The sequence below is a fragment of the Ostrea edulis genome, chromosome 10 (assembly GCF_947568905.1).
Source record: "Ostrea edulis chromosome 10, xbOstEdul1.1, whole genome shotgun sequence".
In the NCBI taxonomy this organism is placed as follows: Eukaryota; Metazoa; Mollusca; class Bivalvia; order Ostreida; family Ostreidae; genus Ostrea; species Ostrea edulis.
Window position 1 is genome coordinate 27,997,027 of NC_079173.1, and position 72,089 is coordinate 28,069,115.

The window sequence follows — 72,089 nt, forward strand, 5'->3', positions numbered from 1 at the left end:
TATTTATTCCACACCTTCGTCTGTTGTTGTAGTTTGTTTTGTCAGTTTATCATTGACATTAATGTTTTGTCACTGGGGGATTTATTCCGCCATACAGATCTCCAATACCTTGTCAGAAGTACGACAAAGGATTAGTTCCAGGAATTGCGATCAATCTTCAGATGCCTCGTCATTTTCCGGGATTAGCTTGTCTGACCATGTCACGAAAAGATTACTAAAATGAACTTGTAGTTTATAAATACGGCAGCTTATTGATTTTTATGATTGCGGTTATCGATACTGCAAAACATCCTACCATGCATTCCTCTTATGTATCAGCCCTCACCAAACTATAAGCCTTGGGGCACACTGTTGCAATAAAGCAACACATGTCGGCAAGATTGCTGCAGCTAGTATATTTTTCGTATGTACATTTATTCTCTGGTACATAGCTTGTGTGGTACACTTACGGCACACACTGCTTGCACATTTTTAGCACTCTTGTTTGCTGCAAATAATTCTGATGAAAGGTGAAGATAACAAACAATGATCAATCTCACAAATCCCACAAGCAATACAAAATAGATAGTTGGGCAAAGAGGGACTCCTGGACACACCAGAGGTGGGATCAGATGCCTAGGAGGAGTAAGCATCCCCTGTCGACCGGTCACACTCGCCGTGAGCCCCATATCGTGATCAGGTAAACGGAGTTATCCGTAGTCAAAATCAGTGTGCCACGAACAGTCTAACAATCGATATGAAACACGTCAGACAGAATTTGACCTAATGATAGGTTGTAGTGGCAATCTAGATCGTTATAACGACCATAGAATTTGAGACACTGTCCGCTGGATGTTACGTGATTCTATCTAAACGGAATTTATACAACACAAAATATCAATACTACAATTGCTATAATTTCATGAACAATGATATTGCAAGTAATTTTGCTTTATTTATAACAAGAGGTACTGTGAGCAATGCTCACTAAGAATACCCCCGCTTAGCCCAATCTCCCAAAGGGTGTTGTTAATAGGTATATATTACCTCTTTCCTGAGTGTAAAAATATGGTATGCCTTTGTAGAAGAAAATGGAAGATACAGTCCGAACACACATCCATGGTATAAACCTATGATTTTGACCATGAGATCAAAGGTCAAGGTCATAAAGAGTTCATGAATGTACATGACACATAGTCTCATGGTGATACATCCATGTCTTATGGTATGACTATGTCAAAACCCTATAATCAATTTTGACCTTGAGGTCAAAGTTCAAGGTCATATAGAGGTCGTGAAGGTACCCGACACATCGGCTCATGGTGATACACTCACGTGTCAAATATGGTATGCCTATGTCAAAGAACAAAGAAGTCATGACCCTGACACGAATCCATTGTAAAAACCTTTAATTTTGACCTTGAGGTCAAGGCCACATGGAGGTCATGAAGGTACATGACACATCGTCTCATGGTGATACACTCATGTGTCAAATATGGTATGCCTATGTAAAAAAAAAAAACAACAACAAAGAAGTTATGGCTCGGACACGAATCCATTGTAAACAACCTTTAATTATTACCTTGAGGTCAAGGGTCAAGGTCATATAGAGGTCATGAAGGTGCTCGACCTGTGTGCCAAATATTGTATGCCTAAGTCAAAGAACAAAGAAGTTAAAGGTCATAGGAGACGGTTTTTAACAATACGTTTTCTCTCCATAATTATCAACTTTGTTTCATAGACTCCTCATAAAAATACTTTTTAAAGATTAAAAACGATATTAACTCGAAGAAATTGAAGTGCAAAGGTAGTCGGAATAGAAAATCGTTACACGATTATCGTTCCTGATTTCCTGAATTTGTGACGTCATAAGAGATCACACTCAGATTTGCGAATCAAAACAAAAGCACATCCATAGACGATTTATTCGCAACTGGAGGAGTTTTTGAATGGGGAACCATAGTTTGTTATACAAGGATATCACTTTGAACTCATAATTAATGTAAATGCCAGCCACATCGACGATTTTTCATCGGAGAACGAAAAAGAAGATCGATCAAGATCCTATTTATTCCGAATTGGTTGAAACAATACTGACTGGTTAATGATAAATGTATAAGAATTTCAGAGTACATTCTCTGGTGACAATAAGAGAAATATAGATAGTTATTACTTGCGCTTTCTAATCCCATGCAGACACAGCGACGCCGCATCGGTTTTTTCCCCAAGGGCGGTGGGGGGGGGGGGATTGACGGTTGACTGACAAAAAAGGTGGGCACCCCCTCATCCCCCTTTGGTTTTATGTGCCCAAGTTCCACCCTGACTCGGATATATATTATAGCCAGATCGAAATTTCCTTTACACACATCGTGAGCGCCGTTGTTTTTTTTTTAATTTATTTTCATAGGATTTTTACAAGTATCGTGTACAGCTATTTTAGTTTAACAGGTGAATCTAATAAATATAAATGGCTTTAACATTCTTTTACAATAAAATTTGCGACATTAGGGCCTATATGAAGAATAATTTACCATAACATTAGACGCTATAAGGGCTCTTTCTTGCGTATAATGGTTGGAACTGGAAGCCAGAGGAAGAACGAATTCTTCGTCTGGACCAGTTATTGAAGGAACTGTCGAAAAATCCGAATGTCCTGACTGTTTTTGTAGGCCATGCATTATGGACGAGTCACACAGACAACTTTAGGTAGCCAAAGAATTCTGGAATAAGTTGAGTCATCGTGGGGTGTGGGACGATGATCGGTTCATAAGCTGTACATAGGCAGAAAATCTCCACAGTATGCAGGAACTCACGTCGGAAACTGTATGTTTGGCTGTCATACATAGTTGGATACTGGGTATCCGACGAAGGCAGTCAAATGGATACAAGAAAACGTAGAAAAAAGAATAATCTGCCTAATTTATCACTGGCTAACGTTCTCATTTATACAAAATAAATTCATCCAGCTTTAATTCTTACATGTTGATTCATTCAACCGGCAGGTTGTTCAAAATCCTCGGCCTTTAACGTTATTATTTGTTTAAATTTTTTTGGAAACCAACGTACAAATTAGTGCTTCTTTTAAAGAAGAAGAAAAAAACATCCCCCAACTCTTGCATGACCGTAAAAATTGGTTTATTTCACCCGATACAAAAACTTGTAATTTCAATATGTTCCACCATTTGCTTTGAACATTCTTTTTCAAACAGAAAGGGGGGGGGGGGGTGTCTGATAATGTAACTCTCAACATATAAAGTTAGACCTATTCATCTTCAATTTATTTACTTATGTATTCAGATAGAAAAATTCTGATCAGAAGAGCTTCATATAACTATTTCATAGTCAGATTTCATTTCTAAACTAATCAGATCATGCATGTTTTTACTAAATTATGAATATCTGTACTACATGTAGTCTACCGTCATTATATACAGTCAACGTTTTCCAGGATTTTCTCGTCTTCGCCGTGCTTGCCGTTGGTTTGTAGCCTAGTCGAAAATAGTTAGAACTGCATCTGGTCGAAGATTTAATTTCATAAACCCATTAGTTTTTGCCAAAGTAGAATGAATACAATAACGAAACTGATCCTCATCAACCCCCGTAATCGTGTAAAATGATTGTCAAACAACTTCGAGTTATGTGCTCTCGGTGTAGAATCCACACCCAAGTCTTTCTGAACGTTGGATCATTTAGACAAAAGTATATAGAAATACCTGACTTGCTACATTACAGTTGAATGTAAGCACATTGAACATTTTGACGGCTAAAACCCGCAGTTTTTAGTATAAACAAAGACACATTTGCGTCAGGCTGGTCTCTTTTGACGTCATCAAGCAAGGGGGATAAGTCATCCTACTATTTTGATACTTCACACCACGGCAACATTTGACGGTCTGTAGCGCCTGTTACCTTACGATTTTTTCTGAATGACTTCTCTACATATGTTAAGTAATTAAAGAAGAACACATTTTCGTGCAAAACAATTTTTTTTTGAAAATCATCTCCTATGACCTTTAAGGCCCGGACATGAATCTGCACAGACAGACAGACGGACGGACAGAGGGACAGACAGACAGTGTGATTCCTATATACCCCCCAGAACTTCGTTCGGGGGGTATAATTATACAGATTAACATAATTTGCACAAAAAAAAGATATTCAATAACTAATAGATAAATAACAATATGTGATTGTGAAAGTCGGACTAGAACAGTAAACGAGAGTTTAATAGACTTTTGGTCCACATTAGCTGTTGAATTATGCAATGTTAGACATAAACGTCGTCTCATCCTGGCCATGAGTGTACGTTTTATTTGAAAAAATGCATAAATAATTCCTTACTATAACTTTTTTCTGGTCAAGGGGGGGGGGGGGGATTTAAACAGATTTGTAACATTTGGCATTTTTTATTCAAGAGTATCCATTGAATTAACAGTTTAGTTTAACCCTATTAATCTAACAAGTGTAATATAGATGATTTTAGTGCTGGAATCGTGCATACAATTATAACAGAAAAGGTTTTTTTTATATTCCGAGGGATATGGAAATGTATGGAACAAATATTTCTATCTTTTACAAAACAACATGAATATGTGCATCAATAACAGCAGGTTTCAGGAACATTTGCAGACAAGAATGACACATTCAAAATGCATGCATGAAAAGCATGCACTTTCCCTCAGAAATATGCAGACAATTTACATTGATATTAAAGTCAATAATATGAAGTCCTTACATTCTGACAATTAAATACAGCACTTAACAATGTAATAGGAAGAACGTTACACTATTTTCTGCATCTGAGACGAGCGGGAAGGATTTATGGCTCTCCTTGCTGTCTGCGCCTTTGAATTGAAATTAACTTTTCCCTGTCTACTACCTTGATGATTTGTATTATATTCTGATGAACGTCTACAGTAATTACATGCAGTATTGAATATTTGTAAAAATGATAAATCCGGATAATTTGAATGAAGAATTTAAAACATTTATAACAAGAGCAAGTTCGATATTCTGCTTGGTCACTAAACAATTACATTCTGTCCGCACAAACTCTGCTGTCTGTTCAATCTATTTGTCACGATATACTATAGAAGTGGGGTTTTTTCTGTTCAGTGACATTAGACCCGCTAGGGAAGTGTTCCTGAATTGATTCTAATGTTTCAACGCAAAGTAACCTTATTTTCGAATATACACAATGGCCGAGGCCTGCAACTGTGACTCTCAGAATGGCGACTTGAATCCATTCTGGCCAGTGGTCACACCATATAACCTATTCATCTGACTATCATGAAATACAAACTGAAAAAATGCAAATAAACTTAAAATACCAAAGACCCTTCTTTATCCAAGTTCACATGATGCCCGACATAGGAGGAATGAAGATACAATATTTTAGCATTTGACGTTTTTGTGATCTGAATTGGAGACACTTGATTAGAGAATAATAAACTATTTACATTATATTTATGTTATAATACTCCGAGTTGAGAGCAATTTATAACAGACAGAGTAGGTAAATGTTTGTTATCAGCTATTAGGAATCTAACCTCACACAATTAAGGAAATTAAAAGAATCATATCGACATGTATTTTTAAAGAAATGATTGATGTACATTTACAAGGTAGCAATATTCATATTCATTACTCAACAACATACACAGGTATCCGACCTCATTTAGAACAATATTGAAGAGTATATAAGATACACTAAAAATTGCTTATTTGATAGTTGAAACCTAGCAACTGGATTCTCGTTAGAATAACTACACCAACTCCCTATTCCCTGGTCATAATGTTCGCGGAATGGCATCATGGCAAAACCAATTTTCACCGGTGCTTCTTTCTTTATGCACTATATAAAACGAATCAGACAGTCGAGGCTTTTAATCAGGAGCTTAATCTCGATTTGTGGTGTATAGAGCTGTAAAGCCCCAGAAAGACCTGCTCTGGTATACGATTTAGATTATTATACGTTTGTGTCAAATACTCATATCTGATTGGCAAAAAACAAAGGTAAAAAAACATAATATTTCCCTCTTAGAATAGAAAGCACGCGCTCCAGGGTACTTGTATCTAGGAACGGGTAAAATTATTTGACAATGGGTGATATTATAAAAATTATCACATGCGTCAAATTTATGCGCGTACAGTTCGCCGTAGATTGTTAGACGACGTCGTTTGAGAGTTTTTAATAAAGCAAATATCTGCATTGATATACAAAACATCGCATAGCAATATTGATAAAATGTCAACAGACGTAATTTTTTGGGTGTTTTTTGTTTTATTTATTTTTTGTTGCTTATATAACATGCAATATAATAAAACAAATTGTGCATCTAGTTGAGGGTAACATTGGAAATAGTCTCCCCTCAAGAAACCATTGTCAACCTCGGCGACGCCTCGGTTGACAATGGCTTTCTTGGGATGAAAATTGTCAATATTACCCTCAACTATATGCAATATATGTTATTCCATTCAGTGTCAATTATCATTACACAAACAGGAATAATATACCTGAACAATATGTTAATCTGTAAATTACCATTCACTCTCAATTTAATTTTTTGAACTGAAGCACACTTTAGACAGTTTCACTGTTACTTACAACGACATGGTGACTCAAGCTTTGAAATTATCTTGCAAAAAAGAATGAAGATGTATAAAGATATTGATGCATTTAAGATCAAGTTCAAGAGGTGTGATCAGCAAGATAAAGTTTGTGATTGAACAGAAAATCTCATAATATACTGTAATTCGTTAACAAATGAGATAAACCCCATACACTCAACTTCACAGTATATAGGCAGGATATCAAAAAGATGGAATATTTAGCTTTAGCCGCCGATGAAAACAAGACACATTTCAGCTCTTGACTGAGTAGGTAATGAAATTCAGTCCTAGTTAGTTCTTAAAGATGTGAATACATTGGTGTACTGGAAGGATAATATTTACGTCTGTCTAACATTACCTGATATGGCCGAATATTACGTAGCTATTCCACCCTCTTCAGCATCAGCTGGATATCTTTTCGGTATTACTGGAAAAACTCGTCATCCAAAAAGATAGTCATTGACAAAACCATCTTCACACGCCAAGGGTTATTGGTTCGTTACGTCGCACTAACCCTTGACATCAGTCGCTATATAAAAGTTGGGCTCATTAGAACATTACGCAATCCACTGTAAATAAAACATCCAATGAAATAACTCCATCTTGTTATGGTGTACATAATTTCTGTGGAAACGAGGGGGTTATTTATAATCGGTCTTTCCTATCCCCCTCGTTTCTGTCCAAGCCTTCATAAAGTATGTGGGAAATCAGTCGCGCTTCGGTTTGAATTTATTTCAGCTTTTATTTGAAGTGAATCGTTCGAAAACTTACATAAATCAATTCATGAATGATTTTTCCGCAAGGGAATACAATTGAAGACATTCAATTCTACACTAAAGCAACGGTAATCGTCGTCATTTCAAACACTCCATTCTTTCGCTATCAAATTCGCCTTCATGATAAATAATGACTTCAGCGCATGCGTCACCTCAATTTGTAAAACACCTAGAGGCTCAAGAGGGGTGAAATGCCTTGCCCTTGTAAATCGCACAAAAAACCTAACCTTTTTAGTTTATTTTTTCACCACACGCCTCGTATTTTTGTAAATGGGCATATTTTTCTGAATATGAAAATACAGAAAACAATAAAAATAAAAAGGAAGTTGCTACATAAATTATTCTAAGTGTTTGGTGGAATGAAAAATAAAAGAAAATGTAATTTACATATAAATGTAATCGCAAGTTCGATATTGTCTGAAATAAATGCGCATAGCGTGTTTGCTGTGCTGTTTGTTTTGAAAAATGTCATTGTTGTAATACCCCCCCCCCCCTTAAAAAACCCCAAAAAACTAACAAACAAATAAAAGAAAGAGAAAAAAAAAACAACAACCAAAAACAAAAACCCAGATCTAGAAGTGTTGAAATATATGGGATCGAATAATGTTTGAATGATCTCGACCACAATATCCGGTGCGGATCTAGATTTTCAAAAGGGGGGGGGGGGTAACCAGAGGATTTGTTGACTGTTGTTGATACCATGATGTGTGTTTTGTACAATGTACTTATTTTATCGTATGCATGCAGTTTAATAGTTAGATACCGATTAAAACATCCTTTAAAAAAGAATTAAAAATGGCAAACGTAGTCACAATGTTCATTGATAAATGTTCAATGTCTGACAAAAAACTTAAATCACTTAGTCTTCATCAACACCTCCCCCCCCCCCTCCCCCCTTAATTAAAACAAAATTTGATGATGTTGAAAATGATAATCAGTGTAAATGAATATCGATGTCAGATTGCAAAAACCTGCAGGAGTTTTGAACCCTTCCCCCATAAATATTTAAAATTAATTTTGATCCGGCATTTTCCCTAAAAGAGTTCAATGGATTCTTTTCGGATGCATGTGAATGAATCTCTTTGTTATATCATTAATATCCAGTTTGATATCGGGGGTAATCCTTCATTAATGCCACTCCAGAAAGTCTCTCCTTGCCCATTGTGGAACGTAAGTACATCTTTTCAAGTACGTGTTGAAATGAAAAGGACCTTTCTGCTTTGCAGTTGGTAAGGGTAAGGTGCAGCCGATGAAGAATTATAATTTCTGCAGGTTGGAAAATATCTTTACTGATTGAATTCCGACAATTATTACACTTGGCATCAAGTGAATCTACGATTGGTCACTTGTTTCCAAGCGCTGACCTCGTGTTGGAGAGATGTGGGCGATTAAAAGTCATTTTCCCGAATAGAAAATCTCTCTCTCCCACTCCAAAATCAAAACGGGGGTTGCAACCCCCTCCCACGTGGAGATCCGCCAATGAATGTTAAGTAAACTGAAATTAATTATCTTTACTGATTTGCAGTTTAACAGTTTGTATAAACAGATAAAGTTCTTCTGTCAGAGGTTTGTTGTTCTGTCATAGATTTGTTGTTTTTCAATTCATGGTATGAAATTCCCTATAAGAAGAGACCCCCCCCCCCCCCCCCCCCCCCCCTTAGAAAAGGGAAGCTATATTGAATAAATATAATTTTGAAAAAGTATGAAAATAAAATTAAATGAATATTAAAGGGGGGAAATAGACATACGAGATGCGGCTCCTTTAATGATATTTAATCTCATTTCAGGAATTATTAATTTGAATGGTCTTTTAATATTTTTCATTCCCAATGGCATTTTTATTTATTTTGTTTCCAGTAATTCATTATTTTCATATTCAGAAGAATAAGTCCATTCACAGAAATGAAATGCAATGCGTGTGATGAGAAAATAAACTGAAAAAGTTAAATTTTTGTGCGATTTACTAATAGTAAGTCATTTCACCCCTTTAGGACCCTAGGTGTTTTGCCAATTGGAGGTGAAGCATGCGCTGAAGTCATTGTTTATCATGGAGGCGAATTTGATAGCAAAAGAATGTAGTGTTTGAAATGACGACGATTATCGTTGCTTTAGTGTGGAATTAAATGGTTTCAATTGTATTCCCTTGCGGAAAAATTATTCATGAATTGATTTATGTAAGTTTTCGAACGATTCACATCAAATATATAAGCTGAAATAAATTCAAACCGAAGCTCGACTGATTTCCCACATGCTTTATGAAGGCTTGGACAGAAACGAGGGGGATAGGAAAGACCGATTATAAATAACCCCCTCGTTACCACAGAAATTATGGTGTACATGGATACAAATGACGCGATCTCATACTGCTGTATTGATTAACACGCGCCATTGTAATATTTACACCGCTAATCACGTTTATTGATAGTAGATCAAGTTTATGGAAACCTTGTTGCTTAAGACAATATTGCTTAAAGGGACATGGACACGGTTGATGCTTACACCTCCTAGATACCAGATCCCACCTCTGGCATATTCAGGAGTCCGTATTTGCCCAACTCTCTATTTTGTATTGCTTGTGGGAGTTAAGAGATTGATCACTGTTCTTTATATTCGTCTTTCGGTCATAGTTGAATGTATACATGCGTTATCATACTAATTAAAAATTTTATCATGACCAATGGCCGTTGTTATTTCCAAATTACCAATATTGATTATCTATAATGTACATGCGCACACATACATGTTTATGGGTATAGTGTGTGCTCATATAGCTGTTGATTGTTAAATGATTGATTTATTATATAGATATTGTGCACATGCATAAGACCTGTCCAGTTTACAATAACGATCTAGTTCGTCAATACAACCTCGCATTGGGTCAAATGCTGTCTGACGTGTTTCATACCGATTGTTAAGCCGTTCTTGGCACACTGATTTTGACTGCGGATAACTCCGTTTACCTGATCAGGATATGGGGCTCACGGCGGGTGTGACCGGTCAACAGGGGATGCTTACTCCTCCTAGGCACCTGATCCCACCTCTGGTGTGTCCAGGGGTCCGTGTTTGCCCAACTATCTATTTTGTATTGCTTGTAGGAGTTATGAGATTGATCACTGTTCGTTATCTTCACCTTGCATTGAGTCACCACACCACATTTTCCATAGTTTGTGAAAGCAGTCCTAAGTACGTTAGCTTCCTTGCTAATCACAGCGACAGTCATGTCATATCAAATACGACAGACAAGATAAAACACACATTATCAAATACGAATTACTGTGTGACAGAAATTTATGATAAAGTGTAGAGGGTACGCCAGGAACAAGAAGAATCGCAGCCCTGAATAAGATACAACACCCAAACGCAAAAATGAAATTGTTTATTGCTGAGAGTACATCCTTTTGAAAAAAAAAATTTCTCTTTAATTCTTATATGTTGTAAAGAACGAATGGTCATGTCCAGCCTGAAAATAGCAAATTTTATCACATTAGTGTGACCGTAATCTTATCTTAAATGCTGATTGGTTGTTTTTTATTCTACAGTTATGAAGTGAAAGGCTAGAATCGTGAATCATATACTGCTAATGAGATAAATATTAATCTTACTTTAAATTTTCATTGATTTTAAATGTTCTTTCTACTGTAATGTACAGCTTTAGTGAAATTTGAATCACATAATGGGATAAACAACAACACACAGACACATATGTAGATGAATGTATTGTCTTACATGAGTTCCTGGGCAGTGGAAATCTCCATATAAATGCCATTCTTCTTTTTTGTATGAGGGTGCTTCCAACTTAAAGATAAAAATAAAGATAAATTAAGTGCTCTCTGAAACACTCTATGCATGTATATGGGATACTTTTGATGTATACGAAATGTTGGAGTTCATCTTTATGGTGGGCGGAGAAAATTTGTCACAGCAATAGCATCAAAATTTTCATTTATAAACAATGAAATAATCACAATTGTGCGGGAGATACATTTTTCAAACTACTTTTTGGCAGGACATTCTTTGAATAATCTCGACGTAAGAATTAGAATAAAAGATTAGCGACAGTGGGAACAAAAATAAAAGATTAGGGATACCATGTTATTCCATAGGGACAGAGCCGCTGCAGACTGGCCTTTAGCGCTGAAGTGGAAACAGTCCGGGGAGAAGAAGCTCAGATCAATACTGCCTCCCTATAACGAATATTTACATGTAGTGAATACTGGCTCTCTATAACAAGAATATTCATATGTAGTAAATCCTGCCTCACTATAACAAATATTTACATCTAGTGAATACGGCCTCCCTATAACGAATATTTAGATGTAGTAAATACGGCCTCCCTATAACGAATATTTAGATGTAGTAAATACTGACTCTCTATAACAAATATTTACATCTAGTGAATACGGCCTCCCTATAACGAATATTTAGATTTAGTAAATACGGCCTCTCTATAACGAATATTTAGATGTAGTAAATACGGCCTCCCTATAACGAATATTTAGATGTAGTAAATACTGACTCTCTATAACACGAGATATTACATGTAGTGACACGAAGGTTACAGTTTTTGCATGTAGCAACACGAAGGTTACCGTATTTACATGTAATAACACGAAGGTTATAATATTTACATGTAGTAACACGAGTGTTGCAGTATTTACATGTAGCAACACGAAGGCTACAGTATTTACATATAGCAACATGAAGGCTACAGTATTTACAAGTAATAACACGAAGGTTACAGTATTTGCATGTAATGACACGAAGGTTACAGTATTTACATGTAGCAACACGAAAGTTACCGTATTTACATGTAATAACACGAAGGTTATAATATTTACATGTAGTAACACGAGGGTTGCAGTATTTACATGTAGCAACACGAAGGCTACAGTATTTACATATAGCAACATGAAGGCTACAGTATTTACAAGTAATAACACGAAGGTTACAGTATTTGCATGTAGTAACACGAAGGTTACAGTATTTGCATGTAGTGACACGAAGGTTACAGTATTTGCATGTAGTGACACGAAGGTTACAGTATTTGCATGTAGTGACACGAAGGTTACAGTATTTGCATGTAATGACACGAAGGTTACAGTATTTACATGTAGCAACACGAAAGTTACCGTATTTACATGTAATAACACGAAGGTTATAATATTTACATGTAGTAACACGAGGGTTGCAGTATTTACATGTAGCAACACGAAGGCTACAGTATTTACATCTAGCAACACGAAGGCTACAGTATTTACATGTAGTGACACGAAGGTTACAGTATTTGCATGTAGTGACACGAAGGTTGCAGTATTTACAGTATCCACATGTAGTAACACGAAGGTTACAGTATTCACATGTAGTAACACGAAGGTTGCAGTATTTGCATGTAGTGACACGAAGGTTACAGTATTTGCATGTAGTGACACGAAGGTTGCAGTATTTACATGTAGCAACACGAAGGCTACAGTATCCACATGTAGTAACACGAAGGTTACAGTATTAACATGTAGTAACACGAAGGTTGCAGTATTTGCATGTAGTGACACGAAGGTTACAGTATTTGCATGTAGTGACACGAAGGTTACAGTATTTACATGTAGTGACACGAAGGTTACAGTATTTGCATGTAGTGACACGAAGGTTACAGTATTTACATGTAGTGACACGAAGGTTACAGTATTTGCATGTAGTGACACGAAGGTTACAGTATTTGCATGTAGTGACACGAAGGTTACAGTATTTACATGTAGTGACACGAAGGTTACAGTATTTGCATGTAGTGACACGAAGGTTACAGTATTTGCATGTAGTGACACGAAGGTTACAGTATTCACATGTAGTAACACGAAGGTTACAGTATTTACAGTATCCACATGTAGTAGCACAAAATCAAGGTTACACTATTTTTGTCTAGTAATACGAAGATAAGGTTACAGTAATGAGTGAACATCCCTACCAGTGTTGGTGGTTCCGTGTTCTTGAAGAATGGTTGTAAAACGACAGTAAAATCATTCCGTGTGTCATATCGTCCTGACAATACTAAATTGCGTAGTTCCTGTTGATACGCCGATGATGCAGCTTTTAACATTCCAGCATTATTTTTGTCATGTCCACAGTCACACACGACGCTGAAAGAAGAACAAATTGTTTTTTTATGAGATATTTCGAAAATACGCTTGATTCTTTAAGGGACTGGTCGTTAAAACACGATATCGTCGAATAGGTCTTATCATCTTTTTTTTAAAATCTATGACAGTAGGTCAGAATGCTACTGAATATCTTGTAAATTAATAGAAGGTAAAGATAACGAACAGTGATCACTCTCATTACTCCTATAAGCAATAGAAAATTGGGCAAACAGGGACTCCTGGATATACCAGAGGTGGGATCAGGTGCCTAGTAGGAGCAAGCATCCCCTGTCGACCGGTCACACCCACCGTAAGCCCTATATCTTGATCAGGTAAACGGAGTTATCCATAGTCAAAATCAGTAGGATTAGGGTTAGGTTTAGATGGACATATTCCACTTTCAAGCAACAAAGCAAAAGGAGTTTGCTTTCCTCTGAACACACAGAATACTTGTACCAAATTTAGTGTGCAGGTTTTCACATTTGGAGTCTTTCAATATCGATAAAGAATCCTTATCTTTATTAAATTTAGTTGAAAGTCACTTCCATATTTCAAACATGGCACAATCGTATGATCAAAGATTAGAAACAGCTGTTTTTAAACCTGAATTAAGTTTACTAAACTTACATATGGCAACACAATGTTACATGACAAACAACGGGACAACGGGCCTCCATATCTGATATCAGTTTAACATTTTCCGATACCTCTTAAATATATAAATCATTTGTATATTTTGCAATGTACTTAACTTTTTCTTGGAGTATTGAACGCATATTTCATGATAAAAGTGAACAATTACATCAACTCTAGCAGCCTGTCTTAAAATAAGTAGACAAAAATGATTTTTGCTTTACTAAACGTCTTCGTGTCTCTCTCTCTCTCTCTCTCTCTCTCTCTCTCTCTCTCTCTCTCTCTCTCTTTCTCTCTCTCTCTCTCTCTGAAAATTTTATTCGTGGGTGACTAGCACTGAACACATGTACAAGCACAACGGTCATTCTTACTTGTGTGCAAGGTTGCATATAAAGCCGCCATCCATTGCAGCAATTGGAGCAATATCAAATATTTCTACAAGGTTGACGAACATTTTCGGAACCTCTCGGTGTAAAATATCCAAAGCATCCCGAATGTGTCGAATGTAATTCGCAGCTGAATAACGAGTCTATAATGATATATATACAAAGGTTACTGAATCGTTTTAGCATATCAGCTTTATCAATATAAACCCTTTGATAATTTTGTTTTCGAAATTTCGGGTTTTGTTTTCCATTTTAGTTCTCAAAAGATTATTTTCAGATTTATGCTCTAGATTTTTAACCGTACGCTATGTTGCCAAATTATCTCTAATACAAAAACCAGTTCAACGAGTGTTCCCTGTAATTATGACGTCATTTATAGAAAGCAGAGGGGATATTCTCATAATATAAAAAGTCAAAACAACACAATACAAGAAAACGTATTGACGAATGCTTCTTGACATCACTATGGACGCTTAGGTCTACAAACAATCGCATTTGAATGCGACCGCACCATCTCAACAAAATTAATATATTACAACATTTGAAGTAGTTCCAAGTATGAGCTATGAAACTGAAATACGCGTATAGGGGTATAAAAATAGAACATATATTGAATGAAACAGAAACTGTAATATCATGCAGATTTAGAACTTCTTGATTAATCAAACCTTCCGCCACAAAATATAGCCCTACCAAATGCTTTGAAAATTTGAAATGACACAAAAATGTTTAACTGTATAAAGTTCAGCAATATATGTGTAATGTAAAGCTTACACAGTACCAATTTTGATGCACCAGATATCATATATTTAAAACTACCAGCCGCTAAGAAAGCGGTCATTGAAGTTTAATTTATAACGTCACACCGTCGGTTCCAGTTTATTTCATCAGCAGTACTGTAAACATGACAAGTCACGAACAGTTAAGTTTAGAGCCGTATAGATTTGAGCCCGTTCTTTCGCAAGAAGAAATTAAGAAAAGAAGAGATCCATTCGAGTCGCAGACCAGGAAGACGGTTCACGTTTCTTCATGCAAATCTCTCGAACCTCAACTTGTTATTACGCAAATGATGGATCCACAGTTTACATGGTCTTTTCTTTTCAGATGACTCGGTTGGGTCAGGAATTTCGAGAGAAAAACCCAACACTTTTCACATCTCCCCTTCGCATTAGTGTAATCATAACTGCTTGACAGGAAGGTATCAACCTATTTATTCGTAAAATCTACCACATGCACATCTTTGATGATCTTAGAATTTCATTAAAACCGTAATAGACGGTGTGACGTCCAAATTATTGACTTTTGTGGTCTTGAATACAAAAGAGTTCCACATCAAGGCAGCCTCTATAAATAGCTTGAATTTCAATTGTTAACGTCTCCAAATTAGTACTGAAGGTTATTTAGGCCGTTTATCAACATAATAGTATGACAAATCTTTGATATCATGAAAGGTGTAGATAACGAAAGTGATCAATCTCATAACTCATATAAGCAATACAAAATAGATAGTTGTGCAAACACGGACCCCTGGACACACCAGAGATGGGATCAGGTGCCTAGGAGGAGTAAGCATCCCCTGTCGACCGGTCACACCCGCCGTTAGCCCTACCACTAATAATTTTTTTAAGATATCTTGGATTGCCTTTCCCTTTAAGAAAGTGACAGTATCCATAGTACTTTGATTTCGTTAACATCCTTGAATTTTGATTGTGTAACGAATATCCTCTCTCCATCAGAGGCGACCATGTTGGTATAGCTCAGTACCATAGAGTTAGTGAATATAACACACATGTAGCATAACTTATCCCACACTGTTCAATAAGTGAAGAAAACAAACATGTTTCTACTGGTTATATTGTCAAGCTACTTAGCATTTAAAAATTCGTTAGTATCACTGCCAATGGATGTACCAAAGCCTGTCAATTCTTTGAACAAAAGATGCGATGTTTTAAGTAGGATATTAGCCTCAAACTGTCCATTCTATGAGAGAAAGAACTGATCTCTGTCCAATCTAATTAAAACCAGACTTCTTAAATCCGCACCGTATACTCTGCCGTATAGATCTGACATAACCCGACCATGGGTCATCTTCATGGGAACTTTATGCTAGCCAATCAGCGCGTCGGCTATGAAATCTTCGGTGTTCACAATTCAAGGAAAATGGCTGTGATTGTTTCGTTTGAAAGAAAACACATCGCAGATAGATAAGACTTCATAATGCACCGTTTACGGCGACTGGTGTTATATTCCTCGCGTTTTAATTAAGTAAACCATCTTGAAAACTATTCAAATTGTACTCATTCCTATTAATGAATAAATCGCAATGCATAATTAATTTATTAGGGTGCACAAGTATTTTATATCGTATGTTTTGTTGTTTGTTTGAACGGAATGTAGGTACTATTGCGAAAGTTAAGAAGTCCTTATGTGCGAATATACATTTTTACAACGTGGAATAAACTTCGTGGGGGAAGGATTACTGCAAATTGTTTACAAATGATCGGAAACCGCCTAAATAGCCATCATTGTATGGTGTAATCTGATTGGCTGATAGTTTCCATAAATATTCCAAGCGAAAGGTCGTGTGAACGTGACCCCTATGGGTTTATATCAGATCTTAGATATTGTAGCAACCGTGAGTGTAACTTAGGATCTGATTTTGATTAGATTGATCCCTGCCCCATGGGCCTCGATCAGTTCTTTCACAGAATGGACAATTTTCAGCTTATATCATTTACATAAAATGATGAAAAGCATAAAAGAAAAAATTCAGACTGTGATTACTTGAAGAAATCATTAAGTTAAATTGTCTCCTTCAATGCAAAAATAAATATAGTATGGGTTAACAAATTTCCTATAACAGAATTTAGATTTGCAGACAAAGAGAGAGAGAGAGAGAGAGAGAGAGAGAGAGAGAGAGAGAGAGAGAGAGATGGGGGGGCTCTTGCGTATCGAATATCCTCCACTTTTTTTTTTTGGAGTATAAGACAAATAATTCAAGATAAAAGCAGAGACATATTAAGCCATGACGAATATAGCATGCTATTTTACCTACCTGATCATGACAATAATCGCAGAGATCATTTCCTCCAATGAACAAGGTCACGACTTTCCAGTCGTCATTGAATCGGACGTGGGTGTCCTCTTTTAACCTCTTTACTAGAGCAACAGCTTGTGCGGGCATATTTCTATATAGAATAAAAAATTATTCAGATTATCATCCACAGGGTCTAAGCCCGTAAACCTAAGTGAAATAGAGAGAACGATGACGTATATCTTTGTTATTATAAGAACCTGTGGCTTGAAATTTGGCATGTAAGTAGTTGAAACATTGATCTATGCAAGGAAAACGACAAATTACGCATAGCGTACCTAGTTAAAAAATTTAGGCAATTGAAGCGAGTGGTTAGTTTTTTTTATCTTGGTCAGAGTTAGACCCCTTTCTGTATTTATGGTATTACAGAGTTCGGGCCCAAAACGGGCTTAGCCCCTCTGTTCTCATCATTAGGATCTCTTTTCAGTAGTAAGATATATCGCAATGCCCATCCCCCATGCAAATGCAAGTTTTCACTTTTTGTGCATGTAATTCTGGTTGTTTCTTTGTTTCACGTCCCGTCGAGAATTTTTCACTCATACTGAGACGTCACAATCTTTATGTGACGTGTCACACACTTAGCGCTCAGGACCGTAGCAGTGAGGGTTCTTTATCGTGCCAACACCCTGCTGCGACACGGGTACTCCGTTATTGATGTCATATCTGAAAGACCCGTGATTCTCACTTCTAAATGCCGAGCGTTTGGCAAAGGAGCAATCATTACCTATGTTTACGTCTTAGGTTTGACGCGGGCCATGACACGAGCGGCGCTCGAACTCACGACCTCCCGGTTACGAAGCGAACGCTCTACCACTAAGGTACCACGGCCGATCTTTCTGTAGGGACTACGAACATGAGCATCACTTTAATATAAAAGTCACTATTTTTAGATCTCAATCAGCATTCAATATACTTAATTAAATCAGGGAGAATCATTTACAGTAACCTTTTGATATTCGATTTTATAATATAAAATATGATTGATATATTAAATATTGTTTTACGTCCCTCTCGAGAATATTTCACTCATATGGAGACGTCACCACTGCCGGTGAAGGGCTGCAAAATTTAGGCCTATGCTCGTCGTTGATGGCCATTGAGCAGGGAGGGATCTTTATCATGCCACACCTGCTGTGACACGGGGCCTCGGTTTTTGCGGTCTCATCCGAAGGACCGCCCCATTTCGTCGCCTCTTACGACAAGCAAGGGGGTACTGGGGACCTACTCTAACCCAGATCCACACGGGACAATATAAAATATGAAAACCGCCCAACAGAATTCTGATTGAAAATAAAAAAAAAAAAACAACATTAATTGACAGGATAAGAGGCTCATATAACATTAACTGGGAAATACAATTGTTATTGTTAATGATATGAATATCCAGATTTTATTTGCGTCATCAGACGTAGAATTACTTACTCTGCCACGTCACCGGGATGTGCATAGTTAAGCATTGAGTTTGACGATCCTACACCCCCCGTTCCGTAGGACTGGCCCCAGAGGAACTGACCGAATTTCTCCAGAATATCTGCAATATTGCGCATCGAGTTTATGAACGAAATATGCACTGAAATATTGCGATTCTCTTTAATTCAAAATAGATTTGATTCTCTCTATTTCTGATATGTCTTCTGTAAGCGTTCGGAAGATTTTATACATGTGAGCAATATGTAGTGTTCATTTCTTACTTGGTAAAGTAATTGTGGTACTCAGATCCCCGTCACCGCCAATGCTTTAAAAATACGTTAAACAAAACAAATATGTTATTTTGAACGTGTCTTTGAGACAGATACATGTATTCGATATGGGCGATATTTTTTGTTGAATCTGGATCCAAAATCTACAGGTAGGTTTTTTCAATTACCTCCATACTTGTCCACGATATTCAATGAAATCTCCAATAATGTTTGTGGCAAGGATTCCATTCCCAGCCTGTGTAAACAGATAAACGTAAATAAAACAGGAATGAAAGGAAACACGTCAGTATAGCCTTAAAGTGTTGTTTGTCTGGTGGGTTTTTTTTTTTTTTTTTATCAAAGACTGAAATTCAGAGATTTATCTTAAAGTTCAGAGCAGATTTTGTTTCTACAGATTTTAATAATGCGCTCATGAAAAGAAAATCTTCTATAAATGTCTTCTCCTTACCGTCAGAGAATCTCCCATGGCAGCGATAATGCGAACATCCCCAGGGTGCAGATCGTGGACTATGATCGATAGAGACGATGCATGGAATTCAATTAACAAACCATTATAGCAAAAACATTTCCGAAATATGCTGATAAAATGAAATCTTTGGTTACCTGTGAGAACATCCGCCTGCGATCTAACATCTTTATGGGAATTGTACCATAATGGTTTTACAAAATGATCAATGATGATTTTGGAAATTACACGTAGCTGTATGATTATATTCTATCATAAAGTTATAGCATAGCTTGATACACAGCGAGCAGTTTAATCATGCCCGCACGTTCTAAAGAAAGTTTGGACAATTTGTTGTTACTCTCGTCCGTCCGTCCGTCCGTCCGTGCATTTATTTCACTTTCTTCCTCCTCAAACTCTTCCTTTACTTCAAGCAATAACATTGATTAATTTAATCTTTATTGAATATGATAAGGTATGTCTTGTAGATGTGCAATAAGGTTTCGGAATTTTGATTTTCACCCTGTGGAGCAAATGAGTGTTTAAAAATGACGTTATAAAATTTAAGGTATTCAATGTATAAAGAAAGAAGATTGAACAATTTTGAGTTATTTATATCACAATAAATGTTTATTGTTGGATAATGATAAATGTGAAATACATCAAATTCACACGACTGATGAATGTTTAGAAGTTGACCTTTTTGCACTTAAGACTTTTTGTAAGATTTGTCTGCACTTGGTGAAAATAAGAAAAATATACATTTCTAAAAATATGCCAGAAATGTGTACGAAAATACAATGTTTTTTAAAAATATCTTAATAAATTCGCTCTTCCCATCGACATATAAAATTCTAGGTAAATACAGCAAGCAGTGATTCTGATTTTGTAAGTGCCTATGGTGTAGATTGAATATCTTACGGTAAATACTTGTCATGGGATTAAAGACGGTAAAAATCTTCTGAGGAATATCAGGACCAAGGTCATTCAGGTGAATAGTGCGACCCATGGGCCTCTTGTTTAAATGAAACTTCTTTCTAACAAACTCCTGTTAATGCTTAACGAATGCATTATGCCAATTACCTTAGATACGTACATATAGGCATTTGTCTTATCTTTTAAAAATGCTCTCACCGTTAGCGGATTGATGGCCATTATGCGGGTGGGTGTTATGACAGTCAAAGTTGGGAATTGGATACCGTTTGCTGCGACTAGACTGAAAAAAAATAAGGATACAAAACGGTTTTTTTTGTTTTGTTATTTTTTAAAACAGTGTTCTAATATGATAATTCATAATAGGATCGGACAGTAGGCACTGCCTAAATAAGTTCTCTCCGTAATGTTATTTAGTATCCGTTACTCTACCTTCGTTACTTCTACCAATTTTAGTGGAATCACAAATTAGCGCATAGTACGTAAAAGGTGATGATAACGAACAGTGATCAATTTCATAACTCCTACAAGCAATACAAAATAGAAAGTTGGGCAGACACACCGGATGTGGTATCAGGTGCCTAGGAGGAGTAAGTATCCCCTGTCGACCGGTCACACCCGCCGTGAACCCTATATCCTGATCAGGTAAACGGAGTTATCCGCAGTCAAAATCAGTGTGTCAAGAACGGCTTAACAATCGGTATGAAACACGCCAGACAGCATTTGACCCAATGATAGATTGTATTGACCAACTAGATCGTTATCAAACGCACTGCAATTAAATATGAATCTCTGCAGAAAAGGATTTGTACATTGAATAAAGTGCTCAAAGGTATTGCTACTTAAAGATATGGGTTTACAGTATGTATAAAGATGTGCTTCAAATTCATTTTAAATAGTAACCTGTGCGTGTAAACATTTGATAAGTACTTGACTTACAGTTTTTGAATTGCTCTAGAGTGTAAACATTTGATGAGTATTTGAATTACAGTTTTTGAATTGCTCTAGAGTGTAAACATTTGATGAGTATTTGAATTACAGTTTTTGAATTGCTCTAGAGTGTAAACATTTGATGAGTATTTGACTTACAGTTTTTGAATTGTTCTAGAGTGTAAACATTTGATGAGTATTTGACTTACAGTTTTTGAATTGCTCAAGAGTGTAAACATTTGATGAGTATTTGACTTACAGTTTTTGAATTGCTCTAGAGTGTAAACATTTGATGAGTATTTGACTTACAGTTTTTGAATTGCTCTAGAGTGTAAACATTTGATGGGTATTTGACTTACAGTTTTTGAATTGCTCTAGAGTGTAAACATTTGATGAGTATTTGACTTACAGTTTTTGAATTGCTCTAGAGTGTAAACATTAGATGAGTATTTGACTTACAGTTTTTGAATTGCTCTAGAGTGTAAACATTAGATGAGTATTTGACTTACAGTTTTTGAATTGCTCTAGAGTGTAAACATTTGATGGGTATTTGACTTACAGTTTTTGAATTGCTCTAGAGTGTAAACATTTGATGAGTATTTGACTTACATTTTCCTCCCAAAGCTTCAAGTGAGTCTGCCATTTCTCCAGTAGTGTCCTATTGTTTGGCAGAGTGTGGTTAAAAAATTTAACATATCTGTCGTACCAACCCGCTAAGGAGAACAATACAATATAAGAATAACATATTCATTAAGTATGCATCCCCTAGTGATGCATGTAGTACAACGTTCATATCACATTGACGTATTCATGTAACGCGAAGATAACGAACAGTGATCAATCTCATAACTCCTACAAGCAATACAAAATAGATAGTTGGGGAAACACGGACCCCTGGACACACCAGAGGTGGGATCAAGTGCCTAGGAGGAGTAAGCATCCCCTGTTGACCATTACACATATCACATTAACATATTCGTTAAATACGCATTCCTTAGTGATGCATGTAGTTGTAATGTACATATAACATTAACATATTCAGACAGATCATTACACATATCACATTCACATATACATGAAGACGATTACATATATCAAATGAACATATTCATAAAGACCATTATACATATCATATTAACATATTCATGAAGACCATTATACATATCACATTAACATATTCATTAAGTACGGATTCATTAGTGATGCATGTAGTACAATGTATATATCACATTAACATATTCAGAAAGACCATTATGCAAGGTGAAGATAACGAACAGTGATCAATCTCATAACTCCTACAAGCAATACAAAATAGAAAGTTGGGCAAACACGGACCCCTGGACACACCAGAGGCGGGATCAGGTGCCTAGGAGGAGTAACCATCCCCTGTTGACCGGTCACACCCGCCGTGAACCCCATATCCTGATCAGGTAAACGGAGTCATCCGCAGTCAAAATCAGTGTGCCAAGAACGGCTTAACAATCGGTATGAAACACGTCAGAAAGCATTTGAGCCAATGCGAGGTTGTATTGACGAACTAGATCGTTACAACGACCATAGAATTTGGGAAATGCTGACTTCAATCGAGACTGTTGAAATCCCTGTACCATCAACTTGTTTGTCTGTAGCTTACCTCGATTTAAAAACTGACTATACCCAGAACAAGCTCTTGCATATCGAATCAGTTGAGATATATAAACATAAAACATACATTTAATATATTTATTACGACCGGAACGGTTTACACAGTGTTTACATTTCCAATGTTTTTGCCTTTAATAATGAATGTCATTTCTATGGCAAGTCATTTAACTAAACTAGCTGCAGAACTGTAGCTCTCTGAAAAAGGGAGTTATGAATTTGATCACTGTTCGTTATCTTCACCTTTCATTTAACTATAACAAAACATTCAAACATTTAATTGCTACTTTGATACATTGAAAGTAACGAACGAATATGTATGAGGATTGTTGATAGATAAAACATCGTCGATATATCTGAATGTCGAATTTAAGGTTTGTTCTGGGTTTTTCTAACATATTTTATCGATGAAATCAAAAGGATTGGGAATAAGTTTTAACAACTTGCAAGTCTCTCTCCTAAAATATTACAATATGTCATGCATGGTAATAATTAACAGGTAAAATGTACAATTATTAAACGAATCTACAGGCTTCTATAAATTTATGAACAACTGGAAAAATATTTATATTAGTTTACAGAGGCAAATTGACATCACCGCACAACAATTTTGTATGATATCAACCAAGTCAAGCATGAAAAGGCGCTTAAAACATTATTTCTAGATCTTGAGTGATTTTAACAAAGTTTTTTCTACTCACGTAAAAGTTTTTTAATAAATTTTGCCTCAAAATAATAAAAAAACAACAACAGGTAAGCTAAGAAGAGAGCACTTTTCGTATCCATACAGTTACTATTTACTATTGAAATCCCTAAAGACTACGTAGATTTGGTCAATGGGGAACTTCAACGTAATTATGATCTCATCTTCAGAGTACATGAGCGTAGAATCAAATTGACGTTTAGCAGCTGTCTATGATGTTAAAAAGCCAAGTCTTTAATTTATCATAAGGGCCGGTCGTGTAAAGTGTTTTAAAAAATCACACGTTTTAATATTGTTGATTTCGAAAAATAAATTGTGATTTGAAATTTGCTAACGAAAATTTGGAATTTTTTAGATTCGACAGCTGTTTCATTCCTCGCATATGCTGCGGCACAGTACGTTTTAAGTTTTTCTTTCATGGGAAATAATGTATTCACCAGGAGCAGATAAAGGGAGCGGATCCAACAAATGATAATATCTGTTTGCAAGGGTTTTTGTGAAATTTTGGAATCCAATATGGGTACATTAACTCATATCCATTCGTCTCATTGATTGGAATTTTAAATGTGTGGAAAGCTGAAAGAAATTTGTCTTTTGAAAGGTTATCATAAAACGTATACCAGCGTGAGCAAAATCACAGAGTAAATGAATATAGACATTAATTACAAAGAATAAGAACAATGTTCAAATACTCGCGATCAAAGTACGAACAGGGTTTTATAAATTTCACGAAATTCCGATGTCTTAACACATATGGTAACGATTCCATGCATTATAAAGCACGATTGATTGTATAATGTTTAACATCCCTCTCGAGAATTTTTCACTCATATGGAGATACAACACACGAGACATACACGAAACAAACACAAGGGTATGCAATATCTTACAATTATAAATCGTTCATTAAAAAGATTCGAACCTTGAACACCCGCAAGACTAAACAGGCAAATCACCACAAACAACATGATGACGGCACTGGCTGGGAGATATAGGATCCTCTGGCTAGCTGCTTATCATATCGTGATACTGGGTGTATCTTGGTGGCCTCAATTTCTAAAGATATATCATTTATCAGCTGTAAATCTTCCAACAGCGCGACCATATAGTACACGCGAAACTGTCACAGATATGGTTTGATAAGGAACTGAATACATGTCTGATGGTCTTTCGTGAATTGTTAAGATTTCAAGAATTGTGAAAGGTGGACAAAACATAGACACAATAACAAATCTTTAGGGTAAAATTAATTTCTTATTATACATGTTGATTTGTCTGGAGCGCCCCCTACTATCATCACGTCATTTGACGTCACTGTGGGTTTTTTTTATTGGTGAATGCATGCTGGACGGTTTGGACGGGATTGTTCTTATCAAGAATGGCAAGCTTGATAATGAAGAATGAACGATTTGGGTCGTGAGCGGAACGCTTTCGACCAAGTTCTATAACTTTTTTATGATTATTCCTTAATTCTCTGTCAAAAACACAAGAAAAGAGATGATCCCGAGCGAACAGTTTGACCTCAATTCTAGGTGAGACTTGTGTTGACACTAGATGATTTTGAAGCGGCAAAGAGAGATAACAAGGAAGTCAATTTCATCAGAAGTAGGGGTATAAAGTAAACTCCGTGTCCCCGCATCTGTAGGATTATAAGGTGTTTCTCTAGCAACTCTTAGTTCCCCACATGTAAGGATGACAACAATCCTCTCCAATATGGACAGCATGGGTTTCCTATTTTTTCATCAACGAAATTATTTTTTGTTTCAAATTGTAAATGTACCACATTTTTTTTATTGTTTTCTCCAGTAATTGACAGAGCAACAAAACACTATGTAAATTTCATTAATGCGGTAACGTCAACTAAATTTAACCCCTTAACAATATGGCGGCCTTTTCGTGACTATACATTTTAATAGACATTCCATGTCCCCTGGGTAACTCATGATCGTCTGTCTTCTTTTCCCACTGCCTGATTCCGTTGATCGTTTGAAGCTTTCGCATGTTTACTTAATCGTCCCCAAGGAGACATTACGAAGAAGTGGCAACAAGATCTTGAACTATACCGTCCTTAGAACACTTCTTCTCCAGTGGTCATCGCCAATAAATGTTTCTATTAGAGCGTGTTAAAATATTACAGGTTTTTCTTTCAAACACGTGGTTAACTACTTATAACCTGTGACGTAATATTCATATTATTCGTCTATAAAGCACAATAAGTATAAACATTTATTGGTACAATGAGTTGTTTCTATTTCAAAGTTTGCTAGTTTCGTATAGATGTAGCGTAGCTAAATATAGTAACTTGTGCTACAACAGAGGCTGCCCGCTTACGCTCTTTTAAAAACTATGCTCAACAAGTGAGGAGGTGAAATTCAAATGTAAGTAACGTTGAATAAGAGTCAATTCTTTTACGTTATATGGCAATGTCATTGGTTCTTCCTGACTTGCGTGTACTTCCGTTCTATAATTTTCCCCTGGGTACATCAATGTTTGTAGAAACAATTCAGTATTTGACTGCTATTTCCTTTCGGTGTTTTTCTGGGGATTTTGTAGGTTAAATTTTTCTAGCGTGCGAGAAATATTTATAGGCATTGATTTTTCATACTAGAATGAGTCAATGTTACGGGTTTTTCCTAATGTGAAAAAAGGAAATCTCATTGTGAATTCTTTTACCGTTGTACAAACAGGTGCATTTTCATAATTCATATATTTTCTTCATTCTTTGTTTACTCATGTGACTTGTACAATACTGTGGTGATTATCACACGCTTGTCCCCTCCCACTCAGGAAATTACCATGTCCTGTTTTTGACTATGTTTTCTTTTTTAAATTATTTACGTTGATGTATTGTCCTTAATGTTGCACATCCCAGTATTTGACTGCTGTGCATATTTTTGTCTCTGTAAAACACACGTACCAAACTGAGATCCACGTTATCCAAAATGCAACTTATCTATTCAATCCTGGTAATTATCGGGTGGTTAAATACTGCAGGTTTCCTTGCTTTATGACCTTTGTGTCCACCATCATTTTGCTATAGTTAGTATTTTTTTTAAGTTGTGCATGTTATCATTGCCTTGATTACTTTGTGTGGTGTGACTAGTCAGCCTGTGTTAACTCTAACTAGTTAATTTGTCATTATTAGTCCATTTTCTGTCAATCTTAATTGTTATGTACGATTATGTAATATGAACCATTTGTTATTTCAATAAATGACAATTTCACACAGTGGTGGTCATTCGTATCTTTTCATTTCTAATGTACAGCAAAAACAAGCTGCAATTTTCAGACTTGTGTTCCTTGAATTCTTTGGACAAAATTGTGAATATAAATTAATAGCCATTTTTCAATACGCTCCTGTGTAAGCTTTGGTTGTTTTAAAGTGGCACTGCTCGATTGAATCAGCTGATAATTTTATTATGCATATTAGTATCTTTGACCTTCACTTAAAACACAGGTATCAGCGTCGCAACAACTTTTGCGTGTTTTAACATTATAATGAAATATTTAACAAAAAAGTCTTACCATTTAACATCTCCCCAGCAACCTCACACAATACAACGAAAACCACAATAGTCGGTCCAAACATTTTGGATAAAATACAACCTGACTCTGGAGTTTAATGGGGATGCGTGTTATCTTAAGAAGAGGTGTATTGTAGATAGTGTATCTACATTGATCAAAATTGTACGAATTGACATATTCACACAAATGCCAAGAAGTTGTACGTTCAAGAGCACCACGTTCCTGTATGAAGTAATAAAGATAATGTAAATACATAAATTTCAGTTATTAAAATTCAATGGGATGTGCCATCTTGCATTATAATAAACACCAGCTTGTAAGCTAGGCCTAAATCTAATATCACCTGATCAAAGGCATAGCTACTTGGTATCAATGTGCCGTAATTCATATGAGCTAAACTCATTTTAAGTCTGCATACGTATTTTTTTAATTATTTTGCTTTGTGATAAATACAGATTGTTGCCCAAATAAATCGTTGTGTGCTCCACATATCAACATTGACGACGCCAGTGTAAGAATCGCAGGCAAGATCCCTTGTGTGTTGTTTTCGGCAATTGACGAGGCCTGGTTTAAATGTCCTGAACTCACTGACTGCTGCTCAGTCTGTCCTTCTACAGCTTACTGTTGCACAATGGGTTTTTTTCTAAGTTCTTCTTAGTCAATCATTGACGCAGTGGACACAGGAAGTTGTGGTTGATGATCGTATTCCATGGAAGACCAGGAGTATTCCATTTCTTTCCCTCACCCTCAGATGTTTCCGCTTTGTAGGGCTTTCTGACATCTTTGTTGCATTTAAAGACTTGTTCCTTCATTTTTGAAACGGATTCTAAAAGTCGAGATCCAATATACAAATTGTGTTTACTATTCATCATGTATGTAAAGGCTATGATCACGCAACAAAACACAAGCTATCGCGTGACAAAACACAAGCCAGTGATTGGCTACCAAAGATTGAGGCCCCAAATGGGGTGTATATTGCGAAGTCCCAAATGGACTAACTGGCATGACTAATGCATAATAAACGCTTTCGATATGAATGCTATTATGTACCATCATATTGGATTTTGTTTTCTAGACACTCGGAGATTTTGGTTTTATTGGAATTAAACTTGATCAACCATTTTTGGAAGCATTGATGGGTTTTTGTTACATCGGAGTTTAGAGTTTCAGCATCTATGACGGGATTTTATATTATTTTTTATATGTCAACGTTTCATCTTCAAAAAGTTTAATAGTGCAATGAATTTCAGTGTCAATATCATTTTAAGAATATCGAAAAAATGAATGTCCTTATATGGATCTTAGAGAAACTCCCGAGGTTATATCTCCGATATCTGAAGATTTTTCCGTTAATGAAAGGTGAAGATAACAGTGACCAATCTAATGACTCCCATCAGTAATACAAAATAGAGTGTAGGGTAATCATGGATCCCTGGATATGCCAGAGATGGGATCAGGTACCTAAGGGGAGTAATCATTCCCTGTCGATCGGAGTTATCTGTTGTCAAAACCAGTGTGCCAAAAACGGTCTAACAATCGCTATGAAACACGTCAGACAGCCTTTGACCCAATAATAGGTTGTATTTGCAAACTAGATCGTTATAACGACCATAGAATATGCGAAATGCAGTCATCAAACGAGAGTGTTGACACCCCTCCACCATCAACTTTTTTGTCAGTAGCCTGCCTCGATTTCAAAACTGATTCTACGCAGAACAAGCTCTTGCGTATCAAATCAGTTGAGAGATGTAAACACCATATGCAGGTGATAATGGAATATTGCTACAGAAATATGGGAAGTTAACGCTTTATTTTATGTCCAAAAGATAATGTTAAATAAATCAAAGATATTCCCTTGAATACCTAGGTTGTATAGTTCATAGCTACTAGTGTTGAATAATCGGAAAAATTTCATAATCGATAATCGGTCAAAATCGGAAGAACTAGATCGATCAATGATCGATATAATCGGTATTTACATATAGTTAATAAATGTTTAATATTTTGGGGTTATTTCCTTTTAGTTTTATGGATATGTGCAACATACACACATCTATTAGCTTATTTACGAGGAATAAAATGGGGTTTTTTCTTGCCACGACATCCAGATTGGGTTTAGTTTAGTTTTAAGAAACCTTAAAGTTTTCAGACGTCCGACTTTGGTTTCCATGGGTAGGGATATATTATATAAATATTGCATGTAGTTGAGGGTAACATTGAAAATTTTCACCCCTGTCAACCGAGGCGTAGCCGAGTTTGACAATGGTTTCTCGAGGGGTGAAAATTTCAATGTTACCCTCAACTACATGCAATATTTGTTTTATTATACTGAATGTTATGTAAACTGGAAAGCAGAAAAACTTACGTCTGTTGACATTTGATCAATCACTGTCATGCGATATTTCGTATTTCGATGCGGGTACTCGCGTTTATTACAAACGTTCAAACGACGTCGTCTAGCAATCTACGGCGAACCGTACGCGCATAAATTTGACGCATGTGATAATTTTTTATAATATCACCCGTTGTCAAGTACTATTACCCGTTGCTAGATACTATCACCCTGAGACGCGTGTTTTTTGTTCTCAGAGGGTAACAATATGTTTTTTCAAATACTTCTCGACCAATCAGGTTCGAGTATTTTACATGAAAGTATAATAAATCAAGTTATCAACTAATCGGATACTCCTCCGACTCTTAGTCCCGCTTTTATATTGTGACATGTGCGGGAGAGAGTCAGAACGGACTCTATAACGAAAAGTGGGAATTCAGCGACACCAGCTAGTGTCGCTGCATTACCTACGTAATATAAAAGCGGGGATAAGAGTTGGGGGAATCTCGGATTAGTTATCAACTTCATTATTATTGAGTTGATTTCAATATATCCATGACGATGATGATATCTAAAGCCTTCTTCCTTTTCAAATGTGTTGATTGATATATACATAGTTGATTTGTTTATAATGGGCTTGTGTTAGGGCGACAATTGATTATGAAAAATGGAATCGATAATCGGAATCGACGAGTCAAAAACAATCGACAATCGATTGTCGGCGACAATCGTTTCATCACTAATAGCTACCACGTTTACAAAGTTTAAAATGGATTTTGTTTTGCTTGGGACTTGATAAAGACAGTAAAAATTTGATATTGGTGTGAAATGGGGACAAATAATTGATTTTGAAAATGACGAAGTTACATAAAAACGAGCATAATGGGGTCAGAGTGACTAGGAGACAAACGGATAAGAAACATAAGATGATTATGCAATCTGATCCTTAAAACACTAAAACACATCATCAAAAAAATTATGCTGAAATCAAACTGTCTTGCAGTCAAATAAGAGGCTATTTAGATGTAAAGCAGGACATAATCCAATATCAATAACATGTATTAGACTAAGTATGATTTTCACAAGTCAAAAGTACAAAAATAACTAAGGGTGATTTTCATAAGTCAAAAGTACAAAAATAACTAAGTGTGATTTTCTACAAGTCAAAAGTACAAAAATAACTAAGGGTGATTTTCATAAGTCAAAAGTGCAAACTAACTAAGTGGGATTTTCATAAGTCAAAAGTACAAAAATAACTAAGTGGGATTTTCACAAGTCAAAAGTACAAAAATAACTTGACAAATACTCTAAATATATGTTGTGAAGCCTGAAGACATTATATAATTTAGATTCTGTATTCATATAGTAGTAGTTTAGATATCAATAAAAACAAAGCAACATTGTTTTACTTTTTCTAATCATTCTGACGAAAGAAAAGAAAATACCTCCCACCTGCATTTACATGTAATTTAGACGTACTCCAAAATAAATTTACTTCTGTCTTGACACAAAGCTTATTCTCTAATTTTCGGAATCAAAACATGCAGAGAAAGTAACAAATAGCATATATATGTAACTAAAAGCTCCTAAGGAATCTAATTAAGGAATGACTTTAATTCTGGGGCAAGTTATACGAGTATAACCTGGTTTTGGGTCAGTTAACGCTTTATAATCCGCGAATTAACAATTAACAAATTAACAGTGATTTGCGTACAAGTAGATGCTAATGTTGACAATGAGAAAACATGTATATCAAACCGAAGTATCTCATTGTACACGTTGACTTTCTATTCCATAGAAGGCTGAAAACAATGCTGCAATGTAAATTTAGAGAGAGAGAAAAATAGTTCCGGCATCTGGTTGTCAAGGGGATGTGTTCCCATACCAAACCAGGTTATACAAAAATAACTTGCGTTCCTCAATTGGAATTTGACCAATCAGAGACAAGGATACAATATGAATTAAATTATTGAAATGTAGTTATGGTATTGAACTTCTGTGCGTGTTACATATCAATACCAAGGGTGATTTGTTATGTCCCGCCATGAATATGGCCGTAGCATATAGTGTTTGTAATGTCTGTCTTCCGTATATTCTTCAATTCGACATTTATATATATCAACGATTTATGATCTATTAACAATAATGATTTTCATTCACATGTCGATTCAATATATCCAAGTGAACTCGGAATGAAAGACACCACAGAGTCGTCCACCTCTGCTTCATACTTAGATATTTTATTGAAAGTAGGTATTAACGGCAAACTAACAACTCACTTTATGCCAAACGGGATGATTTCAACTTCTCCATCGTCAACTTGCCGTATTTATGTAGCAATATTCCATTAGCACCTGCATATGGTGTTTACATTTCTCAACTGATTCAGGTTGGCGTTTAAGTAAATTTTTGGATGACTATCACTAGATAGGATTATTTGCGTTTACCATTTTTGTTGAAGAGCGACTGTCTAAGATGTCAAAAGGTCTAGTATCAATTCATCATGAGGAATGTTCGTGTAAAGTGTTGAAAAGTCATACGTTTTGATGTTGTTGATTTGAGAAAAGTTTTGTGATATTTCAAGTTTACTAAAAGTTCTTTAGAATTGTTTAGAATCCACATTTGATTTACACCACTTCTGGCATATGTAGTCGCACAGTGTGTTTAAAGTTTCTCCTTCACAGTTTTTAATATTTTCGTGAGGAAGAAAGATGGGGGCTTGGTAGAACATTTACTGGATGCAGCAATGGATCTTTGTTTGTATGAGTTTTTATGAAGTGTAGGAATCCAGTATAAGTACGGTAACTCATATTCATCCGACCCATTGACTGGGATATTAAATGTGTCTAAAACTGAAGCATGGTTTTGAGGAATTTCATCTTTTAAAGGGGCAATTGGAGTAAAGGTACGAATACCAAAAGTGGAAGTAATACCAAGTTCGTTTAAAACGCAGTTGTAATAATGAGCATTACAAAGCTTTGTCCGCTGGAACCAAAACATGTTCCTCATGTAACCTATCTAATTCTTTCATCACTTCTGGTTTACCAAACAGAGAAGGAGAGATTGTACGTACTGGTGTTTTCACAGGTCTAATGCGAGATTTTGATATTCCTCTTATACTTTTAATCCATTCTGAGAATGTATCGAGTTCTTCTTTTTCATATTTAGCCCATCGTCTGGCATAATCCTCGACAGAATTCATAATAGAACATTTCATGAAGTTCTGTCGCAAATTGAAAGATCGAGGTTCTCTGTAATTAGAATCTTTTAGAATAAGTTATTTTGGGATGAATCCGTGGCCGAGTGGTTAGAGCAACGCGCTCAAAATCACACGGCCTCTTACTTCTGTTGGCGCGGGTTCGAATCCCGCTCGCGCCGGTAAGTGAGAAAGTTTCCCAGTTTACTTTCGGAAGGTCGGTGGTCTCTTCCCAGGTACATTGTATCTGGGTTCTCTCTTCCACCAATAAAAACTTGGCGGCACCAGATAACTGAAAAATTGTTGAGTGTGGCGGAAAACATCAATCAATCAATAAGTGATTCGAGGTCCTCATTTTCAACTATATAAACATTAACAGTAACGACATGTCCAACTGGACTATAGTTGAAAGACGATGAAGAACAAGAACATGTAGTTGGATTAAATATAAGATGGTATATATCTAGGCACTGCAAAGTTTGTTTATAATTCAAAAGTTGGGATGCAATAGTAGAAGTACACTTGAAGGACATAGTGGGTGTCGATTTGAACTTGAGATAAGTGAGAATACACGACTGAACTTTTTTATGACGAAGAATGTTGCTTATGTTGACGGCATATATTCCCTTGTTTGTAAATTGGAACTTAAGAAACTGGTGGCACGATTTGGAAGGAATATCATCCATGACTCGTGGAGCCTGTGATTGGCAACATCCATAATCATAGAGTTCAGTCTATATTCAGGTGTTGAAAAACCCAAATATATACTAGCTGTGGCTTCTTGAAATAACGTATGTAAAACTCTCAATGGAGTAGAGTGTAGTTTTGAGCAAATATGATGTGGACCTAATTGTCTGCTGGCGTAAGGTAAAAGTGAATCAAACGTGACATCATTCATACTTGGTCTTTTATATGAACGATGTCCATGACTGCGTTTCCGTCTTTGAGTATTGGAAAGAAACCCATCGCATTCACGTTTTTTCCTTGTGGAGTAGTCAAATTTCCCACATCATATTCATTATCATTGCATCCGTATGAAAATGCAGTGTCTGGGGTCCTGATCCAGTGATCTTCTCGTTGTCAACGAAAAGGGATACTTAATGTTGGACTATTTGTGATGGTAATTTTTTTCCAAAATCCTTACCTTCATGGACAGTATGGAATGGTCCCGGTAAGTCGAAATGCTTGTAAAGCAGTTGGTTACCACCACCATTTATTTGAAATCTGTGCCCCGATATTCTTTTATTGATTGAACCCTTAGTTTCCCCAACATAAATTAAGCTACATTGGGTACACTCAATAGCGTAGACAACGATACAAGATTTACAAGTCAAACTATCAAAAGTTTTAGTACAGTAAGATCCCTACTGTATGAATTTCAAGTGATCAGTATGTCACAAGTTTTACAATTTTTACGGAACATTTTGAGATCGAGCACATGAGATCTGAAAAGGAATCATCGAAAATATATCTTACAGGAACATGACAATCTTTGATTTGGGTATATGAATTTTGATGTTTGTACCAAAGTTGATGATTATTTTGGACTGTACATACGACAAATCTTTGATATACCGAAGGATAGTCCGAGGGACACCAACCAAACTGTTGGAGCCTATGTACTCCACAGAGTGACACCTTTTTTTATACTAGGCGACGTTTCAGCCAGTATTGTGTCGTTATTGTGTATATTCATGAAATAACATAGATTGAGCGACATTTATCCTCGAGGACAGACTGTTCACCAGCAGAGATACATGCTCGATGGTTAAATGAAAGGTGAATATAACGAACAGTGACAATCGACATGAAATACATCAGATAGCATTTGACCCAATGATAGGTTGTATTGGCAAACTAGATCGTTATAACGACCATAGAATTTGCAAAATGCTGATTTTAAACGAGACCGTTGGAACCCCTGCACCATCAACTTGTTTGTCAGCAGTAATATCTCAACTGATCCCATACGCAAGAGCTTCTTCTTCCACCTGAGCACCTGATTCAAACTCTCGTATATCCAGGGATCTGTGTTCGCTCAGCTCTCTATTTTGTATTGCTTATAGGAGTTATGAGATTGATCACTGTTCCTTTTCTTCACCTTTCATGAGGAATATTTTTTGGTTCCAGCTGACAAAGTCTGTAACAACATTGCCTTTGTCTGTAAAATTCATTATTACAACTGTAATCATAATATACCCCAACTGCCCTTTCAAAAGATGAATACCGTACCTATACTGAATTCATAAACTTTACAAAACATCCTTACAAAGAAAGATACATCGCTTGATCCAGTAAATGTTTTACCAAGCCCTATCTTTCCTCCTCACGAAAATCCTAACAGCTGTGAAGGAAACATTTCAAACTACTGTGCCACAACATATGTCAGAAGTGGTGTAAATGAAACGCGGATTATAAAACAAATCTACAGAACTTTTAATAAATTTGAAATCGCAAAACGTTTATTAAATCAACAACATCAAAACATAGGATTTTTCAACACTTTACACGACATTTCCTCACGATAAATGAAAGACTAGATGTTTTGACATCATAGACAGTTACTTCGTCAACAAAAATGGGAAAAGGAAATATTAATATGTAGGGATCAGTCATCTGAAAAAAAATTACTTTTGTAAACACCACTCTGATCCCAAGCTCAAGTTGAAGTTGAAATAAACAATACACTGGACTTCCTTATTGACAATATTTTTCTATTCTTTTGTGATCAGGTCTTCCAACAGTCTGTTGGAATTCCCATAGGCACGATTTGTGCTCCTTTGTTAGCTGAACCTTTTTATATCCGTTTATTCAAATGCTTCTACATGAGAAGAAAAATACCTTACTTCGGCCTTCGATTCGACTTTTAGATTTATCGACAATGTTTTATTTACAATAATCATGTTAATTCATATGTTGATTCTATATATCCCTGTGTACTCGAAATAAAAGACATGCCAGAATCCTCCACATGTGCTTTATACTTCTATATTCTATTGAAAATAAATGTTTTACGGTGTGACCGTTGAGACGAGCGAAGACCCTTAACATCTTGCAACACTACTTTAGGCATCATTTAACGCGGGAAATATAACGCGGTTGATGTAAACGGTGCATTGTGATGTCATCATTAGCTGCGATTTTTTCAAACCAAGAAATTATCCACAGCAAAATGTAGGTAGGTATGGGAAAGCTTGCCTGGAATTTAAAATAATTTACGGTACTTTCCAAACTATTTTATCTACGGGGTTGTCAATGAAGTAAACGGCGACATTTTTCCGGAAGCGTTATGGGTTATCCCCCTCATATTCAGCTGCAATCGGATCACGCGCTCGTCTTTTTCCGTAACCGGTAAGAAGACTCGGACGTGGATCGGCGCAAGAATTGCATCAAATCGATGCATTTCTTCGCCGGAAGCGCGCCCGTGGATGAGAGTTAAAAGGCCAGAACCGAATCCCTGAATAATATGTCATTTATATTTTCACCACAGATTCAGTTTTGGTATCATTAACGTCTTATTCACTCTAATACATAACATGTAAGTGGAAATTGATAGTGGTACAATACCTTAGATGTGTATAATATCTTAGATGAATTTGAAAGTTCACGTTTCATAGTCTAACGCACGACTGTGACGTCAAAGTTACGTTTATGTATACGTAACAACCAACTCTGATGGCGTCGATCCACATACGAGGTTCAGTTGCGGTTACGGAAATAGCCGAGTAGTTATGATTGTTTCAGCTGATGAAGAGCAAATCACGTGGTTCAATTCTTTAATCATTGGAGCGAGTTTCGCTTGCTATTAACAGGAAATTAATAACGCAAACTTTAAGTCAAACTTTCAGCTTCTTCATCGTCAACTTCTCATATTTATGTAGCAACAGTCCACTATCACTTGTATATGGTGTTTATATATCTCAATTGATTCAATACGCTAGTCTTCTTCTGCATGTGATCAGTTTTTAAAATCGACGCAGGCTACATACAAATCAGATAATGTCACAGGGGTTTCAACAGTCTCGTTTAAAGTCTGCATTTCGCAAATTCTATGATCGTTATAATGATATACTTTGCCAATAAAACCTATTTTGGGGTTAAATGATGTTTGATGCCTTTCATACCGATTGTTAGGCCGTTCTTGGCACACTGATTTTGACTACTGATAAATCACTCAACTTGATCAAGATATGGGGCTCACAGCGGGTGTGACTAGTTCACGGGGGATGCTTACTCCTCCTAGGCAACTGATCCCACCTCTGGTATAGCCAGGGGTCCGTGTTTGTCCAACTTTCTATTTCATATTGGTTATAGGAGTTGTGAGATTGATAATTGTTCGTTAAATTTACCTTTCATACATATAGTATATCCAGACAGATGTACAAAATATATGTACTCGTATATGCAGTTTCAAATTTCTGATGTTCATAACTGTAAAATAATCTTATACTAACCAAGCAATGCATTCAATACAGGGGATAGTTTTACTCTGATCTCTCCCATCATTTAAGACTGTCTGGTTTGCACAGCAAACGTGTTTCGCAGGCAATACTCAAAATATACGTACAGTGATGTTTTAGGTCCCGTCGAGAATTTTCCCCTCATATTGTGAAGTCAAAATACAACGGGGATACGATAATACACTGATGTATTTTCATTTATAAAGAAATGAATTTCATGTTTGAAAACACAAAGGGGTATGTGCACAATGAGAAGTTTAGCGACGTGAAACGTCGCATTTTATACCCTCCTGTATTTTCAAAATTGAAATTTACTTCTTATATTCACATTTTTGTTGCAATTCCTAACCTTTAAAATAGAAGAACTACATTTATACTCATGATTCATACGTGCATTGTTCAATGCATTCATGAGTAAATGGTTATGAAGTGCAATTACACAATGTATATGTACATGTATATCCATAGCCGGGATTGTTATATCTTTCATTTCCAACATTATTTGCACGAGGTAGATAATTACTTATTGTCAAAGACCATGTCAAGCTGTCAACTATTTGTGGTTTATTCTTGACAAATGAATGAAAATGATGAAAAGGAGATGACCAACTGATCAATTTCATAACTCCTATAAAGATTATGATCATGAGTGTATCTTGTTGTAACGTCGCTCTCGAGAATAGTTCACTCATATGGAGACGTCACCAATACCGGTAAAATTTAGGCCTATGCTCGGTGGCCATTGGGCAGTGAGGGTTTGGTGATGGAACTGTTACTCTCTGTTTTAACGACTTAGGTCTGTCGCGGCCGAGATTCGAACCCCGACCCTCCACATGCGGGGGGAATGCTCTACCTATAGAACACCGCGACTCATATAAAGAATATGTACAAAATTCAGATTAGGGCAAAAACGGACACCTGTGCCTAAGAGAAGTAAGCATACCCTGTTGACCGGTCACACGCGTCGTGCGCTCTAAATCTTGATCAGGTAAGCGAAGTAATCCGAAGTCAAAATCAGGGTATGGAAAGAACAGCCTTTAAATGGTATGAAACATGTTAGACAGCATTTACCCAGTGACAGGTCGTATTGGTAAATTAGATCGGTATAACGACCGTGAAATTTGCGAAATGCTGACTTAAACGAGGTTGTTGAAACCCCTGTACCATCAACTTGTTTGTCGGTAGCTTGCTTCGGTTAAAAATTGCTCATACGTAGAACATGCTATCGCGTACCGAATCAGTTGAGAGACACAAATACCACATGTAGGTGATAATGGAATATTGCTACAGAAATATGGGAAGTTGACGATGGAGAAACTGAAGTCATCCTGTTTGCCATGAAGTTGTCATACATTATAATGTTTATTTCACTATGTAAAGTTTGAATTCTGGAAATTATCAGTCACTTCTTTACATTTTATTTTAATTGGAAACTATTTTTAGCTTTGGAATGTTATGGATCTTCAAAATTGACATGAAATAAATTATTAAATTATCCATTCAATTTTAACAAAACTGACTATCTACTAGTGATGAAACGATTGTCGCCGACAATCGATTGTCGATTGTTTTTGACTCGTCGATTCCGATTATCGATTCCATTTTTCATAATCAATTGTCGCCCGAACACATGTCCATTATAAACAAATCAACTATGTATATATCAATCATCACATTTGAAAAGGAAGAAGGCTTTAGATATCATCATCGTCATGGATATATTGAAATCAACTCAATAATAATGAAGTTGATAACTAATCCGAGATTCCCCCAACTCTTATCCCCGCTTTTATATTGCGTAGGTAATGGTGTCGCTGAATTCCCACTTTTCATTATAGAGTCCACTCTGACTCTCTCCCGCACATGTCACAATATAAAAGCGGGGGTAAGAGTCGGAGGAATATCCGATTAGTTGATAACTTGATATATATCCCTACCCATGGAAACCAAAGTCGGACGTCTGAAAACTATAAGGTTTCTTAAAACTAAACTAAACCCAATCTGGATGTCGTGGCAAGAAAAAAACCCATTTCATTCCTCGTAAATAAGCTAATAGATGTGTGTATGTTGCACATATCCATAAAACTAAAAGGAAATAACCCAAAAATAATAAACATTTATTAACTATTTGTAAATACCGATTATATCGATCATTGATCGATCTAGTTCTTCCGATTTTGACCGATTATCGATTATGAAATTTTCCGATTATTCAACACTACTTGTATTATCTACTGTTCAATATTGTGTATGATATATTAAGTTGATGCCTTAGATCAAATTTTTGAATGTGTTTAATGAATAAATGTATTGTTCTATTGAAATTTGACATGAATTCTATATTTGTGTGTCATTTTCTTTAGATTTGAGGGACTTTTTCCCGTTGACGTCAGTTCCAGACCACTGGTTGACATTAAACAATAAATGGATTAAACAATGAACTTTGAGGCTTTTTGTGTAACTTTATAATGAATGTATGAATATAATGATATCAGAGGCCAAAAACAGTAAATATGTAAATATAATAATATCAGAGGTCAAACATTAAATATATAAATATAATGATAACAGAGGCCAAAACATTGAATATGTAAATATGATAACAGAGGCCAAAACATTGAATATGTAAATATGATATCAGAGGCCAAAACATTGAATTATGTAAATATAATGATAACAGAGGCCAAAACATTGCATATGCAAATATACTGATATGAATGAAGTAGAATATTTCTTGTAAATATTATCTTGTACATGTAATTACTAAGTATAACACTCCATTACAGATGCATGTTTCGAACGTTTGATAATACCGCTGTACGGAACAAGAAATTCCAAGCAGAATGACTCAACTCCTTCCTCTCAGTCTTATTCTCCGATAGTAAAATAGACAATAGTAAGACTAATGTAAGGTATCAAACATCATTTATTAAACGAGGAAGCATCGGCACTTAGCATCAACACAATGCCATTTTCCATGGCGGCCAAAGAAGCGACAATTTCCGGAGCAATCAGATGCGGATGAGCAAGCTAAAACAAATTCAATCATTTTTTTTATTTTTAGTAACAGCAGGTACACCATTGACATGGGTAGAATTGTTTTCAAACTTTCAGAATTTGGTTTCCATAAAAAACGTTTATTTGAACCATTCATAGTGAAACAAAAACTAAAACCTCAACAAAATTAAATTTACAAGATCAAGAAGCGTGCGCTATATACTTACAACTGACATGGTTTACACACGTGCATTGTCCATTGTGACATTCCAGATCGTGTGTACTGTCACACACTGTGTTGGTGCAATCTCCGTTAGATGAACATGTTTCAGCTGATGTATGATCTAAAGAACATTCGACATTAAAAAAGTATATGAAATATGTAAAGCAAGATTGTCGTGAAAAATAAAATTATATTAAAAGATTGAATGGAATGATAAATCATTTAATAACTTTTAAAGTAAAGTGAATTTCGTCCAGAGTTCATCTGCACTATGCACCGGGGCTACTTTTCTCTGGAATGCGTCTTGCCCGTTCTAATTTTTGCGCTATTCATAGAACGGGAATTTCCAAACAAGCATTGTAAACGAAATGTATTCGTTTGATGCTACCAAAAATAAACACAACCAAAGATATGAATAGAATACAAATTAATTTAAAGAAACAACAAACATAGGCTTAGTGATGACGTAGCAGAATAGTCAACTTGATGACGTAGGACACTGACTGGTAGAAGTAGACAGATTGTAACACGAGTTCTCGGTATGTATCGTCTGCTTTACGAGTTCGATCGCATGACGGAGCAAGCAACGACTTTTGATCTAGGAGATAATAATGAAATTGAACTACGTTGTATGGGGTTCAGTCAATGAGTGCGTTTTAGGTGAAGAGGTGTTGAGCTTTTAATGGAGCCGAGTCGCAATCCACCATTCCTACGATACAACCAGTGTTCAACGTCTCGAGTGTAATACAGCATACATCCTGTCACCACTTGTTCTCTTCCTTTATATCTATACAGCTTTCAACCATTGCACCTTTAATTTGGCGTATAATCCATTTAATTCAGCACTGTAACTCTACCTGACCTGAACGCAAAGTCAGTTTTGTTGTTTTCGTTGTTACATATATGTAGGTATGGGTATTTTACGCGCCATTTTAAAAACGTTAATTCAAACTTTTTGATAAGAGAAACTATTTGTTTTATCTATATTAAAAACATAATTAAATGATAAGAAATAAAACTACGCGCATTGATGAAGTTTTCCGACTAATTTTTCGTTTGATACTTGCATCAAATAAAGAATTATGAGTTTCATTTCTTCAATCAATACAATCTAATATTGGAGTATAGAATAACGTGGAAAAAAATAAGTGGGACTAAGAAAAGATATTAATAAATAAATTGAAAATAAATTTCAAAAAATATAAAACTGACTGCTATTGATGATGTTGTCACAAGAAGTAGACAGCAAAACGAAAGCTTCGATATCCTGATTAGTTAACTCGTTCTTTGTTTTTTCACTTTATCCAGCGTAAGACTTGTTAGTTCTGTTCAGCCTTATCACTTAATCGGAACAGACCTTTTATATTGTCCCATATTCAACTCACTCGATAATCTTAATGTGTATACGTTTTGTTTGTTAGCAGCTTTTGTAGTTTAGTTCTAGTGTTAGTTTGCTTTTTCTATTTGGTTTTATTGTCTATGTAAATATTATATCGTCCTGCGGAAGAGACAGGTCGTCTCGAAAATTTGACAATTCACTGTTGTATGTGTCGTTGTTCATTTTAGAGAGCGCCGAAATAGCAATGAACTCAAAATAAACATATCTGGCCTAAGTGACGAAATATTGAATATAAAGCACAGAAACTTTCATTTTAATTTGGATTGCCCCTACCCGGAGTTGAACTCACGACCTGCCAAATCTCCTAGCAGCGTGTGACCAGCGCACTAGTCCACTCGATATATATAAATTATTAGTAATATTTATAACATATTTTTGTTAAATGTATACTTTAGATGCATTGTGGAAACGTGCAGTCCACATATACTGCATTATACATATCTCTCCATGTGGCACGACATTGTTCTAACAATTTCAAACTTATTTGTCGGGAAATTCATTATACAAATGATATACATTGTATTATAAATTTGTCTGATAAGATTAACATTTCTTACAAATCCCTAATAGGTTTTTAATTTGTTTGTTAAAGCTAAGATTCCATATTATGTATATTTCTTCTGCATGCAAATTTGAAGTATTGTATTTATATACATGTACTTACAAACGATGCACAAAACCAATAGGACAACAGCGACCCTCATGCTTGTACTTCAAATATTCACTGAAACGAGAGCGTTGTGAAGGAATATATAAATGTATTTTGGTTCTATTTGTCACGAAGTCGTACTAGTAATTTTGATGAATTGCATGAGAAATTATCAGATGCCAAAGATAAGAATGCACAGAACAGATCAATGTCCTAATTCGTGTAACAATGACTAACCTTAAAAAAAAGTTGCGTATAAAGTTGCTCCTCAGCTTTCGAGCAGAGCCACGCGAGATGTTATAACTAGTGTAAAACAACTTTTATTCGCAAAGACTTTATTTCGCGATTTACTAGCGATAAATTGGTTCGCGGCGAGTAATTTTCGCGATCAACTTTATCTTAAACAGGTTCACGACAAGAAATATTTGCGATGATTAAGTTCTCGCGAACCTCACGAAAATTTATCGCACTGCATTTTGTAATGAACGCAAGTTTCAATCGCAAAGTCATCAATGTGCATGATTTCATCATTTCTAATCCATGAAAAATATTTTCAATGAGAACGAACAATGAACGCTTTGGTGTGTGGACGGGATGTCTCGAGTCTGGTGGAAAATTTAACGGTACAATGGATTCATTTGGTATAGCGGTACGCTTTGGGATCTGTTATTCGCTATCGATATAAAAAAGATAAAATTATGATGAGTGAAGATAACGAACAGTAGTCCATCTCATACATGTAACTCCTATAAGCAATACAAAATAGAGAGTGAGGCAAACACGGACCCTTGGACACACCAGAGGTGGGATCATGTGCCAAGGAGGAGTAAGCATCCCCCGTCGACCCGTCACACCCACCATGAGCCCTATATCTTGATCAGGTAAACGGAGTTCTTCGTAGTCAAAATTAGTGTGCTAAGAACGGTCAAACAATCGGTATGAAACACGTCAGACAGAATTTGACCCAATGATAGGATATATTGACAAACTATATCGTTATAACGACCATAGAATTTGCGAAATGCTGCCTTTAATAGAGAACGTTGAAACCCCTGTACCATCAACTTGTTTGTCAATAGTCTGCCTCGATTTGAAAACCAATCATACGCAAAACACGCTCTTGCGTATCGAATCAGTTGAGAAATATAAACACCATATGCAGATGATAATGGAATATTGCTACATAAATATGGGAAGTTGACGATGGATATAATACGACTTAACTTTTAACAGAGTTTAATGGAGATGCGTATCATCATAAAATGTGTACTTTAAATTCTGAACCTAGATAAATCAAGAGGGTTTGAATTGACATATGCACACACATTCCAAGATGATGTGATTTCAAGGGGACTTGTTTCATGTATGAGCAAATTAAGATAATTTGCATGCATATATTTCAGTTATTCAAATTTATTATTTTCATCAAATAATTGCACTTTTATTGCAAGATTTAATGAAATGTGCCATTTTGTATTCTAATAAATACAAATTGAGGCTCAAATATTTCGTTGGTGTGCTCCACGGTTCAACGTTAGACAAAGTAAGGTAATCTTTAGTTAAAGTCCGGTTTTACAAACAAAAAAACATTATCTCTGAAGAGTTATCCGACTGACGTTGACGACTCCAGTGTAAGAATCACAGGCAAGTTCCTTTGTGTGTTGTTTTCGGCAATTGATGAGACCTGGTTTAATTGTCCTGAACTCACTGACTGCTGCTCAGTCTGTCTTTCCAAAGCTTGCTGTTCCACAATGTGTTTTGTGATTTCTGCTTAGTCAATCATTGACGTAATATTCATATTGTCAGTGGACACAGGAAGATGCGTTTGATGGTCAGCTTCCATTGTTTTCTTGACCCTTAGGCGTTTCAGATTTCGAGGGATTTTTGACATCTTCCTTGTTGCACTTAAAATCAGGATTGGTTTTTTCGATAAGCGAATTGAAAAGGTCGAGATTCAATAAACAAAGTTATTGTGTATGTAAAGGCTATCCTTTGACAAAACACAAGCAAGAGATCATTTCTTCTCACGTCGTTTTTTGATCGAATAAATTCTGTTTCATATGAATATAAAAACAGATCAGCTATGAAAGGAGTACAATTTGTGTCCAGGGGAGTTCCAACAGACTGTTGAAATACCTGATAACTAAAGACTACGAAGAAATTGTCAGTAAGGAACTCCAGTATATTTTTAATTTCGACTTCAGAGTACTTGTGCATGGAATCAGAATAGTGTTTAACAAAGTAATGTTTTAGATGATTAATCACTGGATATGAATATTTCTGTATTACTAGTAGTCTAGTCAATCTAGCTCAAAAATGAGCAAAACCTCAAACTAATTGCAACAGAAATGAAATTTTGATTATTCATGCAAGAAAACACATGCAAACAACATATTAAAGATCGGTTTTTTGTATTTCCATGGTAAAATTGCAATTTTGGGGTAAAAGGATGTGTTTTTTCATGAAAATCGCTAAAAACTGGAAATTGAAGAAAATGTCCATTTTATGTAACATACATTAAAAATAAGTTTCATATCTCAAATTTCAACCTGGAAATGTTCGATTAATTTTTTTTTACAGCAGAATATATTCTTTCCTTGACTGTAATTTTTGGGTAAAATCTTGCTTTTTTTTAATATAATTGTTAAAGGTTGAAATTTTAAGAAGAAAACCCACATTTTGTCATACATTTGAGTCTACCAATAAAAAATTGAAGTTAGGATTTATTTTAAAAACTGTTCAACAAGTAAGATATATAGATTATTGGCAATATATATGAAAAATACCATTTTAGGTAGGAAAACCTACCTTTTCCTAAAACAAAAATAGTGAAAAACTGGAAATGATAGGAAATAACTGTTTTATAGAAGAGATGACAGTGATCTTATAAATTTAAGAATAAAACGTCCCAATCCACAACTAAACTTTTCTGCACCAAAATTTATTTTCCCTTGCCGAATTTTGGGCTGAAATCTTCATTTTCCAACAAAAATCGTTAAAAACTGGATTTTGGAAGAAAATACTTTTTCCTGTCCATTAGGCATATATGAGTTACCACATGAAGATTTATACATTAAAATAAACTTTTAACACAAAACAAGTGCCCCTTCAAAAATGGTCTGTAAAAGATTACCTACATTTTTGCAGTTACTTCCCTTACATCGGAAGTTGGAGGCGCGCTTACCATTCCGGTCCTATGTCTCACATAAATACATGTAGTATTTTAAAACAAACAGTGTATAGTAAAGCTTACGTTACCAAATTCTTTATTAAGCTTAGTTTTAAAAGTTTTTACTACATCTATGACGAAACAAGGTTCAGTTTCTTCGATTTTATAAAGAAATCTTTAATACGTGCACTTCGTCAAGTTCTAGAGTTTGGGAAAGAGGGGGAGCTAAGGGGTTATAGCCGTATTTAATGTTTACTTCTATCCAAATTATTGTGCAATTAATACCGAGAATTTAATCTGTTTTAAAAACAATGGACACATAGAATTAAAAGCAAAATGAATCAGGCACGCAGCATCGTAAAACAAGAAGGGGGGATGTGAAGATAATTTCACAATATTGCCTGAAAATTGACAAGTAAATTTTAATCCAAAGTTATAAAAATCCTTGATGGTGTGTGTGGTGGTGGTGGTGGTGGGGGGGGGGGGCTAAGGTTGTTCTCTCAGTTCAATTTTACACTTCCACTGTGTACAGTTCACGACAATGCTATTTTAAAAAAAAAGAGGAGGGAGGGCAACCAATCTGTCTAAAAATCGACCTCTGTACGTAAAAATTTATCAACTTTGCATGTAATGATAAAAGGTGTAGAGCCATTATTGCTACGTGCCTGATAATTATATAAGTGATCATTTCAGTAATTGCAGTACAGTTCAGTCCATGTTTTTACAAGTACAACGGCTAGTGTCACAATTTGCCTTGCATTTACAGCGAAAAACGTTCAAAAGTTTATCAGGCGCAATCTGACTAAAGTACAGACCTATAATAATATAGGTCTGTACTTTAGTCAGATTGTATCTGGCGCGACTTGTAATTTAGTTTTAACGGATACAAGAATTGCAGAAAGCAGTGATAAGCCCCAATTCGAAGGATCCAAATTAATCATTTCTTTAGTCCACTCTATGACTTAAAAATTATTGCAGTGCTCCTTTTCTGCAGCTGTAGTTAGTAGTTAGTGGCAATGACTGAACTTATAAAAATGATATTGTGTTAGACAATTCTTCACAAAGCAAATCTCCTATAAGTGTCTCTATGGTATTCCATCGTACAAAGTCGATATGACATCTTTTTCTCTATGAAATCCTCATATAGGAAGGTGAAGATAACGAACAGTGATCCATCTCGTAACTCCTATAAGCAATACAAAATAAAGAGGTGGGCAAACACGGACCCCTGAATATACCAGAAGTGGGATCAGGTGCCTATGGGCTATAAGGAGTAAGCACCCCCTGTTGACCGGTCACACCCGCCGTGAGCTCTATATCTTAATAAGGCAAACGGAGTTACCCTTATTCAATATCATTGTGCCAAAAACGGCCTAACAATCTATATGAAACAAGTCAGACAGATTTGACCCAATGATAGGTTGTATTGGCAAAGTAGATTGTCGTAACGACCATATAATTCGCGAAATGCTAACTTTATACGAAACAGTTGAAACCCCTTCACCATCAACTTGTTTGTCAGTAGCCTGCCTCCATTTAAAAACTAATCATATACAGAATTTCTTCATGATTTGTCTACATTTTGACTATACAGGACCTGTTCTGATGCCGAACATTCTTGATGTTGTGTCGCATCCTGTGAATGCATGTAGAAAGGGCAAGGATTGACAAACTTCGTTTCCTAAAAAGACGTCTGGTTTTAACGATATTCTTCACTTAGGGGCAAGATCAAAAATTCAATGTCTCGCAAAAAAGTTCACATAGTTTTCACCAAGAACCCCCCCCCCCCCCCTTTAAAACTTAATATGACAAATGTTGAAACTAATCGAATAACAAGAAAAGAAACGTACGATTATAAATAACACTCTGTATACCTTTTCTAGTGTTTATTCACAAATGAAAGTGTACATTAAATCTATTAAATGTTCATTAATATGTTTTAAATATTATGTGGTATTCAACAGTCGCTTGTCTTTTTCCTTTTTCCACTAAAGTGTAATCGATGTCGGATGACAGAAACTTGCGGGAGTTTTTATTCCCCTCCCCCTAACAAATTGAATTCAAATTTTCATCCGACATTGATTTCGTCCCTTGGGGCAGTTATGTTTATTTCAGAGTTCGTTGCTATTTCTGTGCTTTATATATAGACATTTCAAACACAATGTGCGTTTTGTATGATCCTCTAAAATTTACGATAAATAACTGTATCCCATTTCCATTCTCAATGATCGTGTCCCAGCGTGGCGAGAATTCCATCGTCATCGAAAACAAGTTTTGTCTTGAATAAATGGCCGGGCGGTCTAGCGCGCTGTTTGCATGCTGCTAGGAGATGTGGTTCCGCAGGTCGTGAGCCCAAGACTAATTAGAAAGAGTAACTACTCGATTTTACATCAAATCATGATACTATGTGCAAGTGTGTACTTACATTGATTTTTATTATTTATATTATCAATATTTTATTATCATTATTATTACCCATGAATGACTCCCCAAATCTGAATTTGATAAAGAAAAGCAAAAATACTTTACTTACTTAGTTTTATAAAAGTTTTTAATACAAAACGCTTGCTCAAATGATGAAGATACAAAATAACTGAAACTTTTAACCCGAATGGCTTTCCATACTTTCTTTTTTAACAACCGTAATTCCCCCTTGTAAATTGACACTAATTCTTTAAGATTTCATTTATAATTGATTATTCATAACTTCTAAAGTAAATATTGTGTTTTATAATTAAAATTAATTCAGTAGAGGGTCAAACAAAATATTTTGAAGCTTTATTCGCGAAAGTTCCCCGGGAATGGAAGTCGGCAAAGAATATGAGATGCTGAGCAATATTGTATGTATATAGAAGGTCTTAAAATCACCTTTTTAATACAACTGTTAAGCTGTTTAATCGCGTTTTTTATTACATGCACTTTAGATCGTCGTGTATAACTTTATTCCGATGACTGTCACAGTTAAGTTACTTCCCTTTACGTGTACGGCGTGCCGTAAACACCACAAAATATCGATGGTTTATTAAAACATTTAAGTCTAAATTTTAAATATTTCCCATTGTCCGATTTTGTCCGATTTTTTGTATGTTGTTAATCACGCGTTTGTTTATTAAATTCCGTCGAGTTTGTTTCTGTTGCAATTACTTTGAGGTGATTTGCTAGATTGACTAGACTATAGGTATTTCAAGTATTCTATTGACAATTTACAGAATTCCATATTTCTTTGTCATTTTCGAGAAGTTTTTCGCGCTTTTGTCAGCTCCAGACCGTGGCTGACTTTCACAATAAATGGATTAAACATTGAACTTTGATACATTTTGTATAAAATTTGCCAAAATATTGAATATGTAAATATAATGATACCAGAGGCCAAAACATAGAATATATAGATATAATGATATCAGAGGCCAAAATATAGAATATGTAAATATAATGATATCAGTGGCCAAACATAGAATATGTAAATATAATGATATCAGAGGCCAAAACATAGAATATATAAATATAATGATACCAGGCACCAAAACATTGAATTTGTAAATATAATGATACCAGAGCCCAAAACATTGAATATGTAAATATAATGATACAGAGGCCAAAACATTGAATATGTAAATATTATAGTGATATTAATGAAGCATGAATATATCTTGTAAATATTTTATTATACATGTAAACAGAAGACCTCATTTCAAATAATGCCGCTGTGCGGACCGAGAAATTCCAACCAGAATGACTGAGCCTCTTCCGCCTAACCCTATTCTCCAATAGTAAAACAGAAAATTGTAAGACTAACATAAGGTAATGAACGTCATTTAATAAATGGCGAAGCATCGGCACTTAGCATCGCCACAATAACATCGTCTATGGAGGTCAAAGACGGTACAGGTTCCAGAGCAATCCGAGTTGAATGAGCAGACTAAAACATTCAATTATTTTTTTTTATTTGCAGTAACAATCGGTACATCATTGATATGGATAAAATTATTTTTCAAACCTCCAGAATTTGGTTTCAAAAAACACTTCTATTTAAACCATTCATGGTGAAACAAAAATATTAACAGAATTGAATTTACAAGATTAAGAAGTGTGCGATATATATTTACCTTTGAAAGGGTTTACATACGTGCATTGTCCTAAATAAGACTCCAAATAGTGTGTAATGTCACATTTTGCGTTGACGCAATCACCCACAGCTCTGCATTTTTAAATTGATGTATGATCTAGAGATTTTTCATAAAAAAGTATAAAATATGTCAAGCAAGATTCGATGACCAGCTAGTACCTGTAAATCATGGGTTTATCAGACACAAAAAATACACACTAACACACACAAATAGCACGCGCACACGCACAACAACACATACTAATGCACACAAAAACACAAACAAATAGTACGCACACACGCACAACACACACAGAAAAGCACACCAAAACACACAAACACCCAAACACACACACAGACACAGCTCACACACACACACATACACACAAACACACACAGCACAAAAATAAACTCACACACGCATACACACATACACAAACACACACACACACACAAACACAACACACACAGCACACACACACACACACAAAATCACAACACACACAGCACACACATACACCAAAACACACACACACAATCACAAATACTCTTAAAAAAACACGCACAAACACACACACACACACACACACTCACAAACAAACAAACAAACACTCACACACACAAACAACATACACAAAAACAACACACACACAAAACACACAAACAACACACACAGAAAACGTCACACACACACACAAACAACACACAAAAACAACAAACACACAAACAACACACACACAAACACAACACACAAACAACACACACAAGCAACACACACAACACACACAAACAACACACATAAAGAACACACACACAAGCAACACACACAAACAACACACACAAGCAACACACACACAAACAACAAACGCACACACTAACAACACACTAACAACACACACACACAAACACGCACACAAACACATACACAAACAACACATGCAAAACAATACACACAAACAACAGAAACAAACAAGAACACACACAAACAACACACACACAATCAACACACACATTCACACATGCATTACACAAACAACACACACAGACACAATGTATACATCAAACACATACCCACACAACACATACACCAAACACACACACCACACACAAGCAACACACACACACACACACACACACAAACACCACACAAACTGCACACACATACGCACACACCACACACATAACTCACACACAACACCACACACACACACAAATCTCACATACATACGCGCATGCAAGCACGCGCATGCATTTATCGAATCTGAGGACCCTTTTGAATATACAATGCACAGCGCCTAAATTAGATTTCTGTTGTATCTTGTCGCGTCTTCCGACAAACAAGGGGCACTGAGGACGAGTTCTAACCGGATCCTTAATGAACAATTATAAGTAAAGTTTGATGTGAACTAGAACAGCATACACGTAGGAAATTTATTTTGAACAATATATGCAATTAACAACAGTGACATTGTGTTTAAACTAGACTTATTTTTGGTCAGATGTAAGCATTACATATCTAATACATTTATCTTGATAATATTAATGCCACAGGTTGGGGTTGTTTTTTTGTTGTTTTTTTTTGGGGGGGTTGGGGGTTGGCTGATATATGTATACATTTGTGTGTATTTACATGCTTCCCACCGAAGGCCCTTTCCGTTTGAAAATAAAATACGCACATGTACATGTAGGGAAAAATATATATGCGTATGATAGCACATATTAAAATCAATAATCTTGTTTTATCTTTATCTTTAGAAAAAAATCTTAGCTGCATATATTATTTTTTAAATCCCCATTAATCTTGTTTTAAAAAACCAAACAACATTGGTTGCCTTTTTTAGGATTTAATTAACGGTTTACAATGGTCTTACAACCCAGCGTTGACAGATGTATTATCGAGCAGCTATATACATATGAGTTTTTCACTCCACTCACCCTCCTTGAAAAAAAAAAAAGAACAAAAGTAAGAAACGGGAAAAAAAATGAACAGATCCATTAACGGACTAGTGACATTTAATACTAACTGAGTGCTGTGAGTAATTTGGAAGTTTTGTTCAAATGAATACCGACTGGTCACTGCGTCATATATCGTTATATTTATTTCAAAAATTAGAATTAAGATATCAAATCGGGAAAACTTTTTTTAAAAATGTATACTCATGTAGAACACAACACAATGTTTCAAGTTTGTCTTTTAAAAAATCATATGACTTCGCTGCATTTGTCATTTCTATTCATCCATTTTGACTAGATTAATATCAGCTTTGTCTGACCGCGAAATTTTATGAAGACAGAAAAGATAAGCATCCTTTTGCCCCTTGACGACAGTGTCCTTTGAAATCGTATCGGCTGTCCTTTGAAACGAGGACAGCTCAAGGTTAAACTACCCAGACCTCCATTCTTTATTGAGGACAGATTGCAGGTTAGTATATTTTTTTCACCGTATGTGTTTAATTGTAATTTTTTTTGATACAGTGGTATTTAATGCTCACAGTGCTTTTTATTTGAAAAGTTTCGAATTATATAGAATGCGCTAATTGCTAAATGTATGCACTCTATATTATTAGTGTTGTAGCACAGGGAATTTTAATACATTGTGTAAGATAATTGACTAACATATCATATTTTCATTGATATGGATTTATGTGCATTGATATTCATTAATGCATGTGTAAAGACAAAATTTACCTGCTATGTTATATTTGAATTATATGATTTATATATTTTGAATGTCCCGATCCGTTTTTCGTTCTGTTTCGTTTTCGCTTCTTTTTTTTTTTTTCATCGGACCGAGTATCCTCCCTGTGATTTGTATGAAATAGACTACTGAAGACAGATTAACAATATCAACTGTTGACTGTGCATGAAATGAATCTACTTCTGTTGATGTCACATTATCATACCTCATACATGTATTCATTGTAATGATCAGAAAATGAAAACAGTGATGAGGCCTGTGGACGTTGTTGTGTATTAACTTTCGTTCAAAGTGTGTTCTGCAGCTATAGTATAGGGTTATTGAACTTATATTGGTGAACTATATTGGCACGAGTTGGCTGTCAAAATGCACGAGCTTGCGGGTGCATTTTGACAGCGAACGAGTGCCAATATTCACCTATATAAGTTCAATAACCCTTTTATTATATAGCGAAAGTATTTAGTTGTTAAATATATCCCTTTTCACTCAAGCTACGCCAAAATAGACGAGAATTCATCAATATTGCTTATTGGCAGTGTGCAATAACAGCATGCATTTCTTAACTGTTCAATATTTAACCCGTCATTAATGCATGAAGCAAACTGATTTTGTAAATGGGGACATCATAATTTATGTATAGTAAAACATTTTGCTTAAGTAAATATCAAATACCGGCTCTGTCAGATTCGGAGGACCGTCGTCTGCCATTTTGGCTTGTTTACGTCGTTACGGTAACGTCAATATTGAACGCTCATGTCAATTACATTTGATCGAGGTGAAATGAGACATATTTCTAATATTTTAATGTAATGTGTGGTAACATTGTATTGAAGAAAAACCAAATACTCTTTTTCTAACAGTCCCATTACGCTATAAATCATTTAAATTACAATAAGGATCGAACTAAATCGAACAACAATATGGATTACTATAACACACTTTCATTTTTCATTTCAGCTTCTTCATCGTCAACTTCCAATATTTGTGTAGCAATATTCCATTATCACCTGCATGTGGTTTTTATATCTCTCAACTGATTCGATACGAAATAGCTTGTTCTACGTATAATCATTTTTTAAATCGAGGCAAGCTACTGACAAATAATTTGATGCTACAGGGGTTTCAAAAGTCACGATTAAAGTCAGCATATCGCAACTTCTATGGTCGTTATAATGATCTAGTTTGCCAATACAACCTACCATTGGGTCAAATGGTATCTGACATGTTTCATGCCGATTGTTGGGCCGTTCTTGGCACTCTGATTTTGATTACGGATAACTCCGTTTACCTAATCAAGACATTGGGCTCACAGCGGGTGTGATGAGATTGATCACTGTTCGTTATCTTCACCTTTTATGTGGAGCAACCTAGTCTTTCCACTGACATTAACCAGGTTATCTGTTTTCTCTATGATTTCGAATGGTCCTTTCTAATGCATCAAGTTTATTGTTGTCTGTACGAAGTAGAATCAGTACATGGCAACCAAATGATCTGCTCCTAACTTTTCTGTCATCGTTTTCTTCTTGTATCCTTCGGTTCTTTTTGTACAATCCCACGTGTATTTGAGAGTTGGTCTTTCAAACCCAAGACCTACTGGTACATCCTCTTTCAACCTCTAATACCGTCATTGGACCGCTGGCTGTTCTACCAAACATAAGTTCAAAAATGGAGAACTTTGTACTCGTTTGAAGTATATTCTTTTCTATATGAAAAAAAGAACAGGTAAATAGCTGTCCCAGTCTTTGGGTCTCTCAGTAAACCTTTTCCGAAGCATGGATTTGAGTGTTCTGCTGAATTTTTCAACTCACCCATTACATGAAGGATGATAGGATGCAGTAATGAACTGTTTGATTGACAAAAAACAACTAACCTCTTTCATAGTATTTGACCTACAGTGTTCTCAGTATCCACCCAGTATAATGTCGTGCGAGATGTTCACAACCTTCTAACAGTTTCTGGAATAACAAGCCGTTATATTGCTTTGTTATCACTAACCTTTGGTGACTTGAATTCTCTACACAATGGTCCCTAGAGAAAACCACGAAACGTTAAAAAATGCCATCACCAAGCAAGGTTTTCCTTCTCGAAGGTATGATTTCTGTTAAGTTCTGTGATTCCTCAGATATTTACAACTTCTTTCATCTTGTCGACATCGAGATCTATCAATTCGGAAACATTTAGCTTCTTCAAACCTTTCTGATCTTCAGACATCTTTGGTCTGTCATAATTAAAAATCAGCCAACAAGTGAACAACATTTTATTCATGTAAAACAATGTGTGTGCACATAATAATATGTTAGTTTTGTAAAATTGAAATACAAGTTGAACAATCAATTTACTTTGAATATCATAATATTTGCAGGCATTCAGTATGTAAATGCATTTTAACAGTAATAAATCACTATCGAGTATTGTAAACTTTAGAACGACTTGTATTGTATGGTCGGTGCTCGCTGTAAGACAAGTCTGAAGCGAGTTGTGGGAAAAATAAGGGTCATACTGGACCCCTACATGAAAAAATAAAAGTGAAATCCTTCAAGATTAAAAAATTTTGTATATTTTTCTAACTTCAATTCATGTTAAACATATAACCAATTTCACTCAATTTCTAATAGTTTTGTGTCACATATGCAGCATTTACGGTCTTTTTTTCCCTTTTTTTCTTTCTTTTTTTGTAACAGAAAACATAGCTTTCAGCGCTTGTGTATATTTTTCTCTAAAACATCAAGCATATAGGAAAATATAAGTTTATCAATTTTCTATCATTGTCCAGTCTCTGAGAGATACTTAAATGCATGTTGTGAAAAATCAATATAAATTATTCTCTATAATGGTACAAAAAAGTTAAAGATGTCATTTTCTAAGAGCACCACCACTTGCTGAATGCGTATGAAAGGTGAAGATAACGAAGAGTGATCAATCTCATCCCTCCTATAAACAATACAAAATAGGAAGTTAGGCAAACACGGAACCCTGGACAGACCCGAGGTGGGATCAGGTGCCTAGGAGGAGTAAGCATCCCCTGTTGATCAGTCACGCCCGCCGTGAGCCCTATTTGAATATCTCGATTTGTCAGGCTTACAAAGCTGTCTTAATACATACATTCTCCATTAAAACAAAACCTGAAAGTTGTTTTGAGGGGTCGAATAATCGGATAAATCCCCATATAATCCCTTAAACCCTTTCAGTACTTATTTTACATTCCAATTTCCCAGAGAACAAACTGATATGACTGATAGTCACATGACTAATGATCACATGACTGATGATCACATGACAAAAAGTTTAAAACACGAAGGTAAGTCTGAGATCTGCATACAGGTGTACAGTGGAGTTGAGACAGGTACAATGTAAAAATAGAAATTAGTCAAATACCAGAACACAGTAGAATCATATACAAAAGTAAAAAGAACAAGATACGATTGTGTGTATAAAAATGTCCCAAAAAATCTCTGTTTGAAATGTGTCTTGAATTATGAATAAGACTTTTCCCCGCCTTTTTTTCAAAAAAAGCTTAATAACTGTTAAATTTCCATCTGTCGAGCAAAATAAAATTAATATATATTGTTTATTAATAGACGATAAAAAATGTATTTGAATATGAATTTGCTTGACGCATGGGCTGCATGTTTTCTGAAAATTTATGAATTTTATGCCAACTTCACGCTCTTGTCATTACAGCACGAAGCAATTTTGGATCAAATTATATGTAGTTTGGGTTTGCTTATATATTCTCTATTGGAATGGCAGATTTTGGGACTCCTATTGAAATCATCAATTTTCAGGGCCAGATGACTGTAGAAACTGTACCTGCTTCCTAGTCAAATACCAGAACACAGTGCAATAATATAGAAGAATAGCATATATATTTGTGTGTAGGTGAGATGTTCTTAGCCTCTTTTTGTAATTTCATAATAATTGACAGTGGATTGTGTAAGCCATTTTTTGATAAGAAAATAATAACTAGTGCTAATTTTAACAGGGACCATTGCAGATGTTCACCAAACATCCCTCATCTACAAAGTGGTGCCAGTTTGTTTGAGTTTGTTTCATGGAATCTTTTCTTGAGAAGAGTGGAACTTTCACCCGATTTCCAGGAGTTATGAGAGAGCTGTATCAGTTCAAGCATTAGCCAATCAAAATCAACAAAACATGTATGTGCTGGTCAGTGATTCGGACCATACCAAACTGGTACCATAGGCAGCTACAGTATAATGTTCATTGAAAACGAAAAAATCATGATATCAAGATTTAAGCATTATCCAATCAAAATTAAGGCACGTGCATCTGTGTTGATATAAGTGATTTTGACAATGACAGTCAGTTGGTAAACAATTTTCTTGCATGATGAAGGGGCATAACGTGAAAACGAAAAAAGATTGTTGAATTTTGAATTGGTCTGTATAAGGATATACCTTCCAACATTTTCAAAACTTACACGTCATGGTAGATTTTTACTCATCATCTGGCACCAACTGTTGAAGCCATCCCTCATTAAAGTAATAATGAGTCCTTCCTTAACGCAAATTGTAAAACATGGCATGTAAAATTTCAATCACATTTAACTTACATGTCTCTTAACTAGTTTCAAAAAGTCACATGTTTGTAAATTTCATAAAATAATAAAATATAATTATACATTTCTTCACAACCCTGCTATAATGTACAAATATAGACTGATAAAAGAAAAAAAAAACCACTGTGACAGGTCAAACATTTGTTGGAATGTGATCATACATCACAGCTCTTAAAAAAAACAATTCTAGGACAAAAATCATCCAAGATTTAAAACAGTCTTGGTCTTTGGATCAACAGAACAACCAGGAAATTGTAAAAATAAACACACGACTATGTAGGTAAAACCTGTTATAATTACATTTCAACAGTGAAATACTATTATAAATTATCCATTGAATAAAAATGATATTTTCACAGTGTGAAAATAACAACTGATTGTGGCGCCATGTTAACTGATTGTGACATCATATTGTGTATTACTACACATCCTTTAAGATTTGAAATAAACATGTTCTAAAACCAAAGAAAATGTAATAAACAGAAAATTCAATACTTTGTATTTTGATATGGAATTCATTTCACTTGTAAGGCCAAGTAAAATTAATTAGTAGATTATCATTCAAACTTCACAAAAAAATGGGGCAGGTGGGAGGATTTTATTTTTTATTTTTTATTTTTCGCCATGGTATTCTTGACCTCGAAAATGCCTCATTGAGAAAAGGCTTTATAAATCATAATTATATGTGTATTTGGGTTTCTAAAAGGCAAAGTGAAACAAACTACGTTTACGATACCGGACCGGACATAAAAATATTCGGAAATTGTAATTTTAAAAAATTAAAAAAATCGGGGCGGGGCGATTTTCGAGGGGCGGGCGGGAATGATAATCTACTAATTAATTTTACTTGGCCTAAGACAGGGTTTTATTTCATATTTTCATGAGTGCTTTGCAATAAATTCCATATCCAATTACAAAGCATTGAATATCCTCTATCTATTCACACTGAGAATTGTTGTACTTCGTTCACTAACAGAACTTGTGAATACACTCACTCATCATACAGGTCTTTTCTAATAAACATTTAAATGATGCAGCATGGCTTAATTAGCTGTATATAGCAATAATTCAGATTATTTCTCTACATTATCTGAACACTATCTGCATAACTGGTCAGCACCAAAATGTATCTGCACAATCTAAACTAGTTAATCATAAAAACAAATCTCTTAAAAATACCACCATCTTTTCCTATCACACAACAAATTGTAAATTTACACACCCCATCATTGTCTCTCATTAAAAACTACTCTATCAACACCAAAAGACATGATTTGGGAAAATGCCCTCTAGGTGATGTGTGTATTCGTAATACTCATGTAGTCTTGTAATACTAGTACTTTAAGTTACATGTAACATACAATGAAGCAATTTTTTAAAATTTGATGATTTCACACATTTTTTTTTCTCCTCAAAGAACACTTCCTGACAGATGTATGAACTGCAGAAACACATTCACATCTAATTCTGTAGTGAATATCATCAACATGTTATAATCTTATATGTGTAATAGTGACTCATAGCATGTTAAAATCGTACATGTGTAATCGTGACTCATAACATGTTAAAATCGTATATGTGTAATCGTGACTCATAGCATGCTGGCAAATCTTTCCCCAGTCCTCTGCAGAAGTATATTAACTGTGATTGTGCATTGGTGAGCATTGTACTTCAAGTTCATACAAAATTTTCATCCGTGTTAGTGCAGATGAGGAAGGAATCCATGAGTTTGGGCTGGATCAGCTGCTGGTTGTCGAGCATGCTGAGGTTCTGCAGTTTATTCAGGGAGTTAATCTTCCTAAGAGCAGCCTGATTAAAAAAAAAAACAGAAGACAATCAGATGCAACAATTTCTTCATCATCTCGAAGATAAACCTTTTACAAAAAGACTGAATTCTTGCTCAAAGTTTTAAATTCAAGCAAAATACAGTCTACTCCACTTATATTGAAGTCTTTTACATTAAACTACCTGTTATATTGAAGTAAAAATAAATTCCCAGTGACCAAATCAGTATTATCCAGTTTCACTGAGTAAAGTGTCCTGGATACTAACGAGTGGTGTGACCTATTTGTACTTACAGCGGGTATTATCCAGTTTCACTGAGTAAAGTGTCCCGGATACTACCGAGTGATGTGACCTATTTGTACTTACCAGACAGGCCACTAACACAGCATCGCTGTTGCTTCTCTCTAGTTTATCCCTACAGAGCTGGATCAGTCTTGGCACACCTTAAATTCAAAACACTGTTCTGTAAAGTGCCATCTTGTCCATGAGACTCAAAAGGTATTATGATAATATATTTTTCTTCCTTGAGATTAAGGAGGTATGCTACCCCACAGAAATTTGATGTGGATAAAAAGTGGAGGATATATATATACAACAATACAGTAAAATATCTGTATCTCGAATATGGTTTATCTCGAATACCCCGCTTGAGTCGAAGTCAAATGCTGGTCTTGGCCGTTTTCCCTATATAAATGATTTTACAAACTTCTGATATTTCGAACACGGTAATCTCGAATACCCCGCTTATGTTGAGGTATTTTCAAGGTCCAATGCCCTAAATTCACCTGGTTTATCTCAAAGTGCAGTCAATTTTCCGCTCTGCTTACCATACCTGGCGTCATTAAGTCACACATTCACACCCACGGCTACATCAATTATAATTACTAACCGTTAATCCACGCTCGACTTTGTCGAGTAGTCCCAGGTCGCAATAATTGGTTCAACACCTTGGGTGATTAGTGAAGCCTTCCAACATTATGCATGAAGTTCACTGCCAATTATGAACTAACACGCCCGATTTCAGGGGTAGTGTTTTGAATGATACATGCTATATCATTAACATTTGGGTTAGATAAACGCACAAAATTTCCAAAGTGTGCTTGAAGGTAATGCTCACAATAACGATAACGCAATTAATAATACACGCTTCATCTTTAAAACATCAAATATCCTCCTTCAAAAAAAAAAATATACAAGATCGATTTTGGATATCTTGAACCCCCGGATATCTCGAAGTTTTTTCGAAGTCCCTTGGACTTCGAGATAGAGATATTTTACTGTATTTTGAAATTAAAAACTCTCAAATTCATTTTATTTAGTCAAAAATGCAGTTTAAGTAGAAAGTAATCTGGAAGAAAATTTAAAACCCGTGCTGGACTTTAACCCGTGATATACAGATCAGCAGTTGATGTGCTAACCTACTAAGCTAGCAGTTCAATTTCAAAGGAATAGACAGATATTGCTGATAAATATATTTTCATTCATGTTTTAAAAGGAAGTCAGCCATTACGACGATGTAGAGTACCTCCTTAAGCACTGTTGGCATGCAATATTAGTTATATGGAATACAACCTGAGGCAATTCCCCATACACCACTGAGTGGACCGGGAAAACAAATTGATTTCCTATGGATTCCCAAACATATAATCTTACAAGTAATTATTTAATGCTTAATATAAGGAATTCATGTCCAATATTTTACGCCCTTAACAGACAGTACTGAATAACGTGAAGTCACAACACAAAGAATCATGAAAAATACATACATGTATAAGGAACAAACAGTATCATTTTTTTGATTGACAATGCATTGTTACATCACGTTATTTACCCCCCACCCCGGTTCAGCAGGGTATACAGAGATAAACACCCGGTCCATTAACCAATCAAAAGTCGATTCACAAACTACTGTACACAGGAAATACTGATAATTATCACAGGCATTTATAGGAAACTAACCTTTACATATAGGTACAAAGCAATTGTTACTGAGCTTTTTTTACCCTAGAGGTTAGTATAATCATAATTCGGTATCTCCTAGCCAAGTTTGACTTTACATGCTTTGACGCATTTAAAAGTCTTTATAAACCACACCTTCTCTTTTCACTATGGTTACGGCGTTACTTTCCTCTCTACACATCCTGGTCAGAGCAATGGCTGCTTTTTGCTGGACGCGTTCACAAGCAGCTGTCTCAGCAGGCATCTTGTAGTCACGGGGACTCTCATTCAGTAACTCCAAACAGACATCTATCCCTCCACTGCTGACGATGTCCTGGCGACAAACATCAACAGCCACCATATTGGCTATTATAGTAGCCACCTAAAAGGTCATCATTCTCTTTAAGGGATGTTTTATCAAAGGGATGTAATCCAGGTGTGACAGACCTGGTATATTTTAACAGCTCTGTAGACCAATTTAAATTACTGTTCCTACACAAATATCACTATGGTAGAAACTCTTCAAATTGGAATTACTGTATAAGTGGAATTTTTAGCGAGACATAAATTTAGTGACTTTTTGCTATAAAAATGGGTAGACATATTTGATGAGAGCTAATTTTAGCGATTTTAAAATTCCTTCCAAGATTACTATTACCTCCGATGTGGAATAAATTGTTAGCGACATTCAATTTTAGCGATCTCATCACTCTCAATGATAATGGCAAAATTTTGAATGCTTGGTAAAAATTCTGCTTATACAGTAGCAACTGACTAATTATACCCATAATCATACATTAAATTTAGATGGATACTGCAAGACAGAAATGTGAAGGTTTTAAATGAGAGAAATTTAAAGTTGATTTTTTTTTATTCTCCTCTACCTTCAGGTTGTAATATGATATTTCACAGTCCAGGCAAACATATATGAGATACGAGGGTGATAAGGGACCTTACAAACTCATGTGCCTACCTGGTCTTTGGAGAACAGAGATTTGGCAATGTTAGAATGACAGGAAGTGCAAAGAATTCTGGGAGCTTGAATTTTCTGAAGGACTTCACATGTGGTGCTGTCCATGAATGTCATGTTGGCAATGGCGGCAGTTGACAGTAAAAAAATCTCTTCTGTTTTTGTAGAGGTACACAGACCTACAAAAAACATGTAGAAAATTGCTTAATGAATAAACAAAATTTATAAGAATTGATATTAAGTTCATAAAATATTGGTCTTACATCAACTAAAACAAACCCTAGGAATTCTTTTCATAGTGTTCTGCAGTACAGTTGTTACACTGCTACCTAGCGTTCTGGACAGAAAACATCAGTTAGGGTCAAATCTGGCCATATTAAAACAAGAGGCCCATGGGCCTTCACAGTCAACTGAGTATGCCCATTTTTTGTCTTCAGAAAATGTGGTGTTACTTGTGTGCTTTTTATACTTTTTCATTTAAATATATTGTACTAGATGATAGATTAGCTGCAATAATGTAACCCTCTCTGATTTTTTTTTGGGGGGGGAGACTACAACTCCTTATGATCTCCGTAATGATGCAAATGCGGGAGTGTTTCACGATTCACTACCGCAACACTTTTGATCATTATAAACATTTGCCGACTTTCTTTATGTAAATAAAATGATACCCTATGTTTCTTAGTCAATATATAGATTTACAACCTACAACTTACGATTTGTGAGGCTTTATTCTACCATTTTCAGCAATTTTGATATATTCCAATGTTTCGATTGATTTCATATTTGCACACTATGTTTGATGTACTGAAGTTTCAACTTCCGATTGTCAAGTTATTTGCATATGCCATATAAGGTAGTATTTACATCAATGGACAAGTACGGAGAAGAAAGTTATTTCATCGTTATTGAAAAGGTTTGAATTTAATATCAAGTCAAAAAACGAACAGCAGACTGAGTGAAAATTTTTCCTGTCACCACATGATTTTCCTTTCTATGTCGTAATGGTTCAAGTAACTACATTTTCTTGCAGATTGTCAATGTTTAAGTTTTATAGTAGATCCACCTACGTGATCTTGCGATAGCAAGCATGGTGGAGCAAACAATGAATTTTGCATGATATTTTATGAAAAACACCTTCATTATACATGCCCAAGCACAAAGTTGGTACTCTTTAAAGTGTAAAGATCATTTGAGACATATACACAGAGTTTATCACAGGTTATTCATAAAAATAGTCTGCACCATTACCAAGATCCTATGGAATTGTAGTCCTCTCCCGAAAAATGTCAGAATAAAAAAAAATCGGAGAGAGCTACATTATACAGCTAGATGATAGATATATTGGTACAACTATCATAAATAATAAATCGTAATTTGAATTCCTTTACAGGAGGGTATCACAGCAAAATAAAATTTTCTATTCGAGTTCCGAAAAGGCAAATGAACATTTACAGTTTTTAAAGTGGGCTCATCATTATAATCCTACAAACAGTGTACTTGATATCCAGCAGTGTAGAAGATTTTCTATTGCATTTTCAATACACTATGTATTAGACCTATCTAACCCCACTCTGGTAACTGAATCCTGACGTCATGAAATTCCCAATTTTGGTAGAGCATTCATTAAAGGCATAGGGTCTATCTTTTATCTCAAAAATGACATCACAATATTTTGCAACAAGAACTCCAAAAAACAAATTTGTAGTATTAATCATGAGTTATCTATATCTGCAGTGCTTTGAAATTGAAGTCATTTTGACGTTATATTAAGGGCTAAAACAGCCCTTAATAAAATTTTGTCTGGAGGACAATATATTAAACTGGTACCCCGCAGATTGGTGGCTACACACAAACATAAAAGATGTGAAGTCAACAGAGTACCAGTTTAGGCAAATGAGAACAGGGAATTATTTTGTAATTACTATCGTATCCAATGTGTTTGTGAACATTCTGAAGAACTTTTTGTGATTTTTTAGTTATGATCTTAAATTTTGCCACCTTTTGGAACATGCAAAATTTCACTAATATATTAGACCCTATGCCTTTAAATGTTGCAAACATTATATGTCTCCTTGTTGAGGTACAATACCTAAGAGGTTAATTAGAAGGTCCTCCATATTTTCAACCATGCCTGACATCTGGTGGATATTCTCCAGACAAGGGGAGGTAACTTGAGCTATGACCCCTGCCACTTCACCTCGGACAGACTCCCTCATCTCTGGGTCAGATAGAAGGTCAAGTAAACACCACATTCCTCCTTCCTTTCAACAGAAAAAAAATCGTATTCTGAATCAACAAAATACAGGACTGTGTAATAAAACCTCGATAATCTACACAAGACTGTGTAATAAAAACTTGATAATATAAGATCATGGCTGTATACAATGTTGATACAAGTAAATAGACTATTAATCAATTGATACAAAATTAAATAAGGAACCATAATATCAAGCTAATTAAAGCTTAAAACAATCAACAAGAGGCCCATGGCCCTAAACAGTCATCGACAAGTATCAATTGCCAATCTGCATAATTATATATAGGAAATAAATTAGTCAATAGTTTCTTCATAATTCATTAAATTGTCAAAGATTAGGGAGAAGTGATAGATGCTTTAAAAACATGACAAACAAAACCAGACAACAATACATGTAGGTCACCTGAATGACAGATAGAATGTATGTACATCTGATGAGATTCCCTACAGAAACCAACACTGACATATTAAATGGCGCGTGATTAACACACGATTCAGAGTGTCCACTGATCCATACCCTACCTTTTCTATTTCGAATATGCTTTCTGTGACACAGCTAATGGTGGCTAAGGCTCGTAGAGACTGCGCATGGCAGAATCTCAAATTCTCTGTTCTGCAGATATCTAACAGAGCTCTCACGCCCCCTTCCTAAAGTAAAACACAAAATTCAGCAATATCATGCATTTATATGAATATTCAGTGTTGCAGCATACAGTATTATAATTATATATTACAAAATATGGCATAGAATATGATTATTCTCTTAAATAAAACGGAGAATAACTAATTACAACAGTGATATATATTAGGGGTGAAACGATGCATCGTGATGCGGTCGAATCGCGATGTAGTGGTCTCGATTCGATGTTCGATTTATTCGGGGTCTGTTTCGGTTCGATACGGTTCTAAAATCATAGCACACATTACTCTTGTTAACACAGTTTCTGATTAGCCAACTTTAGTCTCGATTCGATGATTTTCGATTCGATACAATAGCATGTACCAAATTCTTTATAATGTTAAGATTTTTTAATGTTTCGTTGTATTTATTGCTCTCTGCAAATAAATTCTACATAATGTAAAAACGTTTAACATAGAGCAACAATCTTATCACTTGTCCTAAAGCCGAAATGTCGCCATACCCAGGATTTATACATTGGGGGTGCATTTTACAATTCGACTGCGTCCATTTTGATACAGCAAAGTTTACTCGTATGTTGATTAGGCAATTTTCAATTCCATTGGCTATTCAGAAACTGTGTTAACAAGATTTTAGAACCATATCGTACTGAAACAGACCCCGAATAAATCGAACATCAAATCAAGACTACTACACCGCGATTCGGCTGCATCGCGATGCATCGTTTCACCCCTAATATATATATATATATAAAGAGAGAGAATATATTACATTCTAAAATCAATATCATACGTCATATCAGCCCGCCCGAGTGGCCCCATATCCGGCCCAAGGGCTGATACGACATAATATGGATTTTGGCATGTTATATTCTATTTATCATATACTGCACTTTTTCATGCTTAGATATTGTATACGAATGGTATAGAGTTGATGATGTTTTTTTTTTTTTAATTTGAGCTGATTATATAAAATGCTACTCTTTTTATCACACCTGGATTACTGTTTCTGTATTTTAAAGGTACATCAAGACTATTTGGTATATTATGTTAGTATGGTACAGTAAAAAACCTTGATATGATGATTTACTCTAGCAAAAACTGAGGTGCATTGATTTATTAAATTAGTTTTAAAAAATCAATGTATGCACCCCAGGGGTGCATGAGCCGAGTTGCATGGGATACATTGTAAAGTCAGGAATGATGTGGCATATTTATAATTGTGAAGAACTAATTTCAGTTTTAAACTTTTCGAGTTACTGTCCAGAAACCATATTTGTCTGAAGTTTTCAATCTATTTTCGGTCACTGTGACCTTGACCTTTGACCTTTTTTCTCCAAAATCAATAGGGGCCTTGCTTTGCTGGTATCCAACAATATATCCAAGTTTCATTTGATACAAATTAAAACTTTTCGAGTTATCCTCCGGAATCCAAAATTTTTGGGAATTTTAAATTTATTTTCGGTCACTGTGACCTTGACCGTTGACCTATTTTTTCCAAAACCAATAGGGGTCTTCCTAACCTGGTACATAACAATATATTTATTAATAAGTATCATTTGATTCGGATTTAAACTTTCTGAATTATCATCCGGAAACCAAATATTTCTGAAATTTTTATTCTATATTCGGTCAGTGACCTTGACCTTTGTTCTCCAAAATCAATAGGGGCCTTCCTTACCTGGTACCCAAAAATATATCAAAATTTCATTTGATTCGAATTTAAACTGTCTGAGTTATCTGGAAACCAAATTTTTCTGAAATTTTCATTCTATATTCGGTCACTGTGACCTTGACCGTTGACCTATTTTTTCCAAAACCAATAGGGGTCTTCCTAACCTGGTACATAACAATATATTTATTAATAAGTATCATTTGATTCGGATTTAAACTTTCTGAATTATCATCCGGAAACCAAATATTTCTGAAATTTTCATTCTATATTCGGTCAGTGACCTTGACCTTTGTTCTCCAAAATCAATAGGGGCCTTCCTTACCTGGTACCCAAAAATATATCAAAATTTCATTTGATTCGAATTTAAACTGAGTTATCTGGAAACCAAATTTTTCTGAAATTTTCATTCTATATTCGGTCACTGTGACCTTGACCTTTGACCTATTTTCTCCAAAATCAATAGGGGTCTTCCTTACCTGGTACCCAACAATACATCAGAGTTTCATTTGATTAGATTGTAAACTTTTCGAGTTATCACCCGAAAACCAATTGTTGACCCCAACCGCCCGCCCACCAGCTCACACCCACATCACCAAACCAATAGCCGAGTTCAACTTCGTTGCAACTCGACTAAAAATATACATTGATTAACTACGGTAAAAACTTTATACATTCATTATAATTAACTATGGTAAAAACTGTCATACATTGATTTACTTCAGTACAAACTATGGTACATTGAGTTATCATGGTCAAAACTTTGATAGGTTGATTGTTACCAGTGAATACTAATCTTGAGATAGACATTTTTGCACGAAGGTCTGATATGTGATATGGGTTTTCTGACCAGTCGTTAATATTGTGATGTCATCCATATTGCACAGTGCAAATCTAAATTTGCATAGTCATTACCAAGTATATGATATATGATATATATATATACAGACAGAGAGAGAGAGAGAGAGAGAGAGAGAGAGAGAGATAGTCATTACCAAGTATATGATATATATATACAGAGAGAGAGAGAGAGAGAGATAGTTTGGTAACAAAAGGAATTAAACTATATCTTACCCTGGCTATGATGTAACACATGTGTTCACCCTCTAGACCTAGGCTGACTACAGAGCCTATGGCTTGAGAAAGCACCATTGGGTCATTAGCTTCATCCAAAATGTCAACAATTTTCTGTAATATTGTACAAAATTACGTAACAGTGTTAAATAGATAGTACATGTATATTGTAGCTGTTAATCTACATTTTACAAACACTTCCTATAATGCTGTAAAGTAATGCTTGTAGCAACATTTTCATAGAAACACACGATATTATGGACATTTTCTACAGGTATATAATTCTAATGAGTTTTGTTTCCTGGACAAAAAAATAGTACTGCATTTCTCCTTCCATTGATGAATATTTTTCATTAAATGCATATTTATATTACATTAAGCATTTGTATGGGTAATGTTTAATATCATGCTCTTTTCTAACTGATCCATGTATCTTTAAAAATACATCAGTGGGAATGTTTTAGACAAGTTTAGAAATGAAAACAATTTCACAGATCTTGGCATTTTAAAGTACTTTTCAGACAGAATCCATCAATGAAATGTGTATTTTTATCTATGATGAACATTGCATTATGCCAAGGTAATACTGTGAACTGAAATGACAAGAGCAAAATCAAAGATATAGACTAAAATTCTGATTTACTGAAAATGCAATGTAAAAGGTACTGACCTGCACTAAATAGCCTAACGATAGGTCTATAAATCGGCCGAACGACTGCCCAAGGAATGTCGACTGGTTGATGACAGGGATCTTGGATGGATGATTCTTTGAGTTGATAAAGGCACTGAAATACACAACCATCAACACTGAGTAGTTTTGTTGGGTTAATTTTATTTACATATCAACATTACAATTTTTTTTCTACCATCAATACCCAGTTGTTTTTGTTTCCTTTCACTCACAAAGAGTTACTAATATCTTCAATGCTCATCATTGGAAAAAAATCATTAAAACTGGTTTAACTTACATCAGTTATCACTAAAGTCTTGTTATGCTTGCTACTGCATTCTGTTCCTATCTATCTTTCTCTGTCTATCTGCCTCTCCCTCTTCTTTCTGTCTCTCTTTCTCTATCTGTATCTGTCTATCTCCCTCTCTCTCCATCTCACTCTCCACATGTTACTGCTCTCTTTCTGTCTCTCTTTCTGTCCCTCTCTCCATCTTTCTCAATCTCTCTTTCTGTCTCCCTCTCTCTCTTTCTGTCCCTCTCTCCATCTCTCCCTTTCTCTATCTCTCTTTCTGTCCCTCTCTCTATCTGTTTCTACCTATCTCTCCCCATCTCACTCTCCACATGTTACTGTGCTTTCTCTTTCTCTCTCTTTCTTTCTGTCCCTGTCCCTATCTCTCTGTCTATCTCCCCCTCTCTCTCTCTCCTCTCTCTTTCTGTCTGCCTCTCTCTCTTTCTGTCCTTTTCTCTCTTTCTCTATCTCTCTTTCTGTCACTCTCCCTATCTCCCTCTCTTTCTGTCCCTCTCTCCATCTCTCTCTCTATCTCTCTTTCTGTCTGTCTCTCTCTCTATCTGTCTCCCTCTCTCTCTTTCTGTCCCTCTCTCCATCTCTCTCTCTTTCTGTCCCTCTCTCTATCTCTCTCTTTCTGTCCCTCTCTCCATCTCTCTCTCTTTCTCTCTCTCTCTCTCTCTATCTATCTGTCTCTCTCTTCCTACCTTTCTACTTGTTGGGCAAGCTTGGCACACTCTCCCATCACTGCTTCTTGTTGCTGGAATGAAATATGTTAGTGTGTAATCAAACATGCTGAAATAATAGATCATGGGCAACAAAACTGACAAGTAAACAAAATTCATCCAACAATTCAAAACTTCATTCAATCACTGTACATGTACAAATGTGCAACATACTATATGATGAGTAATGTACCCAAATCTCTATGTCAACTACCATTCAAAAGACGTGGCTTAAACTCACACAGTGTTAACCTATGAACTCTCAAGCACACATGAATATGCATGTAGGAATGAATGAATAGGCAAGTTACTCTATCCTCACCCAGCCTTGTTGTAAGGCGATAATAAATAAAAGTATTTCCATTAAGTCCATACATTGTGTGATACCATAAAAGTTGTTAGGTTTTTTTCTGGGGGTGGGGTGAAATGCATGAATAAAACATTCATGTATATGTAAGACTCCAAAGTGTGATGGTCTGCGCCAAAGTGTGATGGTTTGTTCACGTTATGGATGCAAAAGTGTGATGGTCGCGACAAAGTCCGATGGTGCAGGATTCAGTAATGTTCGTGACGTCATGTCATTGTGACGTCATTCTTAACGTCTTTCAAAATAAAACCAAAGAAATGCAACGTTTCGTCAGTTTGCCCCCTACGAAGGTTCTATATGCTGCAAAGCTGACACCAACTTCTTCGGGATGTATTAGAGAAAGACACGAGTGATTAAGAATTGACATGGACGACAGAAACGGCAAGGTTTACATTGTTAAGGATAGTGAGAACAGCAAAGTACATTTGTTGGCGAACTATCTACTTCGCCCAAACATTCTTTAATTCATGATCATTTATTACTTTGACGTACACGTAATAAATTCCTGGAGGTATGTTATAATAAATACAATATACGATTTTGTGTTAGAAACTTTTGTGTTTAATAACACGACAACTAAATGGTAATGAAATAAGTTCTTATTCTTATTTTTTGTGCATGGATTTTGCACTGATATTTTGGTGAAACAACACACGGTTGGTCAGTCTGTACCAAAACACTGTGTTGTTTACAAAGCAATAGACTTCGGCGTGTCACTCCATCGCACTATGGCACATTCGTCTTACACCCGCACTTTGTCGTGTCACACTATAGCACTTTGGCGCAGACCATTGCACTTTGGAGTTCTATATATATACACAGAGGGACATGTGATACCATAAAATATTGTGAATTGTGCGTAGTTTCGTTCTAGGAACTCTGACCTAGAAACTAGGGAATGTGCAAAAGACAAAATGACTAAAAGGATCAACCCCTTCTCTGGTTTGAGTTCCAGTCCCCAATGACCGTTTCGACTGTCACACTTGCTAATCACACAGCCATTACATACAAATTAACATTCATTTGCTCAATGACTGAGGAAAGAAAAACTAACTTTTACAACAAACCTAGTATTCTCTCCATAATGATTCTTTATTGTGTTATCTGCTTGTATTAACAACCCCTATACAGTGACACATTGTGTGACACATGACATGCTGGGGTGGGTTAGTACTAACAGCCCCTATACAGTGACACATTGTGTGACTAATCTCCATGATATGCTGGGGTGGGTTAGTACTAACAACCCCTATACAGTGACACATTGTGTGACACATGATATGCTGGGGTGGGTTAGTACTAACAGCCCCTATACAGTGACACATTGTGTGACTAACCTCCATGATATGCTGGGGTGGGTTAGTACTAACAACCCCTATACAGTGACACATTGTGTGACTAACCTCCATGATATGCTGGGGTGGGTTAGTACTAACAACCCCTATACAGTGACACACTGCGAGACTAACCTCCATGATATGCTGGGGTGGGTTAGTACTAACAGCCCCATTACAGTGACACACTGCGAGACTAACCTCCATGATATGCTGGGGTGGGTTAGTACTAACAGCCCCATTACAGTGACACACTGCGAGACTAACCTCCATGATATGCTGGGGTGGGTTAGGAATGTTCTGGTTACAGTCATTGATGAGCCCCCTCACGTGACAGGTAAGTTGTATCGTGAAGCTCTGAACATCCGACCAGTCCTCATTTTCAACAAGCCTGAGAAGACAAGTTCAGAACATCCAGATCAAATATTCATACAATGAACGAGACATAATGCAGTGTTTAGGTACTTCTAAATCCATATATTACAATAAATTGTCAAAACATGAATGTCCAAGTATTTCTCTACATGCTAGTTGTGAAAATAAGCACAATTTCATGGATAAAAATTTCCCAGAAAAAAAAGTTCCATGCAATCTGTCTTAACAATTCTTGCAAAAAGCTTAAAATTCCTAGATTCGATGTTTTCACATTTTTCATTCAAATGGCAGCCACATCATCCTCTTATCAACACACATGTAAACTGCAGATGTACTTCAAGACACGCTTAATAAAGTCAAAAAATCTTACTTAAACAGAACAGAAAATTCTCCGCTGATGTCATTGGACTCATTCCTCAAAACATCAATAGCACCTGCAAGGAAAATAATCACAATTTTATACCAACTCAAAATGGGTGATTCACTTGATAAAATGGATGAGGTCAAAAATGTTTTTAAAAAAAACATTTTCTGTGGGAAATGAGTGCAAGAACACTACCATAAATTGACAAGATCTAGTACATGTAGGTTCATCTTTTAAGGGGTGGGGATTGGTGGCTATTCTCCTAAAAACAGGAACCAACATCTTTAGTTAGCAAAAAATGATATCAGCGAAAGTGCAAATGTACTCTGCATATGTAT

At 35.6% G+C, this 72,089-nt stretch overlaps 3 protein-coding genes across 3 annotated transcripts in view; all 3 read right to left on the reverse strand.

Moving 5' to 3' along the window:
- Positions 1–10,726: 10,726 nt before the first annotated feature.
- Positions 10,727–25,038, reverse strand: LOC125678020 (phospholipase B1, membrane-associated-like). The gene is made up of 13 exons (XM_048916131.2): positions 24,886–25,038; positions 22,229–22,332; positions 20,891–20,972; positions 19,760–19,818; positions 19,479–19,546; positions 19,303–19,346; positions 19,034–19,142; positions 17,573–17,705; positions 14,503–14,660; positions 13,327–13,498; positions 11,456–11,551; positions 11,094–11,162; positions 10,727–10,827 (listed from the first exon to the last, which is right to left on the reverse strand). Exons 1-13 carry the CDS (start codon positions 24,929–24,931, stop codon positions 10,786–10,788), a joined length of 1,182 nt encoding a protein of 393 aa, XP_048772088.1. The 5' UTR covers positions 24,932–25,038; the 3' UTR covers positions 10,727–10,785.
- Positions 25,039–40,384: 15,346 nt separating this feature from the next.
- On the reverse strand, positions 40,385–42,881 carry LOC125678023 (serine protease inhibitor Cvsi-2-like). The gene is made up of 3 exons (XM_048916134.2): positions 42,760–42,881; positions 40,701–40,817; positions 40,385–40,506 (listed from the first exon to the last, which is right to left on the reverse strand). The coding sequence occupies exons 1-3, from the start codon at positions 42,797–42,799 to the stop codon at positions 40,406–40,408; spliced, it is 258 nt and encodes an 85-aa protein (XP_048772091.2). The 5' UTR covers positions 42,800–42,881; the 3' UTR covers positions 40,385–40,405.
- Positions 42,882–54,957: 12,076 nt separating this feature from the next.
- LOC125665685 (protein inscuteable homolog) overlaps positions 54,958–72,089 on the reverse strand; it is a 22,882-nt gene continuing 5,750 nt past the window's right edge. The window contains exons 4-14 of the mRNA XM_056152379.1: positions 71,758–71,821; positions 71,280–71,403; positions 69,294–69,346; positions 68,301–68,415; positions 67,631–67,744; positions 64,768–64,893; positions 64,078–64,249; positions 61,989–62,164; positions 61,172–61,397; positions 59,444–59,520; positions 54,958–59,101 (exon numbers count right to left, since the gene is read on the reverse strand). Coding sequence (XP_056008354.1) covers positions 58,970–59,101; positions 59,444–59,520; positions 61,172–61,397; positions 61,989–62,164; positions 64,078–64,249; positions 64,768–64,893; positions 67,631–67,744; positions 68,301–68,415; positions 69,294–69,346; positions 71,280–71,403; positions 71,758–71,821 — 1,379 coding nt within the window. The 3' untranslated portion in view covers positions 54,958–58,969. The remainder of the gene's footprint in view (positions 59,102–59,443; positions 59,521–61,171; positions 61,398–61,988; positions 62,165–64,077; positions 64,250–64,767; positions 64,894–67,630; positions 67,745–68,300; positions 68,416–69,293; positions 69,347–71,279; positions 71,404–71,757; positions 71,822–72,089) is intronic.

Bases quoted from the DNA above. Each gene is read 5' to 3' on its own strand.
- LOC125678023 (XM_048916134.2), bottom strand. From the start codon at position 42,799: ATGAGGGTCGCTGTTGTCCTATTGGTTTTGTGCATCGTTT. The intron at 40,818-42,759 runs GTAAGTACATGT...AATGTTCTTTAG, and splicing joins ATTGGTTTTGTGCATCGTTT to ATCATACATCAGCTGAAACA. The intron at 40,507-40,700 runs GTAAGTATATAG...AATTTGTTTTAG, and splicing joins GTGTGTAAACCATGTCAGTT to CTTGCTCATCCGCATCTGAT.
- LOC125678020 (XM_048916131.2), bottom strand. From the start codon at position 24,931: ATGTTGTTTGTGGTGATTTGCCTGTTTAGTCTTGCGGGTGTTCAAG. The intron at 11,163-11,455 runs GTATCCCTAATC...TTTATCTTTAAG, and splicing joins TGTCCCTATGGAATAACATG to TTGGAAGCACCCTCATACAA. The intron at 10,828-11,093 runs GTAAGACAATAC...TGCTATTTTCAG, and splicing joins TCCACTGCCCAGGAACTCAT to GCTGGACATGACCATTCGTT.